Genomic DNA, 72,089 nt, shown 5'->3' on the forward strand with positions numbered 1-72,089 from the left:
TTCTGCCTCTATTCTAGCAAGTATCTTTATTAACCCTTTTAGTGAAAGTACCACAGGATGTAGCTTCTATGTCCTGCAACACTTTCGGTTTTGGGAGTCGAGGAGCAGCTTTTATAGCCGCTCCTTTGCTCCCACTCGTTCCCCAGCCCCTAGACAATGAGCACATGGGGGAACGAGTGGCCCCTGGGGTGCAATCACCCAGGGGCCCCATAGGAAAAGCCAGGCACATAGATTCTACGTGCCTGGCTTTCCCTGCTCTCCCCCCTCCCTTCCTGCTCCCCCCGCTCACCAGATTCAACTAAGAAGACTGCAGCTGCTGTCCCTGCATCCCTCCTGCGATCTCCACACAAACACACACTTATTACACTAATACACACTTATACTTACACTTACACACACACACACACATGTTGGGGGGGTGCACTTACAGCACTCACACTTACTTGCACACAAAACACATTTTGCCTAGTGTACACACACACTTACACAATTTTGTGGATTTTTTTTATCACATCGTTTTTTTTCTTGCCTGAAAAAAATGTTTTATTGCCATTGCGATAGCATATTCACTAACCGCACTGCCCAATACCTGTATTATATTGGTGTTTTTATTACATTTTCTGTGATTTTGGCATTTTTAGTCATTTTATTGCATTTTTAACCATTTTATTGCATTTTCAGTTATGCATAGTTGTTGTTCGCTTGACTTTGTCTGTAAAACTAGACTGCAGATATCACTAGGAAAAAAACCCATTGATTTTAGGATATAATTTTGATTTGATTTTTTGGGATTTGAGCAATTTATTGCATTTCACATTGTTCTTTGCTACTTGTCTTTGCACAAGGACATTTTGTCTGCTGTATTTGGCTTCCTCTGTACAGCACATAGTTGTGCAAATCTATACATATTGGGCATCAAACTGTTCAGTAGACCCCTGGCGTTCATATTTAGAGTGCTTTATGTTGGTATGTTACAAAATTTGGGGTAAATAATGGGGCAAAATGCAAGCTTTGTGACGATTTTCAGAAATGTTATAAAAACCGTTTTGTTTAATATAGCTTTGTAGTTTGGTAGTTTGCAGTAGAAATATGTATTTACCCATTTTGTCAGAATGTGTACTTTCAGAAAATATATGGTTTTCTAGGGTCTCCGTACTGTTAGGGGGTCTTATGGCACATAATACACATAATGGATGAAAAACTGCACGAGACGGAGCATCATTTTTGAAAATTCATATGCACTATTTTTATTTATTTTTTCTCTGAAATAGAAGGGGAAATTAAATAGATCTATCAACATCTAGGATCTTGTCAACAAATTCCTCTTTTCCTCTTGGTATCATAGGGCCCAAGCCCTCCCACCACTCCAACTCTCTGGGGACGCTGGGGAGAAGCACCACTTTCTCTGCAACCAGGTTTCAGCCAGAATGTTTCCCCATCAGCCCACTATCTGCCACTTCTACCAGTGATACACTGCTGTGTGGCACTTACCTGTATAAGCCACTAAGTCTCCTGGTGTCCCACAGGAGAAATTCACTACAGTAGAACCAACATTTTGCTTTTTTCAGGGGACCAGAAAATTTTTTATGCAATATGGATTATATATTGGTGGAACCACAAAAACAGTGCAAAATGGGGGAAATCTTAAAATCAGGGTATGTTAAATTGAGGTTTCCATTTCCCTCTGTGTAACAGTCCCTAATAAACCCAATTGCACTTTGTCTTTACCTTTTATCTTTATTCCTTAATCTCAGCAGCAGCACTTTGGTTTCCAGCATATGTAACCAATGTAACCCACATACAGTAACCTACAGACTGACCTACCTGCCAGGGCTTTAGGTTCCCTCTCATATATTCCAGTTTGTCCCAGTGATTAGTTGGCGCCTGGGCAGAGTAGAGATTGTGCAGGGCACGAGCCAGGGCATAGACTGCTGTGTAAACTCTATAAGTCACTCTGTAATCCCCAAGCTTGTAATCATCTGCATCTGTCAGTGACGCATTCCCTGTGCACAAAGTGTCACTATCCCATGGGGAGCTTGGGAAATAACATCTAAATACATCATGCCATATATCTTCTAATACATTATTTTGGGGGTAGTTGTTAGGGGAAAAGCTCTTGAAAAAATGATGGAAACCTGGGATTTCTCCTGCTTGGATTAACAAGGAAAGAGTCCCATTCAACATGGCTCCCTGTACCATATAATGATCAGTGACAATATCAGCGAGAGAGGAAGATGCAATAAAAAATCCCTTTGGAATTCTCAAATCAAAAACTTCATATCTAAAATCTTCAGCGTATGTTGTGGTTATAAATAAAACAGTCACATTAACAGGGGGGCCGGTCTGCACAACCAAGTCATTTTCTGCTAAATTTTCCCCTTTTTGAATCACAGCAGAGAAAGCCAAACACCCCCCCATACGGGCCAGTTCTGTACTTATCCTTTCCCGGGCTCTGTACCCAGTATCATCATCTGATACAATGAGTCCGACCCATTTCCAGCCAAATTGCTTCAGTATCTGCACAATCCCATCCATTTCTGCCTCCTCATTGGGGATAGTTCTGTAGAATGATGGGAACTGGGTTCTGTCGTGGAAAACTGGATCCTTGGCGCCGTAACTGATCTGAAAACAAAACACGATAATAATGATATATATGTGACTCCTTACTCACCATTTATAAGCCATCTAAGTAGAACCATCTCCTTCTTTTGAGTAACAGGAACACAGGGATAAGAACAGGGCCCTGCTGCACCTTCTGATGCTCCTCTTTACACCGAGAGGTGGATCTTGGGTTTGGCCCTTGGTGCAGAGAGCGGCATTCCCTGTGGCACAAGTGCTGGGTAAGTGAGCGCTAAGGGTCATTGCACTTGTGCCCGGGCAATAAAAACAATTACCCATTTGCTCTTATATTCATCAAGCTGAAGGCTTCTCCTCATCAGAAAGCTGCTACAAACAAATGGAACCACCCTGGCACTCTTTTGTAATGATAAATCTTCTATATCCATGTCCCGAGTGGGGATGCCATTTTATAGGTCCTGTAAAGAATAAGTAAACCTTTAAAATAAGTGAATATAAAACTGATGAGAGTGCTATTATTAGCATTTTTGCAATTTCATTATTTATATTTAATTCCAAGACATAAAGGGTTAAAGTGCTGTCAATATGAATTGATTTTGTTACAGCGGTGCCACCTGCTGGTCATATGTCTATGAAGATTTTCATTCATCCAGATCATGGTATATCTAGTATAAATAAATCTAAAGCAACTGGACTTGTTTGGTAATCATTGAAGACGTTTAACTACTCATCTGAGCAGCTTCTTCAGTTCAACTGACTGGTATGGGAAGCCCTCAGCATATATACTCTTCCACTCATCCAATCCCAATGGCACTATGTATCTCTTCAGAGAGGTGACATCTGAAACTCACAGAGGTGGGAATGCTGTGGAGTTTCTTTGAAAGGAGTTACTTTGGAAATCAAAAAGTTTCCATGGAGAGAAAAGTTACCGTATATACTCGAGTATTCGCCGATCTGAATATAAGCCGAGGTACCTAATTTTACCTAAGAAAACTGGAAAAACGTATTGACTCGAGTATAAGCCTAGGGTGGGAAATGCAGCAGCTACTGCTAAGTTTCAATAATCAAAATAAATACCAATAAAATTAGAATAATTGAGGCATCAGTGGGGTACATGTTTTTAAATATTTATTTCAAAGAAAAACCATAAACTAGCTCTGTAAGTGGAGAAGAGGGTCAACAAAAACAATATGGTATCAACAATGATACCTTAAGAGTTCTACCCCCTTAGCTCAATCAGCAACCAAGCTAAAGCATAAAGAGTTAAAGTCCTTCAAAACTATATATATATTTTATATAGAATATAAAGTGCAATGTCTAGTGCAGAATGGGGCAGGTGAGGATGGGAGATGAAGATGGATGTGGGAGCGGGTCAGGACACTGGAGGGTCTGGTTGATGGTTGTTGGATGTTGGTGCTAGTCTGGAGGAACCCATGGCACCCAACTCAAGTGTAAGCTGAGGGTTCCCAGTTCCCAGTATCTTTCAATAAGCAAAGAGGTTCAGGTCTGCCTGATTGTCATAGGTAACAGCCAAGAAAAGTGAGTGTGACCCTATTCTGCGGGAGTGAGCCAACAAAGGGTTACACCTCTTACTGGGGTTTTGGTTCTTTTGAGAAAGCCAAGAATCCACACCAATAAGTGCACATCAAAGTTAATACATATATTATAATAAATCAATAGGCTGCTACACAATGACATATTATGTGAACAATAAGAGCTATTTACAATAATAAAATGAATGATTAAGGTGCAGCCTACAGCATAGTTACCAACAGGCATGAACTGAGAGAAAACATGGCGGCTTCTCTCTCTCCAGCAGGCTTAGTGTTATGGGCTGATAAGGGGATCATTCTGGGTGAGGATGTAGCCAAATGCTAAACTGACATAACAGAGATGATGCAGTGGCCAAAGTACAACTTGAATATAACATAAGTGGATACATGCCTGGGGGTATCTAAACATTGCTAGGAACTGGGCCATAGCGTATGTTGTACCAGAAGAGAAGTCTCCCAAATACCCCACCAGCTTACTGTTCCTCCGACAGTCATAATTCACAATTGTTTGTTCTGCTCCAGACATTGTGTCCAATACCCCACTGATGGCCTTAAAGTCACATCCACAGGAGTCAAATATCTGGTAGCCCAGGGTAATATTGGGTAAAATCTGAGAGTTCTTATTTATCTCCTCAACTGCATATATGAAGGCCAAATAGTGCCGCAGAGAAAGGAAAGAGAGGCTGTAGGAACAAGACATGAATGTAACAAAAACTGCACTAAGAACATTGAATGAAAAGAGAAAAATCACTTACTGAGACCAAAGTATTAACAGAATATAAAAAAAAACTTTCATTGCACTAACATTGATAAAATTGATAATATCAGTTATGGCAGGTAAATAAATGCAGTGTGAGTAATGTTAGCTGCACCCCTTGTATCAAATGCCAGTAATGAGGGAGAATGTACTTACTCACTGCATACAATCTTCTCTGGATATTGTGTAAAATGATCAGAAACTGAATAGAAATCAGAAAAATATTGGACAAAAGATGCAATAATCACATCCCCAGCTTTAAAGTTGGTTGGGAAATAATATTTCTGTATAGAACATGCAGCTCTGGGTTCCAGATAAACATCCGATGTTTCTAGAATAATGAGCAGAGAAACGGCCAGTATTAACATGCTCCTGTTAGAGAAATGTCGTGCTACAGAGCTGGGGAATCTGTTAGAGAGGCTTCTATTCTGTAACCAGCTCAGAGCAGGGGCTATTTATCCCCCAGCACAGATTATTCACAGAAATCACATCTACGGTATAAGGTATTTTTACAGCCTGGAACAGACGCAAAGGACCTTGTGGGCTGAGCAGCCAGAAGCAGAATGTACCAATATTAACTCCCCCTAGAGGTGAAGGACAGTTATATGTATATACAGATGCTCCGGATTCTACATTGTCTCCTTAAATTATCAAATTTTGTATCATCTTTTTAAAATCGGTTTTGAATCTTTGAAACCTTTATTTTGTTCTTCATTTGCACTCAATGGCAGGCAATTTGGACATTTTAGGGGCATTTCCTGACTATTCTTAAAAAACAGCCCCCCTCAGAGGTGGGACACAGTCAGGTTGGCCGGCAAGGGCAGCTTTTGACCGTAACAAGGAAATGAGTGTATAGGGTAGGCCCCCGGACCCAGGATAATAGTGTTTAGGTTAGTAAACACCTACAGTGGGGCTGTTGGGAGAAGATGTGCCCTTGGTACTGGACACAACAGAGGAAAGGGATGGACATAAAGGCCTACCCAACTGTCTCTCTAGTGACAGGAGTGACAGCCATGGGTGCCGCAGTTACATGCGGTAACATGAAGAGTATCCAAGGGATTGCTCAGTACAATGCATCTCCATCCGTGATACTGAACAAAGGTGCACATGAGAAGGCATGTTCTTGGAGAAGCTGACCAGGGAAGGCCAAAGTCTACTGGTGCCAAGGTGTGGGAACTGTGACCAGGAGGTAATAGAGGTCCTTGACCATATTGAGGCCCAAGGTCACCAGTGCCAATACAACTGCTAGCTAGGCCCAGTGTTCAACCAGTGGGGGAAATCTGCACATCTGGTCCAACAGAACACCTGTCTTGCAGCCCAGTAAGATGATATTGCCCTAGTTGAGTGAGTATTAATTCCATCAGGCAGAGATCTTCCTGGTTTACTATAGGCCTTAATAATTGCTTGTCTAATCCACCTTGACATGGAAGCCTTTAAAGCTGCTTTACCTTTGTTTGGACCAAAGAAATAGACATGGAGATTCCAAGATACAAGATTATAAAATTTGTCCAACAACTCACCACAGAGAGAAAGAGGCTCAGGTGCCGCTAGGGGAGCAGATACCATTATTTTTTTTGAAGAGCAGGCACTCACTGAGCAAATCTTCAGGCAGAATTCTTAATTAAAAAGTAGCTTTATTAGGGGTCCTGCCTGACTCTCTACTGCTTCACCCTCTCAAGTGTAGTATTCACCTCTTTACATCCAGCAAGCGAAGCAAAGCCTCCTTCGTATTCCTGGGTTTGGGGAAAATGTTGGAAATAAGAGCTCAAAATTACAGTTAAAAATTGAGGACACTTTAGGCCTGAACATAGAATTGGCCCTCAAAATAAGAGCATTTGGCAACACTTGCAGATAAGGGCTCTCACAGAATAAAGCTTATAGTTCTCCAACTCTCTTTGCAGAACAGATGGAAAGCAGCTTTAATTGAAAGATGGTATAATGATGCCTTCTCTAGCGGTACAAATGGAGCCTCCTGCAAGCATTTGAGAACCAGGTCAAGATCCCATACAGGAGAAACACGTTTAGGTTTTGGCTTTAAATTACTCAGGGCTTTAATAAGCCTTCTGACTAGAGAATGGTCAGCCAGTGGTATGTTCCAGAAAGCACCTAATGCAGCTACTTGAACCTTAATGGTGTTGGAGACAGATTTTTCTTAATGCCTTCAAAAAGGACTTCAAGAATAGCAGGAAGAAGAATTTTCTCAGACTCTAGCTTCTTCCCGCAACAAAAAGTAGACCAGACTTTCTGATAAATTTTGTTCGTAATCTCTATCCTTTTCTGTAACAGAACATCAAAGCTTAGAGAAGATAAACCCTGTTTCTTCAATTCATCCCCTTGCTAGAAACTGTAGAGGTGAAGGATCTGGATGTAATACTGGATCTTGTGCCAGAAGATCTTCACTGAGGGGAAGTGTGATGGGGTAACTATGGGGTGATGGGGTAACTACTTGCCAACTGAAGAAGATCTGCATACCCAATTCCCCTGAGCCATGCTGGAGCAAACAGAATCACTTTTGAGGAACTTTCCCAAATTTTCTGAATTACTCTGCCAATAATTTGAATTAGGGAAAAGACAGATGCCAGCTTGAAGGTCAGGCCTGAGCCAGGCATCTACTGCCAGTTCCCTTTGACCTGCTGTTTGGAAGCTTTGTATTTTGGCCCTGTTTATTAATTTTCCTGACACTTGCCCAACCTATCTGTGCCCCCATAGCATGTCCAGAACTATAGAGCTGCTTGACAGCATTGACCCCCACCTCCAGCTGTGTCCCTTCTGTTCCCAGCAGCCATCTTGGTTATTAACAAGCAGCGCATGCTCACTGGCACCCAAACTGGGATATTGGGGTACTGTGAATTCATGGTTAGACTGACCCAATAGGTCACTGGAAAAAACACTTCTCCAACACTGTGTGCAGGTTCCTAGTTGAAATCCATGCTGGCTTTTCAAGACCACATATGAAGGAAAGCTTTGTAGTTTGGTAATTTGGAACAGAAAGCCATAGAAATTTCTTTCTGGGGTCAGTTATGTGATTACATTATACTGTACTTTGCCTTCCTCTGTGTGGAGATGCTGAATAAAAGCCTGACCTATGGCATCCTTGATTATTGGCCCATAGCGTTAGTGACCACATCCTGTCACACTTTAGTATAGTAATTGGAAAGGGGTGGTTCTTCCTGTTTATTCTCCATCTTCTGACCCAGGCGGAGGTGTGTTGGTGGGCCTGGTGTCAATAAAGCCCAGTAAGGAGTTCTGCCCTAGAGAGAGACACCCCTTCCAGTGAAAATCGTGGAACAGGGACCACGTGAACAAGGTTTAGTGAGATTACAGGACAAGCTTTGTAAGGAGTATGTTCTTGGAATATAAGATAGAAAGATCAGCTTGTGCTCCACCTAAGGATCCATAGCTGAAGATAGGTCTCTGTTAGGCATTACTGGTCTAAAGTGAATGGATTCAGGCTTAGATTATTGCTCCCTGAACAGATTCCACTGATGGGGATCTAGATCACTAGCTGGCAGCCTTAAAGGGGTGATCCTACAGTGTCCCTGGTATCTCTTGAGGGCATTAGTGTCCTGTTCAATAGTTACCTATTAAGTGTCTTGACAGTGGTGTCACAGTACCCTGCTCTCCCTATGACTATATCTGATTGGAGATAATACTACCTCATTGGTCTGTGAGTATTAGCCCTGTGGTATGGTTAAATAAAACCATTTTTTCATTTACAGGAACCTCTGGTGCCCTATTTTTATCTTTACACAGCAGCAGAGAGGTGCAGTTGTATAACTCCCTCTCCCTTCCTTCTCCACTCATCAAGTGCCCATTTGGGTAAGAGAGTCCAGTGTGACCCATGTTCTACAATCATTAGCTGGACAAGGACTTTTTAGCCAAGATAGGGTTTTAATAATATTTATTTTTCTGTAATTTGAATATACAAATGAGATTTTTGGATTTGGTTCAGTATTTGGGGAAAACATTTGTGGAGGAGTCAGTTCCTCCCTAATCTCTGCCTCGTCAGTATTACTGGCACCCACAGATTCATGCTGAATGGGGATAGATTTGGAAATGTTTGATATTTGTCTCTTCTCAGGTCTCAGACAATTTAGTGACAAAGGGAATAGCAGTTCCATATAGTCTCTCCATATTGTCTCTGTGCATGGGTTTGTGGGACCAGTTTCATCTGCCCCCCCAGCCCCACAACAAACACATCAACACAGATTCCATTTTCAATACAACAAATTTACTACATAGCTTTGATTAATACATCTCTGTAGTAAATTATCTAAATAGACATGCAGGTAAAATAGTAAATCTACACAGTGTGGGAGAACAGATAAAAGGAAACATTCTACATTCTCCTTCTGTTCTGTTCAGGTTTCAAAAATATAATGTAACATTTAGGAACAAATATACAGGCCAATAACCCAGCACTGGAGGATAAGATGGCAAATATCTCAGCAGCCACCATTCTACTGCCCTTACTGCTCAGGTATGCAGGGACAAATGCCCCCCACACGCTACAGAACCCCAACATACTGAAAGTGATGTTTTTAGCCTCATTAAATCGGTCAGGGAAATCCTTGGCTAGAAATGCAGCAATGAAACTGAACAGAGCCAGAGCAGTCATGTAACCAATTACACTGAAGAAAAACAATACAGATCCTTCATTGCACATTAAAAATACTGTGTTAATATCAGTCAATGTATCAGCATCCAGAAATGGGGGGTTGGAGGCCATCCACACAGCCGAGATCATCATCTCACCCAAACAACATACAGTGACTAATATGGTGGCCAGTTGGGTTCCTACATACTTCTTCAGCTTGCTCCCAGGCTTTGTGGCATTGAAGGCAATAATAACTGTGAGAGTTTTAGCCAACACAGAAGAAACAGAAATAGTAAATACAATCCCAAATGTTACTTGTCGGAGGAGACAACATATCTGAGTTGGGCGCCCAATGAATAATAAAGTGCAGAAGAAACACAACATGAGAGAGATGAGGAGGAGGAAGCTGAGATTTTGGTTATTGGCTCTCACAATAGGAGTCTCCCAATATCTCACAAAGATTCCCAAAACTACAGAAGCTGCGATGAAGAGAACCAAAGCAATAGAAGTTAAACTGGCCCCCAGGGTATCTGTATAGGAGAGGTAGTTTATCTCTTTAGGGACACAGCCAGTTCTCTGCTTATTAGACTTCTCATATTCAGAGCATCTGAAGCAGTCGAGAGCATCTGAAATATAAAAGATCTGTGATTAGAGACAAATTCCTTTACCTAGGGCTTTATACATATTTGTACATATTTGCTACCCATACACTTGCATATATAAACTATATATACTGAGTAATCATGTTCCCTCACAGGCACCTTTTCTCCAGAGAAACACCCCAACCATGACAGTCTACCCTCATAGATTACATCTCCTATCCTCTTCTTCATCTCTCCAGCTCGTTAATATCCTTCTGAAGGACAGGGCCTAAAATGACACCACATACTGAAGGCGAGTCCTTTGCAGAGACTTAAAAAATATTTTTATCCCTTGAGTTAATGCCCATTTTTATGCAAGGAAGTACTTTAGTTGTTTTAGTACCTTCTCTTTCTTTGTGGTATTCCCAGGGAGATAGTAGATTTCTTTAGGAATATCTCTACCTTCTTTATATTTCCATTTTGTAATCTTGTCTTTTATTAAGGTTGCAATCTTTATAATAGTTTTTAAGGTTTAATTATTTATAATTTTCAATACTTTATCTACCCTGATTGAGGGAGATTCTAACCAAGTGACTGAATTTTGGGGAAAAGAAAAACTTTAAAAAATATGATCTCTCTCAGATCTACCAGACTTGTTGAAGAACAGAGAGATGTTCCTAAATATGTTGACGGTTTTCAAAGGATCGTTTGTTATCACATTGTTCTCATCTCTAATTCTAATAAAATGGGATTTTTTAGACCTACACTTAGAGTTATTTGCTAAAAAATTATTTTCTTTGTTACTTATTTGCTGAATTTTGAAACTTGATAGGAGTCATGTTGCTTCTTAAGTTGTAAAAATTCATTTCTTTGTAATCTTTTTTAAAGTGATAATTTTCTATTGAATTATGGAATTCCAGGTTTCCCAAAAAAGTACTAAATGATCTCGGTGGCAGCAGTTTTAAGGAGCATATCTATGTGAGTCCGGTTTTGTTGCCAGCCCTCTTGTCAAGAAGAAGTTGTGATTATCCCCCTTAGCTGAAGGTCTGGGGTATGGGCGCCCGGACCAACTGTTCCAAGTGGTGAGTTCAACCCTACGGGACTTTTTAATTTATGTACCTGATCTATATAATCTAATTACACAAAAAGCAAAACATTCAAATCAGATTTAAAGAATCATGTTGTTATCTTCATATAGGTGTGAAGAGTTTTCCCTCTTGGGTGATCTTGATCTAGATCTTGTTCTTTGGGTGATTTCTTTAGAATCTCTCCAACTTTGTTGAATGAGGAGTACAGGAGTTCCAAAGAAACTCTTGAGTAGCTTCCTTTGGATTAGAAAATAGTTTATTGCCAGATGGTGAATAAAATTGTGACATTGCTGGATAGGTTATAGAGATGTTTATATTGCGTTTAGCTAGTACTCGGCATGGGTTGGAGAATTATTTCTATTTTACGAAAGTAAGTGTGAATATTCCTGGAAAATAAGTATTTTGTTTCCTTCAATCTCTAGGGTATTTTTCCTTTTGTAATCTTGTAACAGTTTGGGGGTTTTTCCTGAGTAGTCTAAAAACGTGACTATATCAGTTCTTGGTTTCAAACAGAAGGAATCTTGGGGTGGGACAATTCTTTCCAATTTGAATCCACCAGCTTCCAGAGTGAAACCCAATTTTTGAGGGACAATCACTGATATTAAGAGATACAGAGAGTCTGGTGTAAGAGATTCTAAGAGACAAAACAAAGATTATTCCATCTGGATCTATCTGCTAAGTCATCCAGCTCCAGTTGCAAATCTTGAGCAGATTTCTGCAGGAATTCGGTTCTAGTTTGGCCATTGATGGAGTCATTGTAAACTTAACAAACCGTGTTTTCCAAATCAACCATCTTTTTGATGGTTTTTTTTTAGAAATTAAATTAATATTTTGTTGGATGTTATCTAATGATTTCTCAATAGTAGATTCTATTAGAGGATAAATTATTCTGGCACCCTCTGAGGAAATGAGTAGGGATTTATCATTTGAAGTGAATTTTAGGGCAGGTGAATAAGAGCAGTATTACCACTCTGGTTTTTTTTTTGGAGTTTTTGAATCTGTTGTTTTTTCATAAGATGTATCATTATGTTATGTACCCAGAGTAGTGCGATCCATTGGCATTTAATGAAGTGGAAATACTAAGCAATGACTTTTTTCTTGGTTTTTAATTTTTTTTGTTGTCTGTTTATAATGTTTTATATTGTTTTGTGTACAAAAGGAAAGGCAAATGTAAGAAATCAATAACTAGTGATGCAATAATTAGTTGTCGCAACCATGACTATTTTTGACGCTACCACACCTATTGTTAATGACTGTGACTTTTTTTGATGCACAACAAATTTTTCCACAGCAGATTTTTGCAAAAACAGCTTTAATATCTGACCCACTTACCTGTTGTTTTGGACATTTCCCCATCGGCACACTTGGCACAGTCATAGCAACAAGATGGCTTCCCTTCTATTTTAGCTTTCCTGTATCCTGGGGCACAGGGTTCATTGCACAGAGATTGTGGCATCTGTATTTGTAGGGTAAAAAGATGTATGAAGTATTGAGATGTGCCCAGTATGTTTGGGGTAAATATATAACTTGGGAAAATTAAAACTGGAAAAGGCAGGCACTCCGGATTTTTTCAACAAAGTTGAGAAATGCAGCAACAAAAGTAGTTTACATTAAAAATGTATAAATGTTATTGGATCCATATGTAAAAACAAGAAGCCTTACGCGTTTCGTACCATGAGGTACTTAATCATAGGCTGGAGACATTATGCACAGTACACATTATTTAAAGGCAAATTGACCAATAGGAAGGATCATACAATTAACCAATCAGACAAGTGAGTCTTATGGCTAGGGATCGGGAGTAAAAAGTCATAAATTCACATAAGGATACAATAAACATTATATATTTTGAATTAATTATAAATACAAAGGCTAGAACAGTTTATACATAACAAGTAACATCATAGTCGAAGTTTAAACCATATGGTTGTCGAGTTTTTAAGAAAAAGATCCATTTGGTTTCTTTTCTAATTAGAATTGAAGAGATGTTACCCCCTCTAGGGTTGGGGATTACTCTATCTATCCCTGTAACCTGTAAAAATGAAAGAGATCTATTCGAGCATTCTTGGAAATGTTTTGCTACGGTTGTATGACTATTTGTATTAGTGATGTTTAGCACATGTTCTCTTATCCTTTCTTTTAATTTTCTGCCAGTTTGACCGACATATTGCATCATACTTTTGGTACAAGTGAGGAGATATATAACATTTCTAGTGTTACAATTAATGAAATGTTTTATCTGGTATTTTTTCAAAGTTGTAGATGAAGTAAAGCAATTCGTTTTGTGTATGTAGTTACAGGTGATGCATTGTCTGGTTCCACATTTGAAGCACCCTTTTGTAGATAACCAAGTATCGGTGGTCACATCAGTGTGGATTAGACTGGGAGACAATAGGTTACTCAAAGTTTCAGTTTTTCAGGTGACAAATCTATGTCCATTATTGAGTATTTGCCTCAAAATAGGATCTGTTTTTAAGATAGATTATTGTTAATAATCTTTTCTATCATATTTATTTAGTTGTGGACTGTAAGTTAAGATACAAGTCAAGGAAGCATTATCCTTTTTATGCACATTTTTCTTATATTTAGGTTTTTTTGAATCACAGGTTTTATATCTATCGAAAAGGCTGGATCTATCTACAGCGGCAGCCCTCTCAAAAGCTTTTATGATGTTCTTCTTTGGATAACCTCTATCAAGTAATCTATGAAAAAGGTCAGTGGACTTGGACATGAATTCAGTTTCTTCAGAGCAAACACGTCTAATACGTAGAAATTGGCTATATGGAATATTAAGAATGGAATGCCTTGGATGGCATGATGTAGCTTCTAGAAGTGTGTTAGCTGAACATTCTTTTCGAAAAATAGTGCTAGTGACTGAATGATTAAAGGTGCTTAGTGTGATATCCAGAAAATTAATACTGGTGTGATGTATTTCAGAAGTGAATTGTAGATTGTAATTATTGGTATTGATGTATTTAATGAAGTCATTAAATTGTTCATCTGTACCGGACCAAATGATTATAATATCATCAATGTAGCGTCCATAATATTGGATATTATCAAAAAAATGATTATTATCATTATATATGTGTAACTCCTCCCACCAACCTAAAAAAAGGTTCGCGTAGGAAGGTGCAAATTTGGCCCCCATGGCCGTGCCTCTACATTGTAGATAGTACTTTTTATCAAAATAGAAAAAATTATGTGTGAGGAGAAAATATATAGATCGTAGTAAAAAAGTGATGAAGTTAGAGTCATAAGTGCTGTATTGGTTTAGATGAAATTCAATGGCCTGTAGGCCCAGGTCATGAGGAATACATGAATATAAGGAAGCGACATCAATTGAGGCCCATTTTAGATTAGGTAAATTCCATTGATAGTTATTAAGAGAATGTAATAGATGACCACTATCTCTAAGATAACTGGGAAGTCTTAGAACTAGGGGCTGTAGAAAATGATCTATAAATTCGCACAAGTTTTCGCCAAGTGAACCAATACCTGCTATAATAGGGCGTCCTACTGGTGGTCTCTCTTTTTTATGGATTTTAGGCAAATGGTGAAAAATGGCTGATTTTGGTGTGTCATTTTTAATAAAGGCGATAAGTTTATCATCTATGATGTTAAAGCTTAATGCCTCTTGTAGCAAAGCATCAAGCTCTGAAGCATATAAATTCAAGGGACTTTTTTCAAGAGGTAAGTATGTTTCTCTGTCTGAAAGTTGTCTATGGGCCTCAAATACATAGTCTGATTTATTAAGTATAACAATTTGGCCTCCCTTGTCTGCTTTTCGAATAACTATATCATGGTCATTTTTCAAAATATTAAGTGCCCTTTTTTCCTTCTTCGTAAGATTATTCCTAGATGGTAAATCACTTATAGTTTCATGTAATAGAGAAAGTTCAGTTTCTACATTTTTTTGAAACATGTTTACAATATTGTCTCTGAGATGTGTAGGGTAAAAAGTAGATTTAGATCTGAATCTACTCTTTGACTCAGAGAGGCTAACTCCGACTCTGCCTGATTCGGGGTCAGTCTCTCTGTTCAATTGTTCAAGTTGAAGAAGTATATTCATGTCCTTAAAGTTAGATATATTAGATTGTAAGAGAACAGGAACAACTTGGTTGTCCTCGTTTTCTCCCTTTTCCAATGAGGTTGTATCATCATTGAAAAAGTGTTTTTTCAGTAAAAGTTTACGTACAAATCTGTTAACATCAGTAATGGTGTCAAATAAGTCAAAATTTTTTACAGGGCAAAACGTAAGACCTTTTTCCAAGATGCTTAGTTCATCAGAAGTGAAAGTTCTTGTTGAAAGGTTCAGTATCTTTTCTTCCTTCTGTCTCGTAGGCGATATCTTGTTCGACTGTTGGGTTCCTCTTCCTCTCCGGATTCGCTTGAGTGGTGATTTGCCTTCCTTCTCCACTTGGACCAGAGACCTTGTTCGTTTTTTGTCGAGTAAGTAGTTTTGTATCGGATGTTTTCATCGAAGTTATCATCCTTGGCACGTGTATCTTTATTTCTCTGCAAAGAAAGAGGAGAGGAGGAGCAGCCACCAGAATCTGACTCACAAATGCTGTCATAACTTTTAAAGTCTGTGCTGGAAAAACTAACCTTTCTATCTCTAGATTTTTTTAGGATGGATCTATGAGCAGCATCTGAATGATTATAGTCCTTGAGGGACCCCTCCTCCCATAAGTGATAGATTCGGGGCTCAGCACCCGGATCTCTTTGCCTTTAGGGTGAGCATATAACGAGAGAGGGAACATTTGCACTATTGTGTATATGTATACAAAAAACTTTTTCTACAGTCTGCTGACTCTCCCCCTAAAGTGTTAGACCCGGGGCCTTGCACCCGAGTCTCCTCCCCTAAAGGGTGCGTACTTGTTCACATTAGCACTAAATAAGGATTTAGTTGTGCTTTAATGAGTTTTGGACGAACATACTCCATTATTCGTAGGACTATAACCTAATGTGCTAGACTCAGGGTTCTATACACCTGGGTCTTATGGTATAAATGGTGAGCTTTCCTATACAGCGTGACCTTTGTTTGACTCCCCTTAAACGATAGACTCAGGGCTTATACACCTGAGTCTCTGTGATTATATGGTGAGCTATATACGCACAGTCACTCTCTATTTGAAAGAGTAGAGGGGGAGCTCTCATATGTATTTTATGCCCACCTATTTATGCCACTTGTGTATATACGTAGATATATAAAAGATTATCTAGTTTGCCTTGAATATACACCAAAATTTACATGCAGCAACCTATTTTTACATATTTTTATGACTATAAGGTACCTTTATACATAGATCAAAGAATAGGATATGTGGAAGCAAGAAACAAAGTTGAAAACTAGCCTATCTGCTTGTATACCTCTCCCTTGTCTCCTTTTTGTGGACTTTTTTGTAATCATGGATAATTCTAGTAGAAAACAAAAATTTGACAAAATTTTCTCACAAGAATCTTGTGATATGTCTCCAACTTTACGTGAATACTTTAATACATTAGAAACATTATCTATAAAAGAGTTACGTTCCTGGTGGGAAATAGCTACTTTTGAAAAATATATATCATTACATATGATCCCCAGAGGTCTTAGAATCAAAAAATTTCCTACTTCTTTATCATCTGACTCCGAATTTATGGAACAATGGAATATTATACTTTCTGAATGTTCACTTAGATTAATGAGTCTTTTGGTGGAAAAAAAACGTCATATATATGAACATTTAAAAACAGAGATCTCTGATTACAAAGAGGGTCATGTTAGTCTAATTGAGCATTCTGACTATCATAAGCACTTTGACATCATGACCAATAAAATTGATAAATTAGAAAAAGACATAATGGATAATAAAACACGCAAATTTCAGAGAGACAAGAAAGATTATGATACAAACTTTATTTACAATTGGTCTCAGGTAAATGCCAGAAAACATAGGTCTTTTATTAAAAACTATAATCATTCAGATGCTGCTCATAGATCCATCCTAAAAAAATCTAGAGATAGAAAGGTTAGTTTTTCCAGCACAGACTTTAAAAGTTATGACAGCATTTGTGAGTCAGATTCTGGTGGCTGCTCCTCCTCTCCTCTTTCTTTGCAGAGAAATAAAGATACACGTGCCAAGGATGATAACTTCGATGAAAACATCCGATACAAAACTACTTACTCGACAAAAAACGAACAAGGTCTCTGGTCCAAGTGGAGAAGGAAGGCGAATCACCACTCAAGCGAATCCGGAGAGGAAGAGGAACCCAACAGTCGAACAAGATATCGCCTACGAGACAGAAGGAAGAAAAGATACTGAACCTTTCAACAAGAACTTTCACTTCTGATGAACTAAGCATCTTGGAAAAAGGTCTTACGTTTTGCCCTGTAAAAAATTTTGACTTATTTGACACCATTACTGATGTTAACAGATTTGTACGTAAACTTTTACTGAAAAAACACTTTTTCAATGATGATACAACCTCATTGGAAAAGGGAGAAAACGAGGACAACCAAGTTGTTCCTGTTCTCTTACAATCTAATATATCTAACTTTAAGGACATGAATATACTTCTTCAACTTGAACAATTGAACAGAGAGACTGACCCCGAATCAGGCAGAGTCGGAGTTAGCCTCTCTGAGTCAAAGAGTAGATTCAGATCTAAATCTACTTTTTACCCTACACATCTCAGAGACAATATTGTAAACATGTTTCAAAAAAATGTAGAAACTGAACTTTCTCTATTACATGAAACTATAAGTGATTTACCATCTAGGAATAATCTTACGAAGAAGGAAAAAAGGGCACTTAATATTTTGAAAAATGACCATGATATAGTTATTCGAAAAGCAGACAAGGGAGGCCAAATTGTTATACTTAATAAATCAGACTATGTATTTGAGGCCCATAGACAACTTTCAGACAGAGAAACATACTTACCTCTTGAAAAAAGTCCCTTGAATTTATATGCTTCAGAGCTTGATGCTTTGCTACAAGAGGCATTAAGCTTTAACATCATAGATGATAAACTTATCGCCTTTATTAAAAATGACACACCAAAATCAGCCATTTTTCACCATTTGCCTAAAATCCATAAAAAAGAGAGACCACCAGTAGGACGCCCTATTATAGCAGGTATTGGTTCACTTGGCGAAAACTTGTGCGAATTTATAGATCATTTTCTACAGCCCCTAGTTCTAAGACTTCCCAGTTATCTTAGAGATAGTGGTCATCTATTACATTCTCTTAATAACTATCAATGGAATTTACCTAATCTAAAATGGGCCTCAATTGATGTCGCTTCCTTATATTCATGTATTCCTCATGACCTGGGCCTACAGGCCATTGAATTTCATCTAAACCAATACAGCACTTATGACTCTAACTTCATCACTTTTTTACTACGATCTATATATTTTCTCCTCACACATAATTTTTTCTATTTTGATAAAAAGTACTATCTACAATGTAGAGGCACGGCCATGGGGGCCAAATTTGCACCTTCCTACGCGAACCTTTTTTTAGGTTGGTGGGAGGAGTTACACATATATAATGATAATAATCATTTTTTTGATAATATCCAATATTATGGACGCTACATTGATGATATTATAATCATTTGGTCCGGTACAGATGAACAATTTAATGACTTCATTAAATACATCAATACCAATAATTACAATCTACAATTCACTTCTGAAATACATCACACCAGTATTAATTTTCTGGATATCACACTAAGCACCTTTAATCATTCAGTCACTAGCACTATTTTTCGAAAAGAATGTTCAGCTAACACACTTCTAGAAGCTACATCATGCCATCCAAGGCATTCCATTCTTAATATTCCATATAGCCAATTTCTGCGTATTAGACGTGTTTGCTCTGAAGAAACTGAATTCATGTCCAAGTCCACTGACCTTTTTCATAGATTACTTGATAGAGGTTATCCAAAGAAGAACATCATAAAAGCTTTTGAGAGGGCTGCCGCTGTAGATAGATCCAGCCTTTTCGATAGATATAAAACCTGTGATTCAAAAAAATCTAAATATAAGAAAAATGTGCATAAAAAGGATAATGCTTCCTTGACTTGTATCTTAACTTACAGTCCACAACTAAATATGATAGAAAAGATTATTAACAATAATCTAACTATCTTAAAAACAGATCCTATTTTGAGGCAAATACTCAATAATGGACATAGATTTGTCACCTGAAAAACTGAAACTTTGAGTAACCTATTGTCTCCCAGTCTAATCCACACTGATGTGACCACCGATACTTGGTTATCTACAAAAGGGTGCTTCAAATGTGGAACCAGACAATGCATCACCTGTAACTACATACACAAAACGAATTGCTTTACTTCATCTACAACTTTGAAAAAATACCAGATAAAACATTTCATTAATTGTAACACTAGAAATGTTATATATCTCCTCACTTGTACCAAAAGTATGATGCAATATGTCGGTCAAACTGGCAGAAAATTAAAAGAAAGGATAAGAGAACATGTGCTAAACATCACTAATACAAATAGTCATACAACCGTAGCAAAACATTTCCAAGAATGCTCGAATAGATCTCTTTCATTTTTACAGGTTACAGGGATAGATAGAGTAATCTCTTCAATTCTAATTAGAAAAGAAACCAAATGGATCTTTTTCTTAAAAACTCGACAACCATATGGTTTAAACTTCGACTATGATGTTACTTGTTATGTATAAACTGTTCTAGCCTTTGTATTTATAATTAATTCAACATATATAATGTTTATTGTATCCTTATGTGAATTTATGACTTTTTACTCCCGATCCCTAGCCATAAGACTCACTTGTCTGATTGGTTAATTGTATGATCCTTCCTATTGGTCAATTTGCCTTTAAATAATGTGTACTGTGCATAATGTCTCCAGCCTATGATTAAGTACCTCATGGTACGAAACGTTTAAGGCTTCTTGTTTTTACATATGGATCCAATAAAATTTATACATTTTTAATGTAAACTACTTTTGTTGCTGCATTTCTCAACTTTGTTGAAACAATCCGGAGTGCCTGCCTTTTCCAGTTTTGATTTTCCCATGATGGCTCCCTATGCTGAGAGGTCTGGGGCATGAGCACCTGGACCCACCATAACTGTGGGTAAGAGATATTTCTATACTCTACCTAGTGTGATTACCCTTCATTTTGTTTTTGAAATATATAACTTGCCCTTGTCTCACACACACATACACTGAAACCCACACACAGTGCATGCTGGGAAATAGCTTTGGAAGCAAATGGTGCTGTTCCTATTATTACCTCTTTATAGTAAGGGCCCCACAGATCAGCGCTGCTATTTATATGAAGGAGTTTGGTGCCGTCACTCAATACATGGAAACTTCCAACTTTTTCTTTTGCAACCCGACCATCTGGTAACAGTGACAGCTTCATAACATCAAACTGCGCCGGGGGGTCCCCTTTGTCATTGAAGAATACGGTGTCACCGGAAGGAGTTGTGAAAGTCACATTACGAACATATGTATTCAGCTGCATATAAACAGAAAATGGAACATATTTAATAACGGTTCTTCCAATTTTGCCAGGAACTTCAGAAAGTGGCGCATATGTAACTCCCCCCCCAGCTAAATTCATTCCCCTTTATCATTTCTATCATTTTCATATTTTTCTCTCTGGGTTTTACTGTACATTGCTGGGGTTTCTATGTTCCACAAGTACCTAATGGCACAATCATTGGTTTCACCACTGGCATTTCTCAACCCAATGAAGCATTTTTGGGCTAAAATATCCCCTGTGGGTACAGTGACAGATGCACTGAATCCCTGTGTAGGTTCCATAGGGTTAACTTCCCCTTTGCAGAGCTGTCAACTGTCCCTATAATCCTGGGAGTTGCCCAATTTAGGGTCCCCTTCCCTCTTCCATTGTCTCCCAACACTTTAAGCAAATACCCCGAGCTTTGAGCCTTTTTAAAGTCTGGGAAGGCAGTTATTGAGCCAAAATAGAGGTTACACTGAACAAGGAGGAGGAGACCAAACCTGTGGTTTCTTTGCCAGAGGGACATCAGTTGAAAAACTGTTGTATTTGTCAATAGCCTTTGAGTCTGATACAGTGTTCAGTTCAGGCCAACCATGCCATTGGTCTATTTGCAGATGACATTATACTATTGTTAAACTAACTTACACATTACACATTACCCTACCAAACATAATGTGAGAACTTTTTACAACATTTCCTGGTATAAAATAAACTCCCATAAGACACAAGCTCTCCCAATCAACACATTCAGAGGTAGAATAACTACAAAGTAACTACGCATTTGAATGGAGTCATTTTTACAAATACAACTATGCGCCACTACAGGAAACCTTACAAGCGGAATATGCTAGATGGAAATCACACCACGTATCTTGGGTAGGTAGAATAGTCTCTGTCAAAATAAATGTTCTGCCAAAAATACTATATTTATTTGGAACCATAGAAATGAACTTTCCCTATCAGTATATCAGAACACTACAAACACAGATGGAAGCCTTTATTTGGGCAGGAGAGAATTGCTAGAAAGAATATGCGGCAGCCACTACCCAATGGGGGCTTCGGCCAGCCAATTATACAGTGTGATTATAGAGCTGCAATACTAGACACAGCAATCAAATGCATAACCCACAGCAAAGTAACAAATGGGTGGATTTACAAATGGTTGGATATCAGATAATACTATTACTATACCTCATTCTCTGAGGCAGAACAGACCTCGCTGTCTCGGACAGTAATAATTCTTTGGGACAAACTAAATAAAGATGCAGCTTTTGGCCGACTCCCCTCACCAAGAATGCCATTAGATAACCTCACGAAGGTAATTCAGGATTTGTCCTTGCAGAATTGGACTAACAACGGCATAAATTTGATTTCTGATTTATACAGAATTAAAACATACAGAACATTTATGGAACTACAAGAAAAATTCTAGTTGCCTGAAAAGGACCTAAGACCAACTAAGACATGTTTCTTAAGAACTATTAACACAAATGACAAAACTCGCCATCAGTATACCGCAGATATCTCAATGTTATAATATTCTCATCACTGACCCACCTGATGTGAAGCGCCATTACATGCTTAGATGGGAACGGGACTTACAAATAACCGTCACCCTGAACAATGACACAACTAAAAAGGGGCTACAAGATGCACCAACCACCAGGAGTCCTAAAAAAATTACTTTATCTGTGGCATTTAACCCAAAGCAAAGCTTCACAAGGTCATACCTACTTGCCCACCCCAATGTTGGTAAGGATGTACTCATATAGGGACTTTACTCCACATGTGGTGGGAATGCCCTGTGGTCCACAAATTATGGTCATGGATCTTTAAAGTCATTAATGGAGATCACAAAATTACCCTACCTCAACAACCACAGATAGCATTTTTGCTCTTATTCCCAGATCATGTATCCCAGCATCACAAGAAACTTTTGTTCCAAATATTTAACATGGTTACTACCCTTATAGCCAATCATTGGAAACCAGGTGGGCCTTTTACCATACAACAAATACTAAACAGCATGGATTTCAGAGCTGCAATGGAAAGGATGGCAGCCAGAAATAAAGGCAAAGTAGAAACCTATGACAAAATTTGGTCGGTTTGAAGAGCATTTCCAGACAGCCAGCCAAAAACTTTGACTCAATCTAACTAATATGACCAGGACTCATAGTAGTACCAACAGGACTAGCGATAGCCGCTTTATTTCTACCTTTATGTTTGGTTATGTTACTTATACATGTTTTACTTTTTGTCTACTTTTAACTTGGTTTTGTATAGTCATCACTTTTTCTGCTCCAAATTAGAAACAGTTTCTAACTGTCCCAACAATGTGGCTCAAAGGTGAATGAACACCTAACCAACTGATTTTCTGTCTTAACTGATAATGTCTCGTATTTGATGTGAATCTCAATGGCTTCTACGTTTTCTCAATAAAGAGGTTTTAAAAAAAATGCTGTAGATTTGTAGATAATATATAAATTATTTGGTGGGCTACACTAAGGATTTGACTAAAATACAGGAGGAGGCGAATAAATGCCGCTCCACCATGAAACTCAAGGGTGAATTTTCAACATCATCCCTTAACTTTTTAGATGTGAGATTGAGGATCTGTTACAACAAGATCTCAAGATCTCTCAGAAATGATTTTAAGACCTACAGACTATAATACACTTTTGCTATCATCGAGCTACCACCATCCACATACCATCTGGGCCATACATATGAGCATGCCGTTTAGGGTCTAGTAGTGGACATTATAAAAAGGCAGTAGATTTATGCATGCCACTCATTTATTGCCCCACTGGAGCAAACTTAAAAGTGATGGATGCTGCTCATCCATAATCAAGGTGGGAACGGTGTTTCATCCCACAAATGGCAATACAGTAAGCCTACGAAACTTCTCAATTTGTGATACTAAAAATAAAGGCGACATGTTGAAATGCCCCTGTGGGTTAGTCTATGCAGGATAGTAGAGCAGTGAAAGAATGAATAAGAGCCCAGAGGTAAGATTAAGAATTACAAAACAGCAACCCCAATGGGTGTTGAGACATTTCATTACCCGTAGCCACAGCCAAAAACAATATCCACAAACTACTTCTGCAGCATAAAGTTACATGGATTCAAAGACTGAATACACTTATACCGATGGGACTAAATGATTACTGGAGTTTGTCCCCATTTCTGTGATGTGTCTGTAACTTTATGTATCTTTCTACTTTAGAAATTGAAGACTGCCCTAGCCACTTTATCCAACATTTGGCTAAGAATGTATTATGTCCCTAGCACAATTATAAGGTTAAACTTTAACACTACTGTAGACTGGCGATTACCTCTATATCACCTCCATTTTGGTATCATCGTTTATTGAAACATCCGGTGAGGATATGACACTTATGGAACTGTGATAATCATCCTGATTAATTTATAGTTTATGAACTGTGGAAGATCTGTTCTTAAACAAACATATACTAGAGAATTTAGCTGCCATATACTCTTGATTATTGCTCTGGCCGGTCAGTTCTTTTAAGTAGAATTAACATTTAGTATTGTAAAGAACAATAAAAAAATCTTTCAAAATATATATATTAATGAATTGGTAGTTGGATTTCTTGTGTCACCTTTTTAAAATGAACTTTTATATTGTTCTCCCCAAAGCGTCCTTAGGAGATCGGTGGTCTTTAAATCCGATCTATATACCTCTTGTATTTAGTGTCAGCTTGTTTAGTTATTTCTGAGAGAGCAGTTGTAGCATAGTCTATAGGAGGCGCTCTAACAATGTAGGGCAATGTTTCTAGGCTTAGGATTGAGCGGGGAGTCTCCCCTAGGCAGAGAAGTTTAACTCCCAGAAAAATAATCTTCAGGAATTTTCGTTCCTGATTCCCTATCTTATTCCTCTAAAACCTTTTTCTGTCAAGTATTTTTGGATTCTGGGGCTGCAGGGAATTTCATTGGTGCCTCCTTTGCTGAAAAGTGCAGTTCCCTCAACTACTTTCTGCCCAAGCAGAAGACGATAGACATGTATCTCCTGGACTCTCGACTTCAGCCACTGTGTTATTGTTGGAGTGGGGTGGCGACACTCTGAAGATATTTATTTTCTAATAGTCGAGTCTCCTGCCACTCCGGCCATCCTTGGTTCCCTAGCTAAGGCAACATAACCCAGCCATTGGCTGGATCTGTGATCAACTTACTGCTAGGAGTTCCTTCTGTCACACTAATTGTATGTCTCTTCCAGTCATGACTGTGCGCCATTTCACATCATTCTCCTCCTTTACCCAAATGTTATTCTGAATTGTCTGATGGATTCCAGAAGAATAAAGCTGAGACTCTTCCTTCTCACAGGCCTTACAATTGTCCCATTGGCCTAATTCCTGGTACCATTCCTCCAAGGGGAAGAACTTATCCTTTGTCTGTTCTGGGGTCTCAGGCCGTGAGCGAGTACATTCAAGAGAATCTTGCCAGACAAATAGCAAAATTTTTACCTTGTTTTAAACTCAATTTGTTTTTAACTCCTGTCTTTTATCTCCTGAATTATGGAAATCAAAAATGGCAGAGCTTGGCAGTTGGGTTTTCAGGCAGAGTGAATGCTATGTAGCCAGAGACCCCGGTTTGATTCCCTGTTACAACTCCTTGTGGCCCTGTACTTAGTCTCCTGGTGTCCCAGCATTCAGTACTGAGTGCGCCTATAATGGCTTCCCTGATTGCTGTAAAGCACTTTGACTCCCACAGGAGAAAATCACTACAGTAGAACCCACATTTTATGTTTTTCAAGGGACCAGGAAAAATGGTATAAAATCCAGGAAAATAAATGCAATGCAATATGGATTATATACTGGTGGAACCACAAAAACAGTGCAAAATGGGGGAAATCTTAAAATCAGGGTATGTTGAATTGAGGTTTCACTGTGTATGAGAATAATTCCATTTCCCTCTGTGTAACAGTCCCTAATAAACCCAATTGCACTTTGTCTTTACCTTTCATCTTTATTCCTTAATCTCAGCAGCAGCACTTTGGTTTCCAGCATATGTAACCAATGTAACCCACATACAGTAACCTACAGACTGACCTACCTGCCAGGGCTTTAGGTTCCCTCTCATATATTCCAGTTTGTCCCAGTGATTAGTTGGCGCCTGGGCAGAGTAGAGATTGTGCAGGGCACGAGCCAGGGCATAGACTGCTGTGTAAACTCTATAAGTCACTCTGTAATCCCCAAATTTGAATTCCTCTGTATCTGTCAGGGACTCATTCCCTGTGCACCAAGTGCTACTATCCCATAGGAAGCTTGGGAAGCGACAACTAAATACACACTGCCATATATCTTCCAATACAGTATTTTGGGGGTAGTTGTTAGGGGAAAAACTCTTGAAAAAGTGATGGAGACCTGGGATTTCTCCTGCTTGGGTTAACAAGGAAAGAGTCCCATTCAACATGGCTTCTTGTGGCACATATTGATTAGTGACAATATCAGTGAGAGAGGAAGATGTGATGAAAAATCCCTGTGGAATTCTCAAATTAAAAACTGCATCTCTAAATATGTCAGCATATTTTGTGGTTATAAATAAAACAGTCACATTAACAGGGGGGCCGGTCTGCACAACCAAGTCATTGTCATCGTAATCTCCTGCATCTCCAATCACAGCAGAGAAAGCCAAGCAGCCCCCCATACGGGCCAGTTCTGTACTTATCCTTTCCCGGGCTCTGTACCCAGTATCATCATCTGATACAATGAGTCCGACCCATTTCCAGCCAAAGTGCTTCAGTATCTGCACAATCCCATCCATTTCTGCCTCCTCATTGGGGATAGTTCTGTAGAATGATGGGAACTGGGTTCTATCGTGGAAAACTGGATCCTTGGCGCCATAACTGATCTAAAAACAAAACACGATAATAATTAAATTCCGTATATGTGACTCTTATATGATGGCACCCTAACCCAAGTGAGTAGTGTTGGGAAGGTGATGGAACCTAAGGATATCTCACTCTTCTGCTCAGTTCCACTTCTTTTGGTGCAATAGTGTTGGGCATGAGTTTGCTTCTCCTAATCCTACTGATTAACCTGTCAGCTTTTTATTATTAATAACTGATACAAGAGGCAAAGAGGACGCTGCCCAAAAGAGCTTATCATGAAATAACAAGGCTAAGAAGGATAGAAGCTAGAGGTAAATCTCATAACACATTGGCAGGGGTCCATATTGGCCAGGGCATGACTTTAGAACAAAGAGAAATACAACATTACTAAACACAGGGGATAAGAACAGGGCCCTGCTGCACCTTCTGATGCTCCTCTTTACACCGAGAGGTGGATCTTGGGTTTGGCCCTTGCATAAGGCATAACCTTGAACCTTATTTGGCCATTGCTATAAGCCTCCGGATATTTACCCCAGCCCCAGAACCCCTGAAATGATTCTGCATACACATTCAGTTTGGTGGTTACACTGGGCAAGCCTAGAAGCACTACAATATATAAGCATCCCATTCAGATTTAGTTGTTACAATATGCGGCCCCAGAACCATTGAAATGATAGAACATGAACATCCAGTGTGGTTGTGACATTAACCTGCCCCAAAACTACTAGCATGTTTAACATACACATTCTGTTTGGTTACTACAATAAGCAAGCCTGAGCGCACTGTGGTAAAGGAGAAGGAAAGGAATTTTGGCATTTTACTGCCAATAGATTAGCTACAATAGTGCGAGCTAGAACCCTATATTTATTCTGCAGAAAGCTTAACCATTAGTGATGGGCGAAATGTTTTGGCAGGCATGGATTCACGGCGAATTTCCGCATTTTGCCATTGGCGGATTGTTTCACGAAACGGAAGAAAAAATTTGCTGCGCGTCCAAAAATTGTCGCGGTCGACAAAAGAATAGCCGCGCAACAAAACAATAGCCGCGGCCGACAAAAGAATAGCCGTGGGCTACAAAAGAATAGCCGGGCAACAAAAGCATAGCCGCAGGCAACAAAAGAATAGTCCCGGGCAGCAATTTGTTTTGATGTGCGACATTTTCACCGTTTTCACCAATTTGCTCATCACTATTAACCATACCTGAGTAACAGTCCCAGAAGTTCCCTATGTTTGTTTACGATAACAGCTGCCATTTTAAGTTGTTCTCAGTAGCTTCTGTGCTGCAGCCCTGGCTGCTGGTAGCTCAGATTACACAGCACAATTGGGAGGGGGAGAGAGGAGAGGGGGAGGAGGGAGGAGAAAGCTGTGCAGACTCCTGCTGTACCCTGAAAGATTTTTCTGAGAGCGTGAGTGAGTGTCTGGTAATGCTGACATGATCTCTATAAAAGGCTGCAGTGTGCCCTAGCTTGGGCGAAGCCTAGAGCTCCAGCCATATAGAAAGAGTGTTATGCGTCCTGCTCAGCTGCTGGTGGAACCCCTTCCAGTCTTGTGGAGGTGGGTACTGCGCTGTAAATCCCAGTTCCCAGTATCTTTCAATAAGCAAAGAGGTTCAGGTCTGCCTGATTGTCATAGGTAACAGCCAAGAAAAGTGAGTGTGACCCTATTCTGCAGGAGTAAGCCAACAAAGGGTTACACCTCTTACTGGGGTTTTGGTTCTCTTGAGAAAGCCAAGAATCCACACCAATAAGTGCACATCAAAGTTAATAAATATATTGTGTAATAAATCAATAGGCTGCTACACAATGACATATTATGTGAACAATAAGAGCTATTTACAATAATAAAATGAATGATTAACCTTTTTAGTGCCACAGAACGTAGATTCTACGTCCTGGTGCACTTCCAGGTTTGGGAGTGGAGAAGCGGCTTTTCAAGCCGCTCCTTCGCTCCCTGCTCGTTCCCCAGCCTCCAGACAACAGTCAGAGGTGGGGAACGAGTGGCCCCTGGGGCGCGATCACCCAGGGGCCCCATAAGAAAAGGCAGGCACGTGAAATCCATGCCTGGATTTCACGATCGCCTTCTGCCTTTCTCTGCTCCCCCCTCTGCTGGCCCCCCTGCTTCCAGCTGCTCATACTCACTGCCGGACTGCTGCTGCTGCTGTCTCCCTGCAGATACACGATCTCCTACACAAGTGTAGGGACCCCAAAGAATTGGGCCCCTTCAGGATTAGTTCATCTTTAGACAGGCACCATGAGGGTGGCCTTATGAGATTTGAACACCTAAAGGTGGTCCTAGGTGTTTATGAGTGAAAAGGGAGTTTCCCTGTTATGCAGCAGCAACCACTAGGTGGCAGTGTGCTGCAATATAAAAAGGGCTGACACCCATTTTGTGCAGGTCTTCGTCCTGGGACTGCTTCTTGTAAAGAAGCGTATAACAGGCTTGTGTTCTAGTACAGGTCACTCTAGGAGTGTTCTAGTAGAGGTCACTCTAGGAGTGACAGGCAGGCTAAAGAGAACGGGCAGTGATAGCCCAAACAGGAGAGAGAGGGGTTAAGACCCCCCAGCACTCATGGCTGGAGTTCAGGACCTGTAGTGTTTAGTAAGAGGAGCCAAGTCAGCACCTGGGAATATTCCCAGTGAAGGGGCCCTACGCGTGGGCCGGGGTGAGTTCCTAGGTGGAAGCATCCGGCGGGAGTACCGGGGGTAGCCCAAAGAGAGAGTGTGTGACTTGAGCCGTCTGTGTGACATCCTGTGTGACATCCTCTAAAGGTGATTGCGTGTTTAAAGTACAACAGTAGCCAAAATAGGGTTACACAAGTAAGTGGCAAAAACACACAAAAACACACATACACACACATAATACACTAATAATACACTAATACACACTTATACTCACATTTACACACAAACACATACATTTTAGGGGAGTTGGGAGATTTCAAACATTCACAACACTTACACTTACACACACTTACTTGCATACATGCACACAAAACACATTTTACCATGTGTACACACACACTTACACACTTATGTAATTTTGTAATTTTTTTTTTCTAATCGCATCGTTTTTATTCTTGCCTGAAAAAAATGTTTTATTGCCATTGCGGATAGTGTATTCGCTAACCGCACTGTGCAATACCTTTTGTGTATTATTTTGGTGTTTCTACTACATTTTCTGTGATTTTGGTGCATTTTTGGGTATTTTACTGCATGTTTAGCCATTTTTATAGCATTTTCAGTTATGCATATTTCTTGTTCGCTTGACTTTGTCTGTAAAACTTATTTGCCCAAGCCAAAATACTCAAACTGTTATTCTGCCCGCAGATATTATTAGGCAAAAAAAAAAATGATTTTAGTGATTTTTTTTTATTTTTATCAATTTTATTGCTTTTTACATTGTTCTTTGTTACTTGTCTTTGCACATGGACATTTTGTCTGCTGTATTTCAATTTGGCATCCTCTGTACCCCGCATAGTTTGGTAATTCTATTCATATTGGGCATCAAACTGTTCAGTAGACTAGTGGCGTTCATAGTTAGAATGTTTTATGTTGGTTTGTTACTAAATGTGGGGTACATAATGGGGCAACATGCAAGCTTTGTGACAATTTTCAGAAATGTCATAAAAACCGTTCTGTTTAGCATAGCTTTGTAGTTTGGTAGTTTGCAGTAGAAAGATGTATTTACCCATTTTTGTTTTGTCAGAATGTGTACTTTCGGAAAATATATGGTTTTCTAGGGTCTCTGTACTGTTAGGGGGTCTTATGCCGCATAATACACATACCGGGTGCAAAAACTGCATGAGCCGGAGCATCTTATGTGAAAATTCATATGCACTATTTTTACTTGGGTGCCCCTGTACCCCACATAGTTTGGTAAATCTATGTATATAGGGCATCAAACTGTTCAGTAGACCCCTGGTGTTCATATTTAGAATGTTTTATGTTGATACGGTACAAAATGTGTGGGAACATAATGGGGTAAAATGCAAGCTTTGTGACGATTTTCAGAAATGTCAAAAAAATCGTTCTGTTTAGCATAGCTTTGTAGTTTGGTAGTTTGCAGTAGAAAGATGTATTTACCCATTTTTGTTTTGTCAGATTGTTTACTTTTGGAAAATGTATAGTTTTCTAGGGTCTCCTTACTGTTAGGGGGTCTTATGCCGCATAATGCACATGCCGGTAGCTTATATTGCACTGTATACACTTTGTATGAACTTCCTTTTGGGGTCTCTAAATGCCAGATACACCAGTGATCCTATGCACAATGGGCATCAAACTGTTCAGTGGACCCTTGGCTTTCATATTTAGGGTGTGTTTTCTTGGTACCTAATGTTATGTGGGAGATATGGTGCTTGAAAATGGAAGATTTGATGTGATTTTCAGGTATTTCACCACAACTAGCAATTTTTGGAAAGCACTGCGACTCTGTAGTTTGGAGTAGAAAGACATGGGTACCAATTTTGAATTCGCTCGAAAGTGTACTTTCCAAAAATATATGGTTTTGGGGGGGTCAATGTATTTTTTTGTGTTTTTACCCCACAGAAAATGCAGTAAACGTGTTGAATTTTCAGTAGCTAAAGAGACCTCTGGGGCAATCTCTATGCACTGACGTCCTTATGGGGTCTCTAAATGCCAGATACAGTGCTGATACTATGCACAATGGGCATCAAACTGTTCAGCGGACCCTTGGCTTTCATATTTAGGGTGTGTTTTCTCTGTACCTAATGTTATGTGGGAGATAAGGTGCTTGAAAGTGGAAGATTTGATGTGATTTTCAGGTATTTCACCAAAACTAGCAATTTTGGGAAAGCACTGCGACTCTGTAGTTTGGAGTAGAAAGACATGGGTACCAATTTTGAATTCGCCCGAATGTGTACTTTCCAAAAATATATGGTTTTGGGGGGTCAATGTATTTTTTTGTGTTTTTACCCCACAGAAAATGCAGTAAACGTGTTGAATTTTCAGTAGCTAAAGAGACCTCTGGGGCAATATCTATGCACTGACATCCTTATGGGGTCTCTAAATGCCAGATACAGTGCTGATCCTATGCACAATGGGCATCAAACTGTTCAGCGGACCCTTGGCTTTCATATTTAGGGTGTGTTTTCTTGGTACCTAATGTTATGTGGGAGATAAGGTGCTTGAAAGTGGAAGATTTGATGTGACTTTCAGGTATTTCACCAAAACTAGCAAATTTGGGAAAGCACTGCGACTCTGTAGTTTGGAGTAGAAAGACATGGGTACAATTTTGAATTCGCCCGAATGTGTACTTTCCAAAAATATATGGTTTTGGGGGGGTCAATGTATTTTTTTGTGTTTTTACCCCACAGAAAATGCAGTAAATGTGTTGAATTTTCAGTAGCTAAAGAGATCTCCTGGGCAATTTGTATGTACTAACTTCCTTTTGGGGTCTCTAAATTCCAGATACATCGGTGATCCTATGCACAATGGGCATCAAACTGTTCAGTGGACCCCTTGCTTTCATATTTAAGGTGTGTTTTCTTGGTACCTAATGTTATGTGGGAGATAAGGTGCTTGAAAATGGAAGATTTGAGGTGATCTTTTAGAATTTTCATAATTTTTTATAGAAAATGCTAAATTCAGTAAAGCATTGCCGTTTGGTACTTAGGAGTTGGAAGACATAGTTACCCATTTCGGATTTGTCAGAATGTGTAGTTTTCAAAAATGTATGGTTTCCTGGGGTAAACCTAATGTTCCAGGATTTTTGGCTTTGGAATGTAAAGTATGCCGTATTCTGCTGTAATGCTTTGAAAATTTAGTAAGTTACTGCTGGGAGTTTTTGATCTATAGAAGTCAGAAATCTCAATAAAACTATACATATCAGGTATTGGCATGTTCAGGAGACATGAGGCTTTCCAAATCAGTTGAATTTTTGTCCATAAAATAAAATGTGTTTCTGGTAGAAATCCTTATATCATGAAAAATAGCATTTGTTCTTTTTTTTTTGTATTTCAAGCTCTAAATCTTGTTCCAGAAGTGAAAATACACAAAAACTTAGGTAGATTTGGAAAGCTCAGGTTCTCCTGAAAAAAACAATATATAGTTTGCCTACCTAAACTTCACCCTGTCCCCAGTAAAAGCCCCTACATTGAGAGAGCACAGAATGTTTACAAAATGTCTGGCACTGGGGGGAACTGAAATGACGAATTCGGCTGGTACTTAAAGGCTTAATGTGCAGCCTACAGCATAGTTACCAACAGGCATGAACTGAGAGAAAACATGGCGGCTTCTCTCTCTCCAGCAGGCTTAGTGTTATGGGCTGATAAGGGGATCATTCTGGGTGAGGATGTAGCCAAATGCTAAACTGACATAACAGAGATGATGCAGTGGCCAAAGTACAACTTGAATATAACATAAGTGAATACATGCCTGGGGGTATCTAAACATTGCTAGGAACTGGGCCATAGCGTATGTTGTACCAGAAGAGAAGTCTCCCAAATACCCCACCAGCTTACTGTTCCTCCGACAGTCATAATTCAGAATTGTTTGTTCTGCTCCAGACATTGTGTCCAATACCCCACTGATGGCCTTAAAGTCACATCCACAGGAGTCAAATATCTGGTAGCCCAGGGTAATATTGGGTAAAATCTGAGAGTTCTTATTTATCTCCTCAACTGCATATATGAAGGCCAAATAGTGCCGTAGAGAAAGGAAAAACTGTCTGTAGGAACAAGACATGAATGTAACACAAACTGCACTAAGAACATTGAATGAAAAGAGAAAAATCACTTACTGAGACCAAAGTATTTAGAAAATATTTGAAAAAATAATCTTTGGAAAATGTTTTACTAGCGAAGAAAGTCACTACCTGGATAGTCTGTATTAAATATACAGTAATGGGCTTTTTAGCTCCTTCTGTCCCATAGCCTTTCTGGTTCTCCCATTCAGTTAGCCCTACTTCTCAGAAGTCATGTTTCAGTATCTTGCACAGTTTTTTGCTAGTAAACCAGTGGTTCTGGGGCAATTTGCATCTCTGCACCATAAACTTTATCAACATTCACTTTTAAAGTATGAATTTAAAGGATTTAGAAAAAAAATTATCTGCACTATTGCTCCTGGGAAAATTCCTGGTCCAAGTAAGGTCTTGGCAAGTAAGGCTTTTGCTGGCTTAGGAAAGGCCAAATGGATGGGTCCCTGGAGTGGATGAAGGAGAGTCAGGTGGCCCTCCATTCCGGACTCCATTTAGTCTTTGCAGCGAGTTGACTGATTATAAATAAGAGAGTGGTGGGATTACACCTCAATGAACCAGGAACCCACTGCTTACCTTTCACCTATTTGAGCAGAGTTCTGGACTCCTGGTTCACATCAAATATATCCTAAGTTTTCCAGGCATGAATGATGGCTACAGGTGGTCTCTATTATCTCCTATTATCCAGCCGATAAATCCTTACCTCTCAGTTCCTTCCAAGCCCATTATAGGACTATCTAGCATAGTTCCCCGGTGCACTTCTGTTCTGTTTATCCGATTGTGACCCCTGCCTGTATCCTGACTTTGACTGAACTCTGCCTGGACTGACCCCCTTTGCCTACTTGACTTATCTTCTGGAACTCAACTTTGTACTGGGCTGCTGTTCTGGTTTTGACCCGGCCTGCTTGACTCTTGTAAGCTGCCTCAGTCCTTATCCTATGATCTGGTTTCCTTGCTTGCTCAGAACCTTTGCCCTGTTCCTTTAACTTTAAGACCTGGTGGCACTCAAGTAGCAGAGGGCTCCACCCAAAACCAAAGGTGGTTGTTATAGGCAGAAGTGTGAGCTGTGACTGGGACCTTGGCAATTGTTGTGGGTTTTGGGTTACCGATCATGACAGAGAAGGTTTGGTGCTGCCAAAGGGTGAGCCTGGTCAGAGGCTGATAAGCTGTGAGGTTGGGGAATGCCCTTTGTGGAGTTGGGAGTCAGCAGGATTTAGTGAGAGGTCCAGTATGTTCCAGAGTGTGAACAGCACCTTGTATGGAGAGATCCAGAGAGTGGAAAAGTCTTGAATACATTTTGTTAAAATTCTGTTTAACGGTTTCCTGCTACCTTTATGTTGGAAAGAATTTGCCTGAAATAAACCTGTGTTTGAATAAATCCCTCTATTTATATGTTGATTTACAGCTGCAAAGTTACTTAAACTGATATTTACTATTCCAATAGCTAATACTGATTGTACTAAAAACCATTTAGTCATTTAGAAACCCAATAGAATTGTGTTGCTATTGATGTGGATTCATGCAACTCAGTTCCCCCCAAGGACAAAGTACTGTCTTATCATTACAGAAAAAGGAAAAGCCATAAGGAGTATTTGGAATTATTTTGGATAATGGGTTTCCAGATAATAAATCTCACATCTGTATATCAGTTATGGCAGGTAAATAAATGCAGTGTGAGTAATGTTAGCTGCACCCCTTGTATCAAATGCCAGTAATAAGGGAGAATGTACTTACTCGAGGCATACAGTCTTCTCTGGATATTGTGTAAAACTTTCAGAAATTAGAAGAGAAGTGGAAAACAGTTGGACAAAAGATGCAATAACCACGTCCCCAGCTTTAAAGTTGGTTGGGAAATAATATTTCTGTATAGAACATGCAGCTCTGGGTTCCAGATAAACATCCGATGTTGCTAGAATAATGAGCAGAGATAGGGCCAGTATTAACATGCTCCCGTTAGAGAAATGTCGTGCTACAGAGCTGGGAAACCTGTTAGAGAGGCTTCTATTCTGTAACCAGCTCAGAGCAGGGGCTATTTATCCCCCAGCACAGATTATTCACAGAAATCACATCTACGGTATAAGGTATTTTTACAGCCTGGAACAGACGCAAAGGACCTTGTGGGCTGAGCAGCCAGAAGCAGAATGTACCAATATTAACTCCCCCTAGAGGTGAAGGACAGTTATATGTATATACAGATGCACATTGTACATTGTCTCATTAAATTCAAAATTGTATTGTCTTTTTAAATCTGTTAAACTTTTACTTTGTTCTTCATTTGCACTCAATGGCCGGTGATATTTCACATTTTTTTGCTCTTTCATTTAAGGGGCATTTCCTGTAGAGAACTTTTACTCTACTTAGGAAAGAATCAGCGCCCCTCAGAGGTGAGACAATGAGCTTGGCCAGCAATGGCAGCTTTTGACCTAAACAAGTTTTTGAAATTTATAAAACGTTGCACATTGTCAGGACCTGTCTGTAAGGGGCACAGGGAGATGTTCCTACTTCCAAGCAGATGTGTTGTGATTGCTATACCTGGTTTTGACTATTTGCCTGCTTCCTGATGACTGAATCTCTAATGCCTGCCTGACCCTGACATTGTCTTGCCTGATCCTTTTGGTACCACGTTTTTGGATTAACCTTGGCTGTGTGTAGGATCCCTGTCAACTCTACTGCAGAAAGTTGTGGGGCCCAAAAAGGTCATCAGTAAAGACCAGGGGGTGTCTCCTGCTACACCTAAGTGGCAGTTTGCTGGCTTTCCTAAACTACAACCCATAACAGATTAGCTTGGGCCAACATGGAGCCCTCTCACACTGCCACTGCTGGCTCCATGGAAAATGTCCTGGAAGTACTCCTCAAGCATCTAGAGATCCAGGGAGCTCAACAGGCTCATCTACCCAAGTCCCTTCAGCTTTTTCCCTCCCAACTGGATGCCCTCCAAGGTGCTCAAGGGGCTTCTGCTCTACCTCCTTAGTTCCCTGCCCCTATTTATTATGTGGGAGATCCTGTATCTTATTCAGTTTGAGCTTTCCCCTCTGAAGTTCCCCACTGAGAAGTCCAAGGTTGCATAGATTATTGCCTTGCTGTATGGTAAAGCGTTTGCCTGGATGTCACCACTTTGGGAATGAGATCCTCTTATTCAAAATTCCTTTGCTTTTATCTCTGTGTTCCGTGAGATTTTTGATGCCCCCAACCTGAAGATCAATGCCTCCTTTTGAAGATAACCCAGGGCATTATGTCTTCTGTGGAATATGCTATTGGAACAATGATGCCCTGGTCACAGCTCTTTGACAAGGTTTGAATGAGAACATCCAAGATGAATTGCCCACAAGGGATTTGCCTACACATTTTGTTACATAGTTACATAGTTACATAGGGTTGAAAAAAGACCAGTGTCCATCAAGTTCAACCCATCCAAGTAAACCCAGCACACCTAACCCACACCTACCAATCTATACACTCACATACATAAACTATAAATACAACCACTAGTACTAACTGTAGATATTAGTATCACAATAGCCTTGGATATTCTGTGGAATTAGTTTCCCTTGTTATCCGCATTGACACCAGTATTAAAGGCAATCTCAGAAGTCACTATCCCGTAGGCCACTTGCTCCTTCTGTGCCAGTGTCAGAACCCTCTTCTGTCCAGTGATCTCAAGCCAAAGAGCCTATACAACTAGGAGCCACTCATCCTTTGCCAGAGGAGAGGACACATAGAAGGACCTCGGGCCTTTGCTTATATTGTGAATATAGTGGTCAGCCTGCCCTGTAATGCCTCAACATCAAGGAAATGTTCCCACCTTAGTCTGAGTGAGGAGTCGCCCCTAGGCAGAATAGTTTCATTCTCAGATAAGTTTCAAGAATTTTTGTAGCCGCTACTCTTTCCTATTCCTCTGCCCTTCCCCTGTCAAGCATTCCTGGACTATGGGGCAGCAGGGAATTTTATTGATATTTCCTTTGTCAAGAAGTGTGGTTTTTCCCCTAATTTCTCTCATGGTTCCACTCTCAGCTCAAGCGGTAGACAGCCTTATGGCTGCTCTATTGAACTTATCCCTGGTACTATTCCTTAAGTGGTAGAACTTATCCGTTGTCCATCCCAGAGACCCAACCATGAAAGAGTACATCTAAGAGAATCTTTCCAGAGGCTTTATTAGAAAATCTAGTTCTCCTGCTGGTACTGGCTTCTTTTTCATGCAAATGGGAATGTGTAGATATTGGTGTTTTAGGTTTATGCTATAAACACATATATTTTAGTTATTTTCAAAGGACAAAGATTTAGAACAGGACACAGGCACAGAACAACTGCAATTGTAGGTTGATTTTAGACATCAAGACCAGAGGTCATTTTATTTACTGTACTTGGGCCTTGTTTACACAGAACAATGAATGCATCTGTTGTCTCTTTTCACAAGTATCCCCAGTGCAGGGCTGAGTATCCGTAGTGCGAGGCTGAGTATCCCTAGTGCGAGGCTGAGTATCCCCAGTGCGGGGCTGAGTATCCCCAGTGCAGGACTGAGTATCCCTAGTGCGAGGCCGAGAATCCCTAGTGCGGGGCCGAGTATCCCCAGTGCGGGGCCGAGTATCCCCAGTGCGGGGCCGAGTATCCCCAGTGCGGGGCCGAGTATCCCCAGTGCGGGGCCGAGTATCCCCAGTGCGGGGCCGAGTATCCCCAGTGCGGGGCTGAGTATCCTAGTGCGGGGCTGAGTATCCCTAGTGCGGGGCCGAGTATCCCCAGTGCGGGGCTGAGGTTAAGAATGTCACAAATAGTCTCAGAATCACCAACTGCACAAATACCATTTCGGACACTGCGCTGATGTACCAGAGAGATACCTGTTGGGGCGATTGTGCTGAGACAGTGAGACACTTAATCCTTCCCTAAAGATGGACAGAGAGACACAGTTCTGCTAAAACAAGGCTAATGATTGGCTGCCATGGGATCAGCCACATGTAGGAAGAAATGGTTAAATGGCAACATTTTTGTACTTGAATTTGTTCCCCTCACGTCCTCACGAGCTTTCAGGCCATATGAGCTATTATTTAATACTCTGTATTGTAATACTCTGTACTAATGTATACCTCTAATAAAGCTGTCTGGGTAATATCCTGAGATAATCTGAATGGTTCAAGTCAGGCCCAGGGGGAACTTCGGGGCTCGATTTGAGTAGGTGTTTATTTATATCCAAGAGTAACTTACTCTTGTGGGCGAGAATCATATATCCCTAGTGGAGGATTATTGGAGTATAGATAGGAGCCATTTATAGAATTACGACAGGGGGTTTCAGACCGTGTAGTGACTATTGTGGTCTCAACACAGTCAACAATCACTATCCACTCCCCCTAATTCCTGAAATCTTTGACAGATTTAAAGGAGCCAAGGTTTTCTCCAAACTAGATTTCCAGGGTGCTTACAACCTGATCTGCATCCAACAGGGGGATGGGTGGAAAACTGCGTCAATACCTGTGATGGCCACTATGAAAACCAAGTCATGCCCTTTGGGTTGTGCAATGTCCCTACAGTCTTCCAAGATTTTTTTTATTAATGATATTTTTCATGATATATTGCAATCCTGTGTTGTAGTATACCTTCATGATATCCTGGTATTTTCTTCCTTCTTATCCGAAGACATTCCTCAAGTCAAGTCAGTTCTACAACATGTCAGAGAGAATCATCTTTATGTAAAATTGAAGATGGGCATTATTCTTCTCCAGGTTCAAATTCATCGTCTCCTACAGGGCCAAAACACATCAAGGCCGATGTCCTATCCAGATTCTTCTTAGGTGGCTCCTGTGTCCTTCGTGCGGCCTGTTTATGAAGTCCCTCTGAAGGGCCCTTCCAGTAAGACTTTTGTCCCTCAGGTTAATGTCTCTCGGATCCTTTGGTGGGTCATATTTGGCTTTGGTTTAAGTTTTATGATGACTGGTATCATGGCAGTAATATTTTGAGTAAAAACTATACCACACCTAAAAACCTGGAGGTGTGTAGTTTGTAAAAAAAATACCTATCAAGGGGGGTATTCCACTTCTATCAGGGCTTTTCCTGGAAACATATATAATTCAAAAAAGTAGAACTCCACCAAATGAGCAGATCTTAATGTGCAGGGGCAGTTTATTCTCCAATATCCACCTCCCAGCAATCTGTGTCAGGCTTGGTATTTTAGCTCTACTATATTACTGGTCTAACTATAGCAACCAATCAGAAGGAAGTATTTAATGGTCAGCTGTTGAAAAGAAAACAACTTTTTTGTTATTTTACATGGGCAAACTTAGTGACTTTTAATATATATGAGGGTATCTAAACAAAAGGAACCCAGATAATGATGTATTATAGAAGTTTCATCCCAAAAAAAGACCCAGACCCAAAGCTGCATGTAAACAGACGCCTAGTTCCGGTCCCAGATGATCCAAATGTGACCAGTGCCCCTTTCCATGGAAAAAGGGATAATTTTATCTATCATCCCCCACTAAACCACTCACAAAAACTTCTAGGGGCGATCAGAGGGGGCAGAGGAGATGGCGAACAGGTAAGCTCGTTGTCTAGGGGGTTGTGCGGCAGGGAGCATGTCTCTGCTCTCGGATTGAGCGGCGACTGCAGAGAATGCTCTCTCTTATGGGAAACGTAGCTCCTACATGCTTGGCACATAACAACATTTTATGCCAGCACGTAGGAGCTACGTCCTTTTATTTTTCTCTAATTTGAATATACAAATGAGATTTTTGGATTTGGTTCAGTATTTGGGAAAAACTATTGTGAAGGAGTCAGTTCATCCCTAATCTCTGCCTCGTCAGTATTACTGGCACCCACAGATTCATGCTGAATGGTGATAGATTTAAAAAAATGCTTCTCAGATCTCAGACAATTTAGTGACAAAGGGAATAGCAGTTCCATATAGTCTCTCCATATTGTCTCTGTGCATGGGTTTGTGGGACCAGTTTCATCTGCCCCCCCAGCCCCACAACAAACACATCAACACAGATTCTATTTTCAATACAACAGATTTACTTTAGCTTTAATACATCTCTGTAGTAAATTATCTAAATAGACATGCAGGTAAAATAGTAAATCTACACAGTGTGGGAGAACAGATAAACGGAAACATTCTACATTCTCCTTCTGTTCTGTTCAGGTTTAAAAAATATAATGTAACATTTAGGAACAAATATACAGGCCAATAACCCAGCACTGGAGGATAAGATGGCAAATAGCTCAACTGCCACCATTCTACTGCCCTTACTGCTCAGGTATGCAGGGACAAATGCCCCCCACACGCTACAGAACCCCAACATACTGAAAGTGATGTTTTTAGCCTCATTAAATCGGTCAGGGAAATCCTTGGCTAGAAATGCAGCAATGAAACTGAACAGAGCCAGAGCAGTCATGTAACCAATTACACTGAAGAAAAACAATACAGATCCTTCATTGCACATTAAAAATACTGTGTTAATATCAGTCAATGTATCAGCATCCAGAAATGGGGGGTTGGAGGCCATCCACACAGCCGAGATCATCATCTCACCCAAACAACATACAATGACTAATATGATGGCCAGTTGGGTTCCTACATACTTCTTCAGCTTGCTCCCAGGCTTTGTGGCATTGAAGGCAATAATAACTGTGAGAGTTTTAGCCAACACAGAAGAAACAGAAATAGTAAATACAATCCCAAATGTTACTTGTCGGAGGAGACAACATATCTGAGTTGGGCGCCCAATGAATAATAAAGTGCAGAGGAAACACAACATGAGAGAGATGAGGAGGAGGAAGCTGAGATTTTGGTTATTGGCTCTCACAATAGGAGTCTCCCAATATCTCACAAAGATTCCCAAAACTACAGAAGCTGCGATGAAGAGAACCAAAGCAATAGAAGTTAAACTGGCCCCCAGGGTATCTGTATAGGAGAGGTAGTTTATCTCTTTAGGGACACAGCCAGTTCTCTGCTTATTAGACTTCTCATATTCAGAGCATGTGAAGCAGTCGAGAGCATCTGAAATATAAAAGATCTGTGATTAGAGACAAATTCCGTTACCTAGGGCTTTATACATATTTGTACATATTTGCTACCCATACACTTGCATATATAAACTATATATACTGATACTAAGGGGCACATTTACTTACCCACGAATGGGCCGAATGCGTCCGATTGCGTTTTTTTCGTAATGATCGGTATTTTGAGATTTTTCGGAAAATTGTCGCGACTTTTTCATTGCCATTCCGAACGTTGCGCAAAATCTGGCGATTTTTTCATAGCGTTAAAACTTGCTCGTAGCCTTCGCGCCGAGTACGAAAGATTCGGATTCATTCAAGCTTCAGTATGGTGACTTTTCTTGGGCCAGGTTGGAGCTGCAGGGTGCCATTGAGTCCTATGAGAGGCTTCCAAAATCATGCTAAGTCTGAAAGTTTCGCCCGCCGCTTACGAGCGCTCAATACGAAAAAGTTGCAACAAGATACGAGCGCATCGTAATGGCTACGAAAAACTCGAGTTTTTTTGCGCAAATCGTATTGGTAACGAAAAAGTCGCGTCAATTTCCAAAAAGTCGTAAAGGCACCGAAAAAAATCGCAAAAAATACGAAAAAGTCGCAAAATGTTCGTTTTCCAATCGGAATTTTTCCAATTCAGTTCGGATTCGTGGGTTAGTAAATGTGCCCCTAGCTGTTGCTTAACTATTATGCTTGTTCAAAAAATCATCCAAACCACTTTAAATGGCAATAATAGAATCTGCCATCACAACATCAATCGGCAGGGCCTTCCCCAACCTCACTGCCCTCACTGTGAGGAACTGACATCACTGCTTTAATTATAAATTCAGTTCCTTAAGCCTCAAGTTGTTCTTTAATCTTTTCCATGGTAAAAAAAGATCCCCTCTATCTTTCTATAAAGTCTTACAAACTTGTAAAGAGTAATCATGTTCCCTCACAGGCACCTTTTCTCCAAAGGAACAGCCCCAACCATGACAGTCTACCCTCATAGATGACATCTCCTATCCTCTTCTTCTTCATCTCTCCAGCTCGTTAATATCCTTCTGAAGGACAGGGCCTAAAATGACACCACATACTGAAGGCGAGTCCTTAGCAGAGACCTATAAAATATTTTTATCCCTTGAGTTAATGCCCATTTTTATGCCAGGAAGTACTTTAGTTGTTTTAGTACCTTCTCTTTCTTTGTGGTATTCCCGGGGAGATAATAGATTTGTTTAGGAATATCTCTACCTTCTTTATATTTCCATTTTGTAATCTTGTCTTTTATTAAGGTGGCAATCTTTATAATAGCTTTTTAAGGTTTAATTTTCAATACTTTATCTACCCTGATTGAGGGAGATTCTAACCAAGTGACTGAATTTTGGGGAAAAGAAAAACTTTAAAAAATATGATCTCTCTCAGATCTACCAGACTTGTTGAAGAAGAGAGAGATATTCCTAAATATGTTGACGGTTTTCAAAGGATCGTTTGTTATCACATTGTTCTCATCTCTAATTTTAATAAAATGGGATTTTTTAGACCTACAGTTAGAGGTATTTGCTAAAAAATTATTTTCTTTGTTACTTATTTGCTGAATTTTGAAACTTGATAGGAGTCATGTTGCATTTTAAGTTGTAAAAATTAATTTCTTTGTAATCTTTTTTAAAGTGATAATTTTCTATTGAATTATGGAATTCCAGGTTTCCCACAAAAGTACTAAATGATCTCGGTGGCAGCAGTTGTAAGGAGCATATCTATGTCAGTCCGGTTTTGTTGCCAGCCCTCTTGTCAAGAAAAAGTTGTAATTATCCCCCTTAGCTGAAGGTCTGGGGTATGTGCGCCCTACGGGACCTTTTGATTTATGTACCTGATCTATATGATCTAATTACACAAAAAGCAAAACATTCAAATCAGATTTAAAGAATCATGTTGTTATCTTCATATAGGTGTGAAGAGTTTTCTCTCTTGGGTGATCTTGATCTAGATCTTGTTCTTTGGGTGGTTTCTTTAGAATCTCTCCAACTTTGTTGAATGAGGAGTACAGGAGTTCCAAAGAAGCTCTTGAGTAGCTTCCTTTGGATTAGAAAATAGTTTATTGCCAGATGGTGAATAAAATTGTGACTTTGCTGGATAGGTTATAGAGATGTTTATATTGCGTTTAGCTAGTACTCAGCATGGGTTGGAGAATTATTTCCATTTTAACGAAAAAAAAGTGTGAATAATCCTAGAAAATAAGTATTTTGTTTCCTTCAATCTCTAGGGTATTTTTCCTTTTGTAATCTTGTAACAATTTGGGGTTTTTTCCTGAGTAGTCTAAAAATGTGACTATATCAGCCCATCTTGGTTTCAAACAGAAGGAATCTTGGGGTGGGACAATTCTTTCCAATTTGAATCCACATGCTTCCAGAGTGAAACCCAATTTTTGAGGGACAATCACTGATATTAAGAGATACAGAGAGTCTGGTGTAAGAGATTCTAAGAGGCAAAACAAAGATTTTTCCATCTGGATCTATTTTTTAAGTCATTTCTTTAGCAGATTTTTCCAGGAATTCTATTCAAGTTTGGCCATTGATAGAGTCATTTTTCAAAACAACCATCTTTTTGATTCTGGCTTTCAAGTTTCTCAGAAATTAATTTAATAGTTTGTTGGAGTTTATCTAAAGATTTCTTCATAGTAGATTCTATTAGAGGCAACCTATGAAGAAATGAGTAGGGATTTATCATTTGAAGTGAATTTTAGGGCAGGTGAATAAGAGCAGTATTACCTGTCTGGTTTTTTTTTAGAGTTTTTGAATCTGTTGTTTTTTCATTATGTTATGTACCCAGTGTAGTGCAATCCATTGGAATTTATCGGAGTGGAAATAATCTTTTTTTTAAATCTTTTTTTGTTGTCTGTTTATAATTTTCTGAATTGTTGCAAAAGGAAAGGCGAGAGTAAGAGACCAATAATATTGGCCCTGGGTTCAGTAAAGCTGACTGCAAAGTGTCTGCTACATGCTTAATTCACAGTAAAAGCCAAAAACAGCTTTAATGTCTGACCCACTTACCTGTTGTATTGGACATTTCCCCATCGGCACACTTGGCACAGTCATAGCAACAAGATGGCTTCCCTTCTATTTTAGCTTTCCTGTATCCTGGGGCACAGGGTTCATTGCACAGAGATTGTGGCATCTGTATTTGTAGGGTAAAAAGATGTATGAAGTATTGAGATGTGCCCAGTATGTTTGGGGTAAATATATAACTTGCCCTTGTCTCACACACACATACACTGAAACCCACACACAGTGCATGCTGGGAAATAGCTTTGGAAGCAAATGGTGCTGTTCCTATTATTACCTCTTTATAGTAAGGGCCCCACAGATCAGCGCTGCTATTTATATGAAGGAGTTTGGTGCCGTCACTCAATACATGGAAACTTCCAACTTTTTCTTTTGCAACCCGACCATCTGGTAACAGTGACAGCTTCATAACATCAAACTGCGCCGGGGGGTCCCCTTTGTCATTGAAGAATATGGTGTCACCGGAAGGAGTTGTGAAAGTCACATTACGAACATATGTATTCAGCTGCATATAAACAGAAAATGGAACATATTTAATAACGGTTCTTCCACTTTTACAAGGAACTTCAGAAAGTGGCGCATATGTAACTCCCCCCCAGCTAAATTCATTCCCCTTTATCATTTCTATCATTTTCATATTTTTCTCTCTGGGTTTTACTGTACATTGCTGGGGTTTCTATGTTCCACAAGTACCTTGTAGCTAATGGCACAATCATTGGTTTCACCACTGACATTTCTCAGCCCAATGAAGCATTTTTGGGCTAAAATATCCCCTGTGTGTACAGTGACAGATGCACTGAATCCCTGTGTAGGTTCCATAGGGTTAACTTCCCCTTTGCAGAGCTGTCAACTATCCCTATAATCCTGGGAGTTGCCCAATTTAGGGTTCCCTTCCCTCTTCCATGGTCTCCCAACACTTTAAGCAAATACCCCGAGCTTTGAGCCTTTTTAAAGTCTGGGAAGGCAGTTATTGAGCCAAAATAGAGGTTACACTGAACAAGGAGGAGGAGACCAAACCTGTGGTTTCTTTGCCAGGGGGACATCAGTTGAAAAACTGTTGTATTTGTCAATAGCCTTTGAGTCTGATACAGTGTTCAGTGCAGGCCAACCATGCCATTGGTCTATTTGCAGATGACATTATACTATCGTTAAACTAACTTACACATTTCACATTACCCTACCAAACATAATGTGAGAACTTTTTACAACATTTCCTGGTATAAAATAAACTCCCATAAGACACAAGCTCTCCCAATCAACACATTCAGAGGTAGAATAACTACAATGTAACTACGCATTTGAATGGAGTCATTTTTACAAATACAACTATGCGCCACTACAGGAAACCTTACAAGCAGAATATGCTAGATGGAAATCACACCACGTATCTTGGGTAGGTAGAATAGTCTCTGTCAAAATAAATGTTCAGCCAAAAATACTATATTTATTTGGAACTATACAAATGAACCTTCCCTATCAGTATATCAGAACACTACAAACACAGATGGAAGCCTTTATTTGGGCAGGTAAGAATTGCTAGAAAGAATATGCGGCAGCCACTACCCAATGGGGGCTTCGGCCAGCCAATTATACAGTGTGATTATAGAGCTGCAATACTAGACACAGCAATCAAATGCATAACCCACAGCAAAGTAACAAATGGGTAGATTTAGAAAATGGAGACCTATCAGATAATACTATTACTATACCTCATTCTCTGAGGCAGAACAGACCTCGCTGTCTCGGACATTAATAATTCTTTGGGACAAACTAAATAAAGATGCAGCTTTTGGCCGACTCCCCTCACCAAGAATGCCATTAGATAACCTCACGAAGGTAATTCAGGATTTGTCCTTGCAGAATTGGACTAACAACGGCATAAATTTGATTTCTGATTTATACAGAATTAAAACATACAGAACATTTATGGAACTACAAGAAAAATTCTAGTTGCCTGAAAAGGACCCAAGACCAACTAAGACTTGCCAATAACTGTCACCCCGAACAATGACACGACTAAAAGCTGTCAGGGGCTACAAGATGCACCAACCACCAGGAGTCCTAAAAAAAATGACTTTATCGGTGGCATTTAACCCAAAGCAAAGCTTCACAAGCTTCACTTGCCCACCCCAATGTTGGTGAGGATGTACTCATATAGGGACTTTACTCCACATGTGGTGGGAATGCCCCGTGGTCCACAAATTATGGTCATGGATCTTTAAAGTCATTAATGGAGATCACAAAATTACCCTACCTCAACAACCACAGATAGCATTTTTGCTCTTATTCCCAGATCATGTATCCCAGCATCACAAGAAACTTTTGTTCCAAATATTTAACATGGTTACTACCCTTATAGCCAATCATTGGAAACCAGGTGGGCCTTTTACCATACAACAAATACTAAACAGCATGGATTCCAGAGCTGCGATGGAAAGGATGGCAGCCAGAAATAAAGGCAAAGTAGAAACCTATGACAACATTTGGTCGGTTTGAAGAGCATTTCGAGACAGCCAGCCAAAAACTTTGACTCAATCTAACTAATATGACCAGGACTCAGTTTAGGTGCAGTACCAACAGGGCTAGCAATAGCCACTTTATTTCTACCTTTATGTTTGGTTATGTTACTTATACATGTTTTACTTTTTGTCTACTTTTAACTTGGTTTTGTATAGTCATCACTTTTCCTGCTCCAAATTAGAAACAGTTTCTAACTGTCCCAACAATGCTGCTCAAAGGTGAATGAACACCAAAAACTAATTGATTTTCTGTCTGTTATATCTCGTATCTCAATGGCTTCTACTTTTTCTCAATAAAGAGGTTTTTAAAAAAAAAAATGGACACTCTATTTATGATTGTCAGGATTTACTGGGTTTCGTACTCTGGACTTTGCACCACTGGAGGTCCTTAGTGTTACATGGCCTTGAACCCTTGATGTACCTGTCATTCTCCTTGTACTTATGCTGTCTCCTCCCTTTCTGCCACCCACCTCATTATTCCCATGTGTTTTCTATCTGGTAATCATGGCCCTTTATAAGCCTGTCCCTGACCATTGCACCTGGCTTGGCCATTATGTCACAATCACCCTGTGGAGATGCTGTGGAGTACCAGGAAGCCTAAAGACTGGGTAACCCCGAGTGTAACTATATACCACGGAGCAGATGCCAGATGCCATGCTAATCAATGAAAATGAACTTTAATTAACGGTGTGATAAGTAACAGTGCACATAATAATTATACAGACTAGAATTGTAGAAATCATCAGGTAAAGACACAATCCAGAATCAGGCCAAAAGTTGGGGCTGGCAGCAAACAAAGGAAGTTGAGGACAAACCAAGGATTAGAACCTCGGAAGGCAGGGACCAGGAATAGAACCTCGGAAGGCAGGGACCAGGAATAGAACCTTGGAAGGCAGGGACCAGGAATAGAACCTCGGAAGGCAGGGACCAGGAATAGAACCTCGGAAGGCAGGGACCAGGAATAGAACCTCGGAAGGCAGGGACCAGGAATAGAACCTCGGAAGGCAGGGACTAGGAATAGAACCTCGGAAGGCAGGAACTAGGAACAGAACCTCAGAAGGCAGGGACCAGGAACAGAACCTCGTAAGGCAGGGACCAGAAACAGAGCCTCAGAAGGCAGGGACCAGGAATAGAACTTTGGAAGGCAGGGACTAGGAATAGAACCTTGGAAGGCAGGGACCAGGAATAGAACCTTGGAAGGCAGGGACTAGGAACAGAACCTCGGAAGGCAGGGACCAGGAACAGAACCTCGGAAGGCAGGGACCAGGAACAGAGCCTCAGAAGGCAGGGACCAGGAACAGAGCCTCAGAAGGCAGGGACCAGGAACAGAACCTTTGAAGGCAGAGACCAGGAACAGAACCTCAGAAGGCAGGGATCAGGAATAGAACCTTGGAAGGCAGGGACCAGGAACAGAACAGTGTAAGGAGTACTGGGAGACCAGCGAGCATCCCTACCTTCAGGCGCCGGTCCCTTGTCTCCTCCTGTAGAACTTCGGCACTCTCACTAACAAACGCATGTGCACTTGTGCAATAGGGTCTATGCCTCTCGTCGCTGCATGATGATGTCAGTTGATGTCACGTTGGAGCCAAATTTAATTCTTACAAGCGGTAACTTGCTTGTTTTCCTTGTGCAAGCTGATCCTGACTCCCTGGATCCTAGCTAAGCTTGTTTTGTGTCTGATTTACTGGTTTTGACTTCTCGTCTGACTTCTGGTTTATGATCCTTGCTGCCACTCTCCGTTGCCTGACCTCGACTCCGTTTCCATCTGATCCCTTTTGTACTGTGTTTTGGAGAATAACCTTGGCCGTGAGTAGGATCCCTGTCTATCCCGCGCAGAAAGCCCGGGGCCCTAAAAGGGCGTTGGTGAACACCGGGGTTGGCAGGGCTCTCCTGTTTCACCTAAGGGGTTATTCCTGGCAGTTTTAAGGCTCCTAAGCATCCAGTCAGTAACAAACAGGATACCAGGGGCCAGATGACAGAATTAACTCAATGGCCAAGCCAGGTGCAATGGTCAGGGACAGGCTTATAAAGGGTCATGATTACCAGATAGAAAACACATGGGAATAATGAGGTGGGTGGAGGAAAGGAAGGAGGCAGCATAAGTACAAGGAGAATGAGAGGTACATCAAGAATTCAAGGCAATGCAACTTTAAAGACCTCCAGTGGTGCAATAGGCAACTGCTTGAGCAGTTCAACAGTCCAGAGTTTGAAACCCAGGAAATCCTGACAACGATATTCTGAAATTAATTGGTCAATGTAACCCTGAAAAAACATTATCTGTGTTGTTAATTGGTTGGTGGGGGCAGGGGATACACCCCTAGGTGGTTGCTTAAAGTTTTACTCATTGACTGTAAAGTACACACTTGAGAAAGTGCCTGTGATGCCCAAAACATGTTGCGTAGATTGCAATAAAGTCAGCATTTAACCTGCGCTTGTCCTACAGTCCCTTATTATCTGTTTCCCTCAGAAGAAAAATATTCAGATAAATATGATGAGTCTCTTTTTCCTCCTAATTTTTCTTTTCATATTTTACTAAAATGTTCTCCAATCCAATTTTAGTTGGTGACTGGTTTTACTACAGATGTTGACTACATAAGGGGCCCGATTCACTAAAGTCCGAAATAAGGAGTGCTATTTATAGCATGCGTTAAAAATCGCTCGATTCACTAAAAGGACACTTGTCATAATTAAGAAGCGATGTTCTTGGCGTTATTTATCTTATGATGACATATTTTAATGAAAAAAACTATGCGATAAGCGTTATAGAGGCCGATTCACTAAAGGTCAATAACGCTTATCGCATAGTTTTTTTCATTAAAATATGTCATCGTAAGATAAATAACGCCAAGAACATCGCTTCTTAATTATGACAAGTGTCCTTTTAGTGAATCGAGCGAAAAATAAGAAGTGATAAGATTTTTAACGCATGCTATAAATAGCACTCCTTATTTCGGACTTTAGTGAATCGGGCCCAAGAAGTCTTAGAATTCACACAGAATTTAAATTGTGAATAGTTTTTCAACCAGTCAATTTTGGAACAGTGGCCACAGGGGAACATACCATTCAGTGTTATAGGGGAGGGACACAACTCTTATGCTTGTTCCTTTCTCTCCTTAGGTGACTATGGGCTCCTACTAGTGATGGCCTAATCTCTCCCATAAGTTATAAGTTGACTGAGCAGAATCCCATCTATCTTAGTTTGCACTCCCCAGTGGAACACATGTGACCCTATTTCCTGATGCCATCTTAGTTTGGACCCTGAGGAGCCTGGCTTTGAAATTAGTAGATGACAAAATGTAATGAATGACAATAGGGTCCAAGTTGAGATCGGTGTAAAACATCTCTAACATCGAGTCTACTGTAGACTGGTGATTACCTCTATATCACCTCCATTTTGGTATCATCGTTTATTGAAACATCCGATGAGGATATGACACTTATGGAACTGTGATAATCATCTTGATTAATTTACAGTTTATGAACTGTGGAAGATCTCTTCTTAAACAAACATATACTAGAGAATTTAGCTGCCATATACTCTTGATTATTGCTCTGGCCGGTCAGTTCTTTTAAGTAGAATTAACATTTAGTATTGTAAAGAATAATAAAACATCTTTCAAAATATATATATATTAATGAATTGTTAGTTGGATTTCTTGTGTCACCCTTTTAAAATGAACTTTTATATTGTTTTCCCCAAAGGGTCCGTAGGAGATCGGTGGTCTTTAAACCCAATCTATATACCTCTTGTATTTAGTGTCAGCTTGTTTAGTTATTTCTGAGAGAGCAGTTGTAGCATAGTCTATAGGAGGCGCTCTAGCAATGTAGGCTTAGGATTGAGCGGGGAGTCTCCCCTAGGCAGAGAAGTTTAACTCCCAGAAAAATAATCTTCAGGAATTTTCATTCCTGCTTCCCTATCTTATTCCTCTAAAACCTTTTTCTGGCAAGTATTTTTGGATTCTGGGGCTGCAGGGAATTTCATTGGTGCCTCCTTTGCTGAAAAGTGCAGTTCCCTCAACTACTTTCTGCCCAAGCAGAAGATGGTAGAGAGTGTCGGACTAGGAACCCAGGGGCCCACCAGAAAACCTTAGACCCTAGGCCCACTTTCCAAACCATTTGTCCTCCTTTCCTCACCCAACCTCTTTATTCTCCCAGTCTCTTTCATTTACATGCTAGCATCTATTCTTCCATCTATTTCTCCTCTTTATTCCCATTCAGAAATAGGGAATGACCATGAAACAGGCTAAATGGTCAACAGCAGGAGGCCGGCTTACACCTGGGCCCACCGGGAGTTTTCCTGGTATCCTGGTGGGCCAGTCTGACAATGACGGTAGACCTGTATCTCCTGGACTCTCGACTTCAGCCACTGTGTTATTGTTGGGGTGGGGTGGCGACACTAATAGTCGAGTCTCCTGCCACTCCGGCCATCCTTGGTACCCTAGCTAAGGCAACATAACCCAGCCATTGGCTGGATCTGTGATCAACTCACTGCTAGGAGTTCCTTCTGTCACACTAATTGTATGTCTCTTCCAGTCATGACTGTGCGCCATTTCACATCATTCTCCTCCTTTACCCAAATGTTATTCTAAATTGTCTGATGGATTCCAGAAGAATAAAGCTGAGACTCTTCCTTCTCACAGGCCTTAAATTGTCCCATTGGCCTAATTCCTGGTACCATTCCTCCAAGGGGAAGAACTTATCCTTTGTCTGTTCTGGGGTCTCAGGCCGTGAGCGAGTACATTCAAGAGAATCTTGCCAAACAAATAACTTATTTTTACCTTGTTTTAAACTCATTTTGTTTCTAACTCCTGTCTTTCAACTCCTGAATTATGGAAATCAAAAAAGACAGAGCTTGGCAGTTGGGTTTTCAGGCAGAGTGAATGCTATGTAGCCAGAGACCCCGGTTTGATTCCCTGTTACAACTCCTTGTGGCCCTGTACTTAGTCTCCTGGTGTCCCAGCATTCAGTACTGAGTGCGCCTATAATGGCTTCCCTGATTGCTGTAAAGCACTTTGACTCCCACAGGAGAAATTCACTACAGTAGAACCCACATTTTATGTTTTTCAAGGGACCAGAAAAACTGGTATAAAATCCAGGAAAATAAATGCTATGAACCACAAATAATAGTGCTAAATTGGGAAAATCTTAAAATCAGGGTATGTTAAATTGAGGTTTCACTGTGTATGAGAATAATTCCATTTCCCTCTGTAACAGTCCCTAATAAACCCAATTGCACTTTGTCTTTACCTTTCATCTTTATTCCTTAATCTCAGCAGCAGCACTTTGGTTTCCAGCATATGTAACCAATGTAACCCACATACAGTAACCTACAGACTGACCTACCTGCCAGGGCTTTAGGTTCCCTCTCATATATTCCAGTTTGTCCCAGTGATTAGTTGGCGCCTGGGCAGAGTAGAGATTGTGCAGGGCACGAGCCAGGGCATAGACTGCTGTGTAAACTCTATAAGTCACTCTGTAATCCCCAAGCTTGTAATCATCTGCATCTGTCAGTGACGCATTCCCTGTGCACCAAGTGTCACTATCCCATGGGGAGCTTGGGAAATAACAACTAAATGCATGTCGCCATATATCTTTCAACACATTATTTTGGGGGTAGTTGTTAGGGGAAAAACTGTCTAAAAAGTGATGGAGACCTGGGATTTCTCCTGCTTGGATTAACAAGGAAAGAGTCCCATTCAACATGGCTTCCTGTAACATATAATGATTAGTGACAATATCAGTGAGAGAGGAAGATGCAATGAAAAATCCCTGTGGAATTCTCAAATCAAAAACTTCATCTCTAAAATCAGCAGCGTATGTTGTGGTTATAAATAAAACAGTCACATTAACAGGGGGGCCGGTCTGCACAACCAAGTCATTTTCTGCTAAATTATCCCCTTTTTGAATCACAGCAGAGAAAGCCAAACACCCCCCCATACGGGCCAGTTCTGTACTTATCCTTTCCCGGGCTCTGTACCCAGTATCATCATCTGATACAATGAGTCCGACCCATTTCCAGCCAAAGTGCTTCAGTATCTGCACAATCCCATCCATTTCTGCCTCCTCATTGGGGATAGTTCTGTAGAATGATGGGAACTGGGTTCTGTCGTGGAAAACTGGATCCTTGGCGCCGTAACTGATCTGAAAACAAAACACGATAATAATGATATATATGTGAGCGCTAAGGGTCATTGCTCTTGTGCCCGGGCAATAAAAACAATTACCCATTTGCTCTTATATTCATCAGGCTGAAGGCTTCTCCTCATCAGAAAGCTGCTACAAACAAACGGAACCACCCTGGCACTCAAGTTGGGGATTCTGTGTGGCTTTTCTAAAAGGAATATACATCGTCTCTATCCATGTCCCAAGTGGGGATGCCATTTTAGGGGTCATTAAAGGATAAGTAAACCTTTAAAATAAGTGAATATAAAACTGATGAGAGTGCTATTACTAGCATTTTTGCAATTTCATTATTTATATTTAATTCCAAGACATAAAGGGTTAAAGTGCTGTCAATATGAATTGATTTTGTTACAGCGGTGCCACCTGCTGGTCATATGTCTATGAAGATTTTCATTCATCCAGGTCATGGTATATCTAGTATAAATACATTTAAAGCAACTGGACTTGCTGAGTAATCATTGAAGACGTTTCACTACTCATCCAATCACAATGGCACTGTGTAACTCTTCCACTCATCCAATCCCAATGGCACTGTGTAACTCTTCCACTAATCCAATCCCAATGGCACTGTGTAACTCTTCCACTAATCCAATCCCAATGGCACTGTGTAACTCTTCCACTAATCCAATCCCAATGGCACTGTGTAACTCTTCCACTAATCCAATCCCAATGGCACTTTGTAACTCTTCCACTAATCCAATCCCAATGGCACTGTGTAACTCTTCCACTAATCCAATCCCAATGGCACTGTGTAACTCTTCCACAAATCCAATCCCAATACCACTGTGTAACTCAGCAGGCAGAAAGTAGAGGATGCTGAGGATTGCTAGCTTGCAAGGCTACCTAGCCTGAGCGACCCTCTGCGGCCATCTCTCATCATCATCTCTCATCATCATCTCTCATCATCATCTCTCATCATCATCATCTCTCATCATCATCTCTCATCATCTCTCATCTCTCTCCCTATGCTAATGCAGAGGAAGCAGAAAGTAGAGGGTGCTGAGGATTGCTAGCCGGCAAGCTACCTAGCCTGTGCAGCCCTCTCTCCCTATGCTAATGCTAATGCTAATGCTAATGCTAATGCTAATGCTAATGCTAATGCTAATGCTAATGCTAATGCTAATGCAGAGGCAGAGGCAGCAGAAAGTAGAAGACGCTGAGGATTGCTAGCTGGCAAGGCTACCTAGCCTGAGCGACCCTCTGCGGCCCTCTCTCTCTCTCTCCCCCTATGCTCTCATCTCTCATCTCTCATCTCTCATCATCTCTCATCATCTCTCATCTCTCATCTCTCATCTCTCATCTCTCATCTCTCATCTCTCATCTCTCATCTCTCATCTCTCATCTCTCATCTCTCATCTCTCTCCCTATGCTAATGCAGAGGCAGCAGAAAGTAGAGGACACTGAGAATTGCTAGCTTTTGCGGCCCTCTCTCCCTATGCTAATGCAGAGGAAGCAGAAAGTAGAGGATGCTGAGGATTGCTAGCCGGCAAGGCTACCTAGCCTGAGCGACCCTCTGTGGCCTTCTCTCCCTATGCTATTGCAGAGGCAGCAGAACATAGAGGATGCTGACGTTTGCTAGCCAGCAAGGTGACCTAGCCTGTGCGGCCCTCTCTAGCTATGCTAATGCAGAGGAAGCAAAATGTAAAGGATGCTGAGAATTGCTAGCCTGTGCGGCCCTCTCTCCATATGCTAATGCAGAGGAAGCAGAACATAGAGGGTGCTGAGGATTGCTAGCCGGCAAGGCTACCTAGCCTGTGCGGCCCTCTCTCCCTATGCTAATGCAGAGGAAGCAGAAAGTAGAGGGTGCTGAGAATTGCTTGCCTGTGCGGCCCTCTCTCCCTATGCTAATGCAGAGGAAGCAGAAAGTAGAGGATGCTGAGAATTGCTAGCCTGTGCGGCCCTCTCACCCTATGCTAATGCAGAGGCAGCAGAAAGTAGAGGACGCTGAGGATTGCTAGCTGGCAAGGCTACCTAGCCTGAGCGACCTTCTGCGGCCATCTCTCATCATCATCATCTCTCATCATCATCTCTCATCATCATCTCTCATCATCATCTCTCATCATCATCTCTCATCATCATCTCTCATCATCTCTCATCATCTCTCATCTCTCTCCCTATGCTAATGCAGAGGAAGCAGAAAGTGGAGAACGCTGAGGATTGCTAGCTGGCAAGGCTACCTAGCCTGAGCGACCCTCTGCGGCTCTATGCTAATGCAGAAAGTAGAAGGTGCTGAGCATTGCTAGCCGGCAAGGCTGGCTGGCTGGCTAGCTAGCCTGTGCGAACCTCTCTCCCTATGCTAATGCAGAGGAAGCAAAAAGTAGAGGATGCTGAGGATTGCTAGCCTTTGCGGCCCTCTCTCCCTATGCTAATGCAGAGGAAGCAGAAAGTAGAGGGTGCTGAGGATTGCTAGCCTGTGCAGCCCTCTCTCCCTATGCTAATGCAGAGGCAGCAGAAATTAGAGGACGCTGAGGATTGCTAGCTGGCAAGGCTACCTAGCCTGAGCGACCCTCTCCTCATCTCTCCTCATCTCTCCCCTCATCTCTCCCCTCATCTCTCCTCATCTCTCCTCATCTCTCCTCATCTCTCCTCATCTCTCCTCTCTCACCCTATGCTAATGCAGAGGAGGCAGAAAGTAGAGGACGCTTAGGATTGCTAGCTGGCAAGCCTACCTAGCGTTAGCTACCCTCTGCAGCACTCTCTCATCTCTCATCTCTCATCTCTCATCTCTCATCTCTCATCTCTCATCTCTCATCTCTCATCTCTCTCCCTATGCTAATGCAGAGGCAGCAGAAAGTAGAGGACACTGAGAATTGCTAGCCTTTGTGGCCCTCTCTCCCTATGCTAATGCAGAGGAAGCAGAAAGTAGAGGGTGCTGAGGATTGCTAGCCGGCAAGGCTACCTAGCCTGTGCAGCCCTCTCTCCCTATGCTAATGCAGAGGCAGCAGAAAGTAGAGGACGCTGAGGATTGCTAGCTGGTAAGGCTACCTAGCCTAAGCATCTCTCATCATCTCATCATCTCATCATCTCATCATCTCATCATCTCATCATCTCATCATCTCATCATCTCATCATCTCATCATCTCTCATCTCTATGCTAATGCAGAGGCAGCAGAAAGTAGAGGACACTGAGAATTGCTAGCCTTTGCGGCCCTCTCTCCCTATGCTAATGCAGAGGAAGCAGAAAGTAGAGGACGCTGAGGATTGCCAGCCATCAAGGCTACCTAGCCTGAGCGACCCTCTGTGGCATTGTGTAACTCTTCCACTAATCCAATCCCAATGGCACTGTGTAACTCTTCCACTCATCCAATCCCAATGGCACTGTGTAACTCTTCCACTCATCCAATCCCAATGGCACTGTGTAACTCTTCCACTCATCCAATCCCAATGGCACTGTGTAACTCTTCCACTAATCCAATCCCAATGGAACTGTGTAACTCTTCCACTAATCCAATCCCAATGGCACTGTGTAACTCTTCCACTCATCCAATCCCAATGGCACTGTGTAACTCTTCCACTAATCCAATCCCAATGGCACTGTGTAACTCTTCCACTCATCCAATCCCAATGGCACTGTGTAACTCTTCCACTCATCCAATCCCAATGGCACTGTGTAACTCTTCCACTCATCCAATCCCAATGGCACTGTGTAACTCTTCCACTCATCCAATCCCAATGGCACTGTGTAACTCTTCCACTCATCCAATCCCAATGGCACTGTGTAACTCTTCCACTAATCCAATCCCAATGACACTGTGTAACTCTTCCACTAATCCAATCCCAATGGCACTGTGTAACTCTTCCACTAATCCAATCCCAATGGCACTGTGTAACTCTTCCACTAATCCAATCCCAATGGCACTATGTAACTCTTCAGAGAGGTGACATCTGAAACTCACAGAGGTGGGAATGCTGTGGAGTTACTTTGAAAGGAGTTACTTTGGTAATCAAAAAGTTTCCATGGAGAGAAAAGTTACCGTATATACTCGAGTATAAGCCGATCTGAATATAAGCCGAGGTACCTAATTTTACCTATGAAAGTTGTGATTCCCCAGACCTGTGAGCAGTGCTGCCCAGCTTTGTCCCTCCCTATTTATTAAGACTTTCTTAGGGGAGAGCATTTGCTGGGGGGGGGAGCATTTGCTGGGGTTGAGCATTTGCAAGGGTGATGTGTTCCAAAGTGATTCGTTTACAAGTGATCTGAACAAGTTTAACAAGGAGTGAAACAAAGGAGAGCTACAAGGAGAGACACTACAGACTGCTGCTTGAAATTAAAGAACTGTCTCACATGCAGACCAGCTCACTAATGTACTGAGGAACCAGCTCTACTGCCATTCTCTGTCGCTACAAGACTGCACCTCACCTGATAATGGCAAAATGCACTTCATTTCTTCTAATTGTATGCATGGTGCTCCCTAAGGTAGTCACTTCCTTTAACCCCCCTGTTGTCTGTCCATATTCCATCCACATATCCTCCTCCCTGCTCCCATCTACATACTCCGGCCCCTCCTCCCTGCTCCCATCTACATACTCCGGCTCCTCCTCCCTGCTCCCATCTACATACTCCGGCCCCTCCTCCCTGCTCCCATCTACATACTCCGGCTCCTCCTCCCTGCTCCCATCTACATACTCCGGCTCCTCCTCCCTGCTCCCATCTACATACTCCGGCTCCTCCTCCCTGCTCCCATCTACATACTCCGGCTCCTCCTCCCTGCTTCCATCTACATACTCCGGCTCCTCCTCCCTGCTCCCATCTACATACTCCGGCTCCTCCTCCCTGCTCCCATCTACATGCACCGGCTCCTCCTCCCTGCTCCCATCTACATGCACCGGCTCCTCCTCCCTGCTCCCATCGACATGCTCCGGCTCCTCCTCCCTGCTCCCATCTACATGCACCGGCTCCTCCTCCCTGCTCCCATCTACATACTCCGGCTCCTCCTCCCTGCTTCCATCTACATGCTCCGGCTCCTCCTCCCTGCTTCCATCTACATACTCCGGCTCCTCCTCCCTGCTTCCATCTACATACTCCGGCTCCTTCACCCTCTATAACTACTCGCATCACCTCTGTCCCCCGGTTACTGTCCGTACGCGGAGGCGCACTCATTTTAAATCCTCTGCTCACATCTACTCACTATTTTTCCTACTGTTACTGGCTGCAGGGGATGTCTCTCCTACTGTTGCTGGCTGCAGGGGATGTCTCTCCTACTATTGCTGGCTGCAGGGGATGTCTCTCCAAACCCCGGGCCCTGCTCCATACCTACTTATATCCGTCCTCGTCCTTCTGCCCCCCTGCCTAAAGCCTTTCGCTCCTCTGCTGTTTCTAACCTTATTCAGGTTCCCACTCTTCTCTCCTCCTCCCTTCCGTTTTCCTGTGCCCTTCTTAATGTCCGTTCCTTGACTAACAAAGCTACACTAATCCACGATCTGTTCTGCTCTAAATCATCCCATCCCCTCGCACTAACAGAAACCCGGCTGTTGCAGAATGACACCGGCACTGAAGCTGCGCTCTCTCATGGGGGTCTGTCTTTCTCCCACACCCCCTGGGCCACTGGATGCGGTGGGGGAGTTGGAATTCTCCTCTCCTCCCGTTGCCGGTTCGCACCTATTCCCCCAGCTTTTTCTTTAACTCATTTGAGGTGCATGCACTTCAACTCTTCCATCCTCTCTCTGTACGGGTGGCTGTCATTTACAGGCCCCCGTCAGCCCCCTCCCCTGCTACCTTTCTCTCTGATTTTGAAACCTGGCTCTCCTTTTTCCTCTCTACTGACGGCCCTGCAATCAGCCTTGGGGATTTCAACTATCACATTGATGATCCTCACGTTTTCTCCACCTAACCTCCTCCTTTGAGCTCCAGCAGTGGGACAAATGCTCCGACTCATAAGGATGGCCACTTTCTGGACTTAGTCTTTACTAAAAACCTGTCCCTTTCCAAGTTTAACAGTGTCCCCTTCCCCTTCTCTGACCATCACCTGGTTACATTTTCTGTCTCTCACTCTCCTTCCCAACCTGCTCCTTCCCCCGCTGTATTAATTAGAAATACACGTGACGTAGCTCTCCCGGCCTTAGCTCGCTCTTTCAGTCCAGTCTCTCCTCCTTTGATGAGATGTCTGACCCTGATACCCTGGTTAGCAAGTACAACAGCATTCTAGCCTCCACAATTGACTTATTTGCACCCCTTCAGCCTAAGCGTACTCGGGTGCAAACCCCCCGCCCCTGGCTGAATGTGCAAACCAAATTCCTACGCTCCTGTGTGAGGTCTGCGGAACGTATGTGGAGGAAATCCCATACGCAAGCAGACTTTATCCATTATAAATTCCTATTGGCTGCCTCAATTCTGCCCTGTCGAAGGCTAAACAGGAATACTACAACACACTTATAAATAACAATAAATCCAACCCGCGACGCCTGTTTTCCATATTTAATACCCTTCTGCGTCCCTCACAGACCCCATTACCTCACCCTATGCACTCTCCCCAGGACTTTGCTGATTTCTTCATGAATAAAGTGGAGTCCATTCGCAATCAGATTCCCCCCTCTACTAATACGAACCAGCTCCTCCTTCCTCAGCCCCCTCAGCCCCTTTCCGTATGTCTTAGCTCTTTTGGTCCCGTAACTGTCCCTGAAGTCTCCCGGCTTCTTTTGTCAGCTCCGCTCACCACTTGCTCTCTAGACCCCATGCCTTCTTCTCTGCTCAAACACTGCATTCCTGAACTCACTCCGGCTCTTACTCACATCTTCAACTCTTCTCTGACCTCTGGAAGGGTCCCCTCTTCCTTCAAACAGGCCTGTTTCAAGCCCATCCTAAAAAAGGCCACTCTGGACCAGTCCTGTCTCTCTAACTACCGTCCTGTCTCTCTCCTACCGCTTGCCTCCAAAATCTTAGAGCGTATTGTCTTCTCCCGTATCACTAACTTTCTTAACGCCCATAATTTATTAGACCCGCTGCAATCTGGCTTTCGGCCTGCGCACTCTACTGAGACAGCGTTGTGCAGAGTTACGAATTCAGGTGCCAAAGTCCAAGGTAACTTCTCTATACTAATCCTCCTAGATCTATCAGCTGTGTTTGATACGGTTGACCACTCCCTCCTGATGCAAATTCTGCATTCGATTGGTCTCCGCAGTCAGGCTGCATCCTGGGTCTCTTCTTATCTCTCTTACCGCTCTCCTATGCTAATAAAACCTCATCTCCAGTTCCTCTTAATGTGGGGGTACCCCAAGGCTCTGTACTTAATGTGGGGGTACCCCAAGGCTCTGTAATTAATGTGGGGGTACCCAAAGGCTCTGCACTTAATGTGGGGGTACCCCAAGGCTCTGTACTTGGGCTGTTGTTGTTCTCCCTTTACACGCTGTCCTTGGGAGATCTTATCCGTTCATTTGGCTTTAAATACCATCTATATGCTGATGATATCCAAATTTACTTTTCGACCCCTTCATTAACAGCTGAAACTGAGACTCAAATCTCTAACTGCCTCCTGGCCATCTCCAATTGGATGAACCAACGCCACCTCAAACTCAACCTAACAAAAACTGAACTAATGATCTTTCCGCCTAAGCCTGGTCCTACCCCCCCTTTTCTATTTCTATTGATGGCACCCTCATCAATCCTGTCGATTCGGCACGTTGTTTGGGGGGGATCTTTGACTCCAGTCTCTCCTTTTCTAACCACATTAACACCACTGTCAAAACCTCTCACTTTTTCTTATGCAATATTGCCAAAATCCATCCCTTTCTTTCTACTGTAACAGCTAAGCTGCTCATGCATGCTCGCACCCTATCCCGACTTGACTACTGTAACCTGCTACTAACCGGCCTCCCTAACTCCCATCTTTCCCCCCTACAGTCTATATTAAACACTGCTGCCAGAATTCTCCTCCTCTCATCCAGGAGAGTTCAGGCCCCTCCCCTGCTAAAGTCCTTATCGTGGCTCCCTGTTAAACAAAGAATAGTTTACAAACTCCTTCTCTTAACTTTCAAAGCCCTCCATTCCTCTGCTCCTCACTCCATCCCTTCCCTTGTGTCTCCGTACGTTCCTGGCTGACTCCTCTGCTCCTCACTTCATCCCTTCCCTTGTGTCTCCGTACGTTCCTGGCCGACTCCTCTGCTCCTCACTACATCTCTTCCCTTGTGTCTCCGTATGTTCCTGGCTGACTCCTCTGCTCCTCACTCAATCCCTTCCCTTGTGTCTCCGTACGTTCCTGGCCGACTCCTCTGCTCCTCACTACATCCCTTCCCTTGTGTCTCCGTACGTTCCTGGCCGACTCCTCTGCTCCTCACTTCATCCCTTCCCTTGTGTCTCCGTACATTCCTGGCCGACTCCTCTGCTCCTCACTACATCTCTTCCCTTGTGTCTCCGTACGTTCCTGGCCGACTCCTCTGCTCCTCACTCCATCCCTTCCCTTGTGTCTCCGTACGTTCCTGGCCGACTCCTCTGCTGCTCACTACATCCCTTCCCTTGTGTCTCCGTACGTTCCTGGCCGACTCCTCTGCTGCTCACTACATCCCTTCCCTTGTGTCTCCGTACGTTCCTGGCCGACTCCTCTGCTCCTCACTTCATCCCTTCCCTTGTGTCTCCGTACGTTCCTGGCCGACTCCTCTGCCCCTCACTACATCTCTTCCCTTGTGTCTCCGTACGTTCCTGGCCGACTCCTCTGCTCCTCACTCCATCCCTTCCCTTGTGTCTCCGTACGTTCCTGGCCGACTCCTCTGCCCCTCACTACATCTCTTCCCTTGTGTCTCCGTACGTTCCTGGCCGACTCCTCTGCTCCTCACTCCATCTCTTCCCTTGTGTCTCCGTACGTTCCTGGCCGACTCCTCTGCTCCTCACTCCATCCCTTCCCTTGTGTCTCCGTACGTTCCTGGCCGACTCCTCTGCTCCTCACTCCATCTCTTCCCTTGTGTCTCCAGGCCCCTCTTAAAGGCATTAACAGAGTCTGCCATTACCACATCACTAGGAAGGGCATTCCACAGCCTCACTGCCCTCACCGTGAAAAACCACCTACGCTGCTTCAAATGGAAGCTCTGTTCCTCTAATCTATAGGGGTGACCTCTGGTGCGCTGATTGTTTTTATGTGAAAAAAGAACATCCCCCAACTGCCTATAATCCCCTCTAATGTACTTGTACAGAGTAATCATGTCCCCTCACAAGCGCCTCTTTTCCAGAGAAAACAACCCCAACCTCGACAGTCTCACCTCATAGTTTAAATCTTCCATCCCCTTAACCAGTTTAGTTGCACGTCTCTGCACTTTCTCCAGCTCATTAATATCCTTCTTAAGGACTGGAGCCCAAAACTGCCCCCCATACTCACTGTTACTGCCCCCCCATACTCACTGTTACTGCCCCCCATACTCAAGGTGAGGCCTTACCAGGGACCTATAAAGGGGCAAAATTATGTTCTCATCCCTTGAGTCAATGCCATTTTTTATACAAGACAGCACTTTATTTGCTTTAGTAGCCACAGAATGACACTGCCTGGAATTAGACAACTTGTTATCTACAAAAACCCCTAGATCCTTCTCCATTAAGGATACCCCCAACACACTCCCATTCAGTAGATAGTTTGCGTTTATATTATTTCTACCAAAGTGCAGAACTTTGCACTTGTCAACATTGAACCTCATTTTCCAGTCTGCTGCCCAGTTATCTAATTTTGTCAAATCGCTCTGCAAAGCGGCACATCCTGCATGGAACTTATAGTTTTGCACAATTTAGTGTCATCAGCAAAAATAGAAACAGTACTCTCTATGCCCACCTCCAGGTCATTAATAAACAAGTTAAAAAGCAAAGGACCAAGGACTGACCCCTGCGGTACCCACTAACCACACTGGCCCAATTAGAAAATGTTCCATTTACCACCACTCTTTGTACTCTATCCTTCAGCCAGTTCTCTATCCAATTACAAATATTATGTTCTAGGCCAATATTCCTCAATTTGATCATTAACCTTCTGTGAGGTACTGTATCAAACGCTTTAGCAAAATCTAAGTAGATGACATCAACTGCCATTCCAGCAACGAGGTTCCTGCTCACCTCCTCATAAAAGGCGACTAAATTAGTCTGGCAAGATCTGTTATGCATAAAACCATGCTGGCACAAACTAATAGTATTGTGAACTGCAATGTATTCAGCTATCCTATCCCTTATTACCCCTTCCAGAAGCTTTCCTACTACTGATGTCAGACTAACAGGCCTATAGTTTTCAGGCTGAGAATGAGATCCCTTTTTAAATAACGGCACCACATTAGCAATCCGCCAGTCTCTCGGCACCATGCCAGACCTCAACGAATCCTGAAAAATTAAGTGAAGAGGCTTGGCAATCACAGCGCTCAGCTCATTTAATACCCTGGGATGAATCCCATCCGGCCCTGGACCTTTGTTTCCCTTTACATGTTCAAGTCTCTTTTGAATTTCCTCCTGAGTGACCCACGCGTCAGTAGCTAAATTACTAGCACTGGGCATATTACAAGGGAAGCCTTCATTATCTGGCTCCTCAGATGTATAGACAGATGAAAAATAAGAGTTCAAAATTTCAGCTTTTTCCCCGTTCTCATCAACCAACTTACCCCCCCGTGATAATAAAGTTCCCACCCCTTCTTGCTTCATTTTTTTACTATTCACATAATTAAAAAATAATTTTGGATTCTTTTTACTCCTAGCTGCAATATCCCTTTCCATTTCTATTTTAGCTGCTTGATAGCTTTTTTGCTGCTTTATTTGCCCCCCTGTACCTGATGAAAGCCCCAGCTGCCCCAGCTAACTTGAATGCCCTAAAAGCACGTTTTTTCTTACCAACCTCGACACTAACACTTTTATTCAGCCATAAAGGTTTTGCTTTGCGATGCCTCTCCTTGCTTACAAGGGGGATATACTGTTGTGTATACCTACAAAGCAATGTTATAAAGATGTTCCATTTTCCTTCTGTGCCTAACCCCATGAGAAGCCTTTCCCAGTTGACACATTGCAGAGATGCCCTTATACTGGCAAAGTCTGCACGGCTGAGCGTTTAGTTACTCCCTTATAGCGCTGTCTCTGTAGCATTATCTCAAAGGAGACCATGTTGTGATCACTGTTCCCCAAATGCTCACCCACACAAATGTTAGAGATAAGTTCATTATTATTAGAAATCACCAGGTCCAAAATAGCGTCATTCCGAGTAGGTTCTTGAACCACCTGAAATAAAAAGTTGTCATTTAGCATATTTACAAACCTACTAGCTTTTTCTGACTTAGCCCCCCCATTACTCCAGTCAATGTCCGGATAATTTAAGCCCCCCATAATAACAACTTGACCCAATTTTGAAGCCTCCTCCATTTGCAAAAGTAGCTGGGCCTCATCCCCCTCATCTATATGGGGGGTTTATAGCATACACCAATGATCATTTTCTTTGTGACCTTCAGCCCTACAGAAATTTCTACCCAAAGAGATTCAACGTTTTCATTGGTAATGTCTTTATTACATGGCTTTAAGTCTGACTTTACATAAAGACAAACCCCTCCACCCTTTTTAATCTCTCTGTCCCTCCTAAAAAGTGTATAACCATTTAAATTCACAGCCCAGTCGCATTTATCATCCCACCAGGTCTCAGTGATACCAATTAAGTCATAATTTTCAATACATGCAATAGCCTGCAGCTCCCCTATTTTTCCAGACAAGCTACGCGCATTAGCCAGCATGCAGCGGAGATTACTACTTCTTCCTCTACAGCTTACATTAGCTAAAGGACAGTTAGAGCTAAGGTGAAAATTAGTCTGTTTCCCTTGTAACGGAAGCTCCTTATCTGATAAACTATATGCCCCCCTCACTCCTCCCCCACAACCCTTTACTGGTCCCACTGCCCCCATCTACACCCCCCCCTTGTCTAGTTTAAACACTCCTCCAGCCTCTTAACCATTCTCTCCGCTAGCATAGTAGACCCCCTTCCATTGAGGTGCAATCCGTCAGGGCTGTATAGATTGTACCCCAAAGAAAAGTCAGCCCAGTGCTCTAGGAACCCAAACCCTTCCTTCCTACACCAAGACTTTAGCCACGCATTTAGCTCCCTAAGCTCCCCCTGTCTCCCTAAACTAGCACGCGGCACCGGCAAAATTTCCGAAAAAATGACATTGGAGGACCTTTGAGTTCAGGGATCTAGGCTCTAAAATTAAGCACTCTTTAAGGTCCCCCACCTACCATTCATTTTGTCGTTAGTACCGATATGTACCAAGACAGCCGGGTCATGCCCAGCCCCTCCCAATAATGTGTCGACCCGATCAACCACATGCCGAACCCTGGCACCAGGAAGACAGCAAACTGTCCGGTTGAAGCGATCCGCTCGACAGATTACCCTGTCCACTTTCCTAATGATCGAATCCCCTATAACCACCATCTGTTTAGGCCTAGCTCTGCTCTCCTCCCCACCACTACTAGAGAAACTGGTCTCCCGGCTGTTAGAGAGATTAGCCTCATCTAGAACCGCCAATCCAGAGTTCACACTCCCATCTTCTTCACACAATCTGGCAAATCTGTTGGGATGCGCAAACCCTGGAGCAGCCTCCCTTTTTCTTTTCCCCACACTAGATTTTCTAACTGTCACCCAGCTTACTGCCCTATCATCCTTTCCTTGCTCCCCTCCCCCCATACTATCTGACCCCGCTAGTTCTTGTTCAGTTAGCAAGAGACTTCTTTCAAGATTGTCAATAGAACCCAGTGTTGCAACGTGTTCCTCTAGGGCTCTAACGCGAGCCTCTAAAGTGGCAACTCGCTCACATCCACAACAGAGGTGGCACTTTGGAACTGTTGTTCCACAACTGCATACATGTGGCAGCCTGGCACTGTGTCAGACCTTCAATGTTGCTGCCACTCATTCTCCCAGTTACAGAAACAGTTAAACAAAAATTGGGGAAAAAGGCTTTTAAATAAACACAAATTTATTTTTTTTTTTTTACCTTGTTTTAACTCCTTTAGTTTGTAACTCCTGTGATTATAACTCCACTTATAGAGCCCCCACTCCTGTGATTATAACTCCACTTATAGAGCCCCCACTTAAAGAGCAATCACTTACAGAGCACCTACCACCAGAGCAAGCTCCACTGGAGTGCCTGTGGTTCTATTTCTACAGTCTGTTAAGGTGAACTAATCAAACCCCACCCACCTCAAACTGAGGGTAATTACACCTCTTACTGGGGTTTTGGTTCTTTTGAGAAAGCCAAGAATCCACACCAATAAGTGCACATCAAAGTTAATAAATATATTGTGTAATAAATCAATAGGCTGCTACACAATGACATATTATGTGAACAATAAGAGCTATTTACAATAATAAAATGAATGATTAACGTGCAGCCTACAGCATAGTTACCAACAGGCATGAACTGAGAGAAAACATGGCGGCTTCTCTCTCTCCAGCAGGCTTAGTGTTATGGGCTGATAAGGGGATCATTCTGGGTGAGGATGTAGCCAAATGCTAAACTGACATAACAGAGATGATGCAGTGGCCAAAGTACAACTTGAATATAACATAAGTGAATACATGCCTGGGGGTATCTAAACATTGCTAGGAACTGGGCCATAGCGTATGTTGTACCAGAAGAGAAGTCTCCCAAATACCCCACCAGCTTACTGTTCCTCCGACAGTCATAATTCACAATTGTTTGTTCTGCTCCAGACATTGTGTCCAATACCCCACTGATGGCCTTAAAGTCACATCCACAGGAGTCAAATATCTGGTAGCCCAGGGTAATATTGGGTAAAATCTGAGAGTTCTTATTTATCTCCTCAACTGCATATATGAAGGCCACATAGTGCCGCAGAGAAAGGAAAGACTGTCTGTAGGAACAAGACATGAATGTAAAAAAAACTGCACTAAGAACATTGAATGAAAAGAGAAAAATCACTTACTGAGACCAAAGTATTCACAGAATATTTAAAAAAAAACTTTCATTGCACTAACATTGATAAAATTGATAATACCAGTTATGGCAGGTAAATAAATGCAGTGTGAGTAATGTTAGCTGCACCCCTTGTATCAAATGCCAGTAATGAGGGAGAATGTACTTACTCAATGCATTGAATCTCATTTGGATATTGTGTAAAATCATCAGAAAATGAATTAGAATCAGAATACAGTTGGACAAAAGATGCAATAACCACATCCCCAGCTTTAAAGTTGGTTGGGAAATGATATTTCTGTATAGAACATGCAGCTCTGGGTTCCAGATAAACATCCGATGTTGCTAGAATAATGAGCAGAGATACGGCCAGTAGTAACATGCTCCCATTAGAGAAATGTCGTGCTACAGAGCTGGGGAATCTGTTAGAGAGGCTTCTATTCTGTAACCAGCTCAGAGCAGGGGCTATTTATCCCCCAGCACAGATTATTCACAGAAATCACATCTACGGTATAAGGTATTTTTACAGCCTGGAACAGACGCAAAGGTCCTTGTGAGCTGAGCAGCCAGAAGCAGAATGTACCAATATTAACTCCCCCTAGAGGTGAAGGACAGTTATATGTATATACAGATTTTGTACTATTGTTTTGAAATCAGTTTTGAATCTTTTAAACCTTTATTTTATTCTTCATTTGCACTCAATGGCCGGCACAGTTTGGACATTTTAGGGGCATTTCCTGACTATTTTTAAAAAAAACAGCCCCCCTCAGAGGTGGGACACCGTGAGGTTGGCCGGCAAGGAAAATGAGTGTATAGGGTAGGCTCCCGGACCCAGGATAATAGTGTTTAGGTTAGTAAACACCTACAGTAGGGGCTGTTGGGAGAAGATGTGCTTGACAGCATTGACCCCCACCTCCAGCTGTGTCCCTTCTGTTCCCAGCAGCCATCTTGGTTATTAACAAGCAGCACATGCTCACTGGCACCCAAACTGGGATATTGGGGTACTGTGAATTCATGGTTAGACTGACCCAACAGGTCACTGGAAAAAAACACTTCTCCAACACTGTGTGCAGGTTCCTAGTTGAAATCCATGCTGGCTTTTCAAGACCTCATATGAAGGAAAGCTTTGTAGTTTGGTAATTTGGAACAGAAAGCCATAGAAATTTCTTTCTGGGGTCAGTTATGTGATTACATTATACTGTACTTTGCCTTCCTTAGTGTGGAGATGCTGAATAAAAGCCTGGCCTATGGCATCTTTAATTATTGGCTTATAGAGTGACTGTCACACTTTAGTAATGTAATTGGAAAGGGGTGGTTGTTCCTGTTTGGTCTCCATCTTCTGACCCAGGTGGAGGTGTGTTGGTGGGCCTGGTGTCAATAAAGCCCAGTAAGGAGTTCTGCCCTAGAGAGGCAACCCTTCCAGTGAAAATCGTGGAACAGGGACCACGTGATCAAGGTTTAGTGAGATTACAGGACTAGCTTTGTAAGGAGTAAATTCTTGGAATATAAGCTAGAATGATCAGCTTGTGCTCCACCTAAGGATCCATAGCTGAAGATAGCTCTCTGTTAGGCATTACTGGTCTAAAGTGAAGGGTTTCAGGCTTAGATTATTGCTCCCTGAACAGATTCCACTGATTGGGATCTAGATCACTAGCTGGCAGCCTTAAAGGGGTGTTCCTATAGTGTCCCTGGTATCTCTTGAGGGCATTAGTGTCCTGTTCAATAGTTACCTATTAAGTGTCTTGACAGTGGTGTCACAGTCCCTGCTCTCCCTATGACTATATCTGATTGGAGATAATACTACCCCATTGGTCTGTGAGTATTAGCCCTGTGGTATGGTTAAATAAAACCCTTTTTTCATTTACAAGAACCTCTGGTGTCTTTACAGAGCAGCTCTCTCTCTAATTTGAATATACAAATGAGATTTTTGGATTTGGTTCAGTATTTGGGAAAAACTTTTGTGGAGGAATCGGTTCCTCCCTAATCTCTGCCTCGTCAGTATTACTGGCACCCACAGATTCATGCTGAATGGGGATAGATTTGGAAATGTTTGATATTTGTCCCTTCTCAGGTCTCAGACAATTTAGTGACAAAGGGAATAGCAGTTCCATATAGTCTCTCCATATTGTCTCTGTGCATGGGTTTGTGGGACCAGTTTCATCTGCCCCCCCAGCCCCACAACAAACACATCAACACAGATTCCATTTTCAATACAACAACTTTACTACATAGCTTTGATTAATACATCTCTGTAGTAAATTATCTAAATAGACAGGCAGGTAAATAGTAAATCTACACAGTGTGGGAGAACAGATAAAAGGAAACATTCTACATTCTCCTTCTGTTCTGTTCAGGTTTCAAAAATATAATGTAACATTTAGGAACAAATATACAGGCCAATAACCCAGCACTGGAGGATAAGATGGCAAATATCTCAACTGCCACCATTCTACTGCCCTTACTGCTCAGGTATGCAGGGACAAATGCCCCCCACACGCTACAGAACCCCAACATACTGAAAGTGATGTTTTTAGCCTCATTAAATCGGTCAGGGAAATCCTTGGCTAGAAATGCAGCAATGAAACTGAACAGAGCCAGAGCAGTCATGTAACCAATTACACTGAAGAAAAACAATACAGATCCTTCATTGCACATTAAAAATACTGTGTTAATATCAGTCAATGTATCAGCATCCAGAAATGGGGGGTTGGAGGCCATCCACACAGCCGAGATCATCATCTCACCCAAACAACATACAGTGACTAATATGGTGGCCAGTTGGGTTCCTACATACTTCTTCAGCTTGCTCCCAGGCTTTGTGGCATTGAAGGCAATAATAACTGTGAGAGTTTTAGCCAACACAGAAGAAACAGAAATAGTAAATACAATCCCAAATGTTACTTGTCGGAGGAGACAACATATCTGAGTTGGGCGCCCAATGAATAATAAAGTGCAGAGGAAACACAACATGAGAGAGATGAGGAGGAGGAAGCTGAGATGTTGGTTATTGGTTCTCACAATAGGAGTCTCCCAATATCTCACAAAGATTCCCAAAACTACAGAAGCTGCGATGAAGAGAACCAAAGCAATAGAAGTTAAACTGGCCCCCAGGGTATCTGTATAGGAGAGGTAGTTTATCTCTTTAGGGACACAGCCAGTTCTCTGCTTATTAGACTTCTCATATTCAGAGCAGTGTAAGCAGTCGGGAGCATCTGAAATATAAAAGATCTGTGATTGGAGACAAATTCCTTTACTTAGGGCTTTATACATAATTGTACATATTTGCTACCCATACACTTGCATATATAAACTATATATACTGATACTAACTGTTGCTTAACTATTATGCTTGTTGACCTCACTGTGAAGAACTGCCATCACTGCTTTAAATATAAGTTCAATTCCTCAATCAAAAGGAGTAATCTGTTATTTTGATCTTTTCCATGGTAAAAAAAAGATCCCCTCTGTCTTTCAATAATGTCTTTAACCCTTTCCCTGCCAAAGACGTAGGTACTACGTCGGTTTAAAAAAGCAGTTGCATGCCACCGACGTAGTACCTACGTTTTTGGTACTAGTGTAATTCTCTCTGCACCGGCGGCAAAAGCCGCCGGTGCAGAGAGTCAGCTGTGCCCCCAACCCCCTCGGCAAGGAGCCAAGGGGGCTGGCAAGTTGGTCCAGTGATGCGATCGCATCGCACGACCTACTTACCCAGCAGCAGACCGATCGCAGCGTCTGCTGCTTGTCGAGTCTGTTCCCCAGCTTCTTGTTCCTCCTAGCTCCGCCCACTCACTTCCTGTGCTGCGAGGACTGCAGAGAGGACTGCCTGCGATCCCTGCTGGTAAGTGCTCTTTATTTGCCTAATACACACACTTACACACATTTACAGGCATTTACACACATTTACACACACATCTACACACAATTTAGCATACTTTTTTTTTGTCCGATTTTGCACACTCTAGCACACTTTAGCACACTTATATACACACTTACACACTATCACACACATTTTAGATGTCTGCACACATGTATACACAATTTTTTGTGTATACAAATTTTTTTTTTTTACTTTTTTTTTACCCCTTTGTCTTTAGTTTTTTTCCCTAAAAATTTTATTTTGACACCATGACTATTGGATCTATTATTCTGACCACTAATTACACTGTCATGTGACTTATTTTGTTGTGTCATCAATTTACACAATTTTTGTGGTTTTATTGCATTTTTATCCCTGTATAACTGTTCCTAATCTGTTTTTAGCATAGCTTTGCCATGCGGTACTTTGGTGTAGAAAAATATTATTCTTTTTTGAATTCCTCAGAATGTGTACTTTCCAAAAATATATGGTTTTCTGGGGGTCCCTGTGTAGTTTGGGGGTCTTACTGCATATAATACGCTATCAGGGGGCTCTGTGTGCAAAAGCTGAGCTGGCAGGCGAGAAATCCTTATGTGCTATTTTCTTTTTGGGGTCAGTACATACCGCAGACTTTGGTATATCTATGCATATTGGGCATCAAACTGTTCAGTAGGCCTCTGGTGTTCCTATTTGGGGTGATTTGCCATTGTACGCAAGAAATTGTGTGAGATAAATGCGGCAAACTGCAACATTTTTATGCGATTTTCTCAAATGTCATAAAAACCAATAACTTTAGGAAAGCTCTGCAGATTGGTACTTTGGTGTAGAAAGGACTCTTTACCCTTGTTGGATTTGTCAGAATGTGTACTTTCCAAAAATATATGGTTTTCTGGGGGTCCCTGTGTAGTTTGGGGGTCTTACTGCATATAATATGCTGTCAGGGGGCTCTGTGTGCAAAAGCTGAGCTGGCAGGCGAGAAATCCTTATGCGCTATTTTCATTTTTGGGTCAGTACATACCGCAGACTTTGGTATATCTATGCATATTGGGCATCAAACTGTTCAGTAGGCCTCTGGTGTTCCTATTTGGGGTGTGTTGCCTTTGTACACAAGAAATTGTGTGAGATAAATGCGGCAAACTGCAACATTTTTATGCGATTTTCTCAAAAGTCATAAAAACCACTAACTTTAGGAAAGCTTTGCAGATTGGTACTTTGGTGTAGAAAGGACTCTTTACCCTTGTTGGATTTGTCAGAATGTGTACTTTCCAAAAATATATGGTTTTCTGGGGGTCCCTGTGTAGTTTGGGGGTCTTACTGCATATAATACGCTGTCAGGGGGCTCTGAGTGCAAAAGCTGAGCTGGCAGGCGAGAAATCCTTATGTGCTATTTTCATTTTGGGGTCAGTACATACCGC

At 41.7% G+C, this 72,089-nt stretch overlaps 1 protein-coding gene across 1 annotated transcript; it reads left to right on the forward strand.

Annotated features, from left to right (window-relative positions):
* Window positions 1–17,850: 17,850 nt before the first annotated feature.
* LOC101732444 lies at window positions 17,851–39,064 on the forward strand. The gene is made up of 3 exons (XM_031902819.1): window positions 17,851–18,370; window positions 38,555–38,678; window positions 38,950–39,064. The coding sequence occupies exons 1-3, from the start codon at window positions 17,851–17,853 to the stop codon at window positions 39,062–39,064; spliced, it is 759 nt and encodes a 252-aa protein (XP_031758679.1).
* The last annotated feature ends 33,025 nt before the right edge of the window (window positions 39,065–72,089 follow it).

The sequence above is a fragment of the Xenopus tropicalis genome, chromosome 5 (genome assembly GCF_000004195.4).
Source record: "Xenopus tropicalis strain Nigerian chromosome 5, UCB_Xtro_10.0, whole genome shotgun sequence".
Taxonomy (NCBI): Eukaryota; Metazoa; Chordata; class Amphibia; order Anura; family Pipidae; genus Xenopus; species Xenopus tropicalis.

Bases quoted from the DNA above. Each gene is read 5' to 3' on its own strand.
- LOC101732444 (XM_031902819.1), top strand. From the start codon at position 17,851: ATGTTTCAAAAAAATGTAGAAACTGAACTTTCTCTATTACATGAAACT. The intron at 18,371-38,554 runs GTCATCTATTAC...GTCTCAACACAG, and splicing joins CAGTTATCTTAGAGATAGTG to TCAACAATCACTATCCACTC. The intron at 38,679-38,949 runs GTGGAAAACTGC...ATTCTTCTCCAG, and splicing joins TGCATCCAACAGGGGGATGG to GTTCAAATTCATCGTCTCCT.